We start from the raw sequence: 72,089 nt of genomic DNA, 5'->3' as shown, positions 1-72,089 counted from the left end.
CTAAGCTATGTCAAGGATATTTATGGTATGTTTAACTTATGGAAATGTTCCGGAATGTTCGTTACAGTTCAAATTGGCATACTTTCGCAGTTTGTCAAGTTTAGTCCCTGTATGCGAATTAACTTGTTTCTGCCATACCAAAGCCTTCAAAACTTATTTCTAAGTTATGTAAAGGTTATTTAAGGTATGTTGAGTATATGTTGATGTTCCGGAGTATTTGTCGCGTTAAAATGAGTACGTTTACGCACCAGTTTGCGTATAACTCTCCAGAAAGCGATGTAGAGTTTGAAATTGAACAAAAGTCAAAACATGAAAAATGTAAAACACAACCAAACAAACATTGGGATAAAATAACATTGTTTTATTGATAACTGAATTGTTCACAGTGATTACAAGCACAAATGTTACAGTTCGTACGTAGTAAATCTGGTCATACGTAATTTGATCCGGGTCATAGCAGTCTGCACAGTGTGTCAACTTTCAGTCCGCACAGAATATTCATCAGTCCGAGTACAAATCTTATTCTGTTAATTGATAAGTCTTTAAACTAATTATATTTTGTTTGTGTACGTCAGGTAATTCGAGATCGTCAGGTAATTCGAGATCGTCAGGTGATACAAGTCTGAAACATGGATACTGAGTTTTACAACGCGTTTGCTACAACCCCTGCTAGTCCATCTGACATTGCTAAGAACATGACAATGGAGAATGAAACCGGAACAATGCAAAAACCCCCGAAACTGATGGGAATTGAGGATTATCACGGATGGAAGAAACGTTTTGAGAATTGGGTGCAGGCGAATCATCTGAAAGCTTGGGAGAGCATCGAAACTGAATATGTAAGACCACAAAACGCTATGAGAGTTGATAAAATCATTTCTGAATTCACTGATCAAGAGAGGGAAAGTTATAAAGGCGAGAAAATGATGATCAATCTGTTACAGCAAGCAGTAAAGGAGGATATATTTGTGTTGCTTCAACATGATGACAATGCTTACTCTATCTGGGAAGCTCTTAAAAAGAAGTTTGAGGGAAGTACTGAGATGCTTCAGAGTAAAGCAGCATTGCTGAAAAAGGAGTTTGAGTTGTTTACGTGCATGCCTGGTGAAACGACAAAGACTCTCATTGAAAGATACTGTCATCTTGTACGTACTATGTCACAATTGAAGATAACAAAAACTCCAGCTGAATGGGTTGAAATGCTTGCTGATGCATTACCGCAAAAGGAATGGGGCACATATCTGATGATATTGAAGAATTCCGGACAGTTTAGCAGGCTATCTATTGCACAGTTTATAGAGAAGTTGGAGGCACAAGATCTGGAGCAGCAGAAAATTGCTAGAATGAACAGTTCAACTCATCAACAAGATATCAAATTGTACTATAAAGGAAATGTTCAAACTGCTGAAGCCAGTCCAAAGATACAAACTGCATTTAGTGTTGGAAATCAGTCTCCGCCTAGCAGTCAAGGATCTGTCAATACTAGTGGGTTCTCAACGGTAAATCCTCCAAGTGTTCAAAGTGCATCTGCTGGAAATGGGCATTCGATTCAGTGCAATGTAGCTCTACATCTTCAAAACGGACAGAATTATTCTGAAGAAGTTGTAAAGCATCATATGGGATTACTGGTCACTGCATTAGAGTCTTATGAAGGGTTGATTGCAGGAAGAATTGGCAATCCAATGCTGACAAAAGAAGATTATGACCAGATCGATGCAGAGGAGCTAGAATTGATGGACATCAAGTGGGCCTTGGCGAGTGTTTTGAGGAGAGCTGAAAAGTTTAGATTGATTACAGGGAGAACTGATTTCTTGGATGCAAACCTTTCTAACTTAGGATTTGATAAATCTAAAGTTGTTTGTTTTCGTTGCAGGGAGAAAGGCCACTTTAAAAGAGAGTGCAAGAATCAGCAGCCGAGAGGAGAAAAGGAATCGTCTGGGAAAGATGATTATTATAGGAAAACCATTTATCAGCAAATCATTCATCAACCGCATCAACAAAAAGAACCTCAAACGGCACATGGAAGAATGATCGAGGATGCAAACAGGAAAGCTTATTATGGCATCATTGATCAAGATGATGAGAAAATGGCTGAAGGTTTTAGCTGGGACAAGTTTATTCCAGCTGATTCAAATGTTCATGCTTTCATTGCACATATTATTCGAAAGCCAGAAATGCTGAAGGAATGGATGGAAGTGTTATCTGATGAAGAGAAAAGTGAAGATGAAGAATCTGTTTCTTCTGAAAACAGTTCATCAGAAACAAGTGATAGTGATGAAGAGATTGAACAGATTAATATTGGAAAAACTCACTTATCTTCCGATAGTTTTGAATTTTATTTTGCAGAAAAACTGAAGAAACTGAAAGAGAGGAAAGCTGCAAAGGAAATGAAGGAAGTCAAAGTGATTGAGAAGATTGTGGAAGTTGAAAAGAGAGTTGAAGTTGAGAAGATCGTTGAAGTCACAAAACCCTATCTTACATGTTTAGAGTCTTGTAAACAATGTATAGAGAAAGACGAGAGGTTTAGTGAGTTAGAAAAGTTGAAAGAACAGTTGTTGTTTGATGTAAAGAACTTGAAAAAGTCGTATGATGTATTGAACAGGCATGTGAATGGTCTGGAGAAGACTAACTCAGAAAGAAAGAAAGCTTTGAAGATGTTGAATGCAACAATGATGACAAAGCAGAAAGAGATCAACATGTACATAGAAGAATGTGCAAAGAGGAAGAAAGAGTTGGAGAATGAAGCAGCTGAGAATGAAAGAATCAGAAGATTGCTGCAAAGTTACAAAGGTTGTGACTACATAATTGATAGAATTTATCCAACAGTTGAAGGTTTTGAGGCGTTTAAAGATGAAGAAACAAAGCCAAAGAAGAAGAAGGATACTGGTAAGAAACAGGGTGTCTGTTATAATAAGTGTCCGCCTCCGATTTGGGAAGGGTACTCGCCTAGAAAACCTAATGAGGAAGAACTAAAACAGGCGGTCAATATTAAGCTAGAATCCGAGATAACCGATGTTTTACCGGACAATATTGACGTCACGTTCACAGCTTCCGACACATATCATGAGTCCGAACTGATAAAACGAGTGGTCGATCAGGTGTTGGATAAGGATGAGGAGTCAGAGTCAAAGTCCGAGTCTGAAAGTTCGTGTCAGTCAGTCGGGAGTTCGAGTTCGTCCGAAAAGAGTTCAAAATCATCGGGAAAACGGGTTTACAGTAAAGAGTTTTTGTTGTCAAAATCTAATTTGAATGATGAAACGTTTGAAGTTGTATATACTTTGAATGGTTCTGACAAATTATATTTTGATAAAGAGTTTCCAATAAGAGGTGTTAAAAATGAATTGATCAAAAAGGTTTTCAAACTTAAAGAAATTAATATTTCTGAAATAAAAGATTTACATCTTACTGGTAAACCTAAATTTTACACCTCAAGAGTACAACAAAGATTAAACAAGAAAAAAGGTTACAATTCTGGTTCTGGTTTTCAAAAGAAACCAAACCAAAATCGTAGCTACAAAAAGAAAGGACTTGGTTTTACTCCACCAGAAAACTATAAAAATGAAAAATTTTCTAAAACAAATACAAAATTTGTTTCAGGTACAAGCTCGGAAGAGGAAGCAAAAAGCTCATTCTGGAAACAATCTAACCAAGAATTTCTAGCCGAGAAGAGAAAGAATGGAGCTTACGTGAAGAAAGAAACGAGAACCTGTTTCCGATGCAATGAAGCTGGTCACATTGCATGGAACTGTCCGAAAGCGACAAACACAAAACAGGGAGTTTCTGGAAAAATGAAAGAAGTTGTTGTTGATAAAACCGAACCACCGACTGAAAAATTTAAAGTTTTCAAAAATTCAACATTTGAAGTTGGTGAGTGTTCGAAGAGATTTTACAGGCGAAGTGTAAAACTTGACAACCAAAAATGGGTTGTTAAGAAATCTGAGGTAAAATCTGGCGATGAATCTGATTCCACAAAATCAGAGGAGCCACAGTTTGATGAGAGTGATGAAAACTCAGTTCCTTCAATGGATGATGAGAACTTTCCACCATTGAGGACTGAGAATTTTAAAAGGAAAGCTGGAAAGTCTGAAATCTCAAATCAGGATTATTCTGAAAAGGATAATTTTGATGTTGAGAAAGCATTTAATGGGAAAGTAAAGAAAATTTTCGGAAAGATGGTCGATGGGAAGGTGAAAGGGGTAAAAGACTTTTACGCTACAAAGAAAGCAACTTACACCCCAACAAAATCTGAATTGAAATTACCCAAGGCTGGTCAGGCTTGGGTGGACATTTTCTTTACTTGAAAAACCTGACTTGCCGGAGATCCCAAGTTTGTAATCGTGGATCAGGAATCGGCATCATTCATTTATTATGAGTTTGTATGAAAATTTCTTAAAATTGTTAAAACTTTACAGGTTGAATGACCACGCCGGAGCTTCCAGGTTGGTAAGTGCGAAGCAGGAATCGGCATTCTGATTGGTAAAATGGTTTGTGTAGAGGTGACATACCTACAAGTGGTATTGTTTGGTTATTTTTGCAAGTGGTACAGGTTGCTTAATTGCAAAATAGTAAATCAGGGACATTAAGTTGTACTTGATTTACTAACTCATGATAACACAAAGACCAAGATGATGAACCATACCCCCGATTTTAACAAAGTGATAAACCTACAAGTGGTTTATTTTAACAAACTCATTTTCCGAAAAAATCATTTTGATTAAAACAAACTTAAGTGTTTTGAAATCTAAATGAGAAAATGGTTCGTGAAAGAGGGAGTTCAGATTGTTTATGCAAAGTGAATGGCGATTTGAAGCGATTTGATATCGGTTGTCATGTTTCTGTACAGTTCGTTTTACTTTTTATGCTTCATGTGGGTCAAGAGTTTCGTTAAATTTTCAAATTTCCTTTGAAATGTGTTTGCATTTTAGGGGGAGTAGGGAAATTTCAGAAAATCCAAAAACATTAGAAAATTTGAAAAAGCCAAAAAACATGATAAAATTCAAAAATGAGTTTTGTTGTATAAAGGAGGAAATGATAGTACATCAGTAGGCTGTCACAACATGCTAAAGAATTGAAGAGTTAAAATGTGATAAACAATCACACTGAGGATGTGCCAGTAGGTTTTTACACATTTAGTAAGTTGTGATGAGATATAAACTAAATTTCAAACTTGCTTGTTCGGTGGGTTAACACAAACTTGGATATATAGGTAACCCCTGAAATCTTGTTTGAAAGGTCCCTTATTCTGAGATACTAGGTCTTTATACTCAGTGATATCTGGGGTATTATCCTGGGACTTCTGCTGTATGGAAGTACTGACCTAGTCCCCGGATAATGCTTTCCGCAAATGCTTGAAACAAAGCATCGCCCTCAGCAAGCTGATGAAACAATAAAATTGATAGTCGCTGCTGTTGAAACTAAAAGATCCTCTAAAGGGGACACACCGAAAAGTCGAAGCCGTCATCTCTCTGCGTATACGGAAGTATCGACCTGAGCTCTCACGGCCCTCGCATTTAACCCCTGAACAGATATCATCTGTGGTATACTCACCTGTAAGACTGAATATTGGGATCTGGATACGGGAGTATATTCAAGTAGTGGGACACACGGATAAGTTTAAGTTCTTACGTATCTCGGATCAGTTGAAGTTTGTGTGAAAATTTAAGTGGATAAACATACTGACAATCTAGGTAAATTGTTTAGAACTTAAAATGAAATGAAGCATAACGGTGTTGGTGATTTGTCTCAAAAAACTGATATGATCCTCTTACACGAACTCACAAAAATATTGTCTGTAAATATTTTCTTTACTGCATTACATATTTCTTTATTTCAAAATCCAAAAAGATTTTCAGTGTGTTTTAGCATAAAGTTTCAGAAAATCCAAAAAGATTTTTGACAACTGATATCGGAAAGCTGATTTTCAAAAATCCAAGTGCTAAACGTGATGAACAATATTTGAGGGGAAGTGTATGTTTGGAATTAAATGTTTTCATAATTTAACCTTTCAAGTGGTTCATCAATATTGTCACTGATAAAGTTTCAGTTTGGTTTGAGGAAGAGTTTGTTTTAGTGCATACACCTTTATTCTAAATTGTAAAACTTATGCTTTGAGGTAGAGTTTTTGCAGGATAAAATGAGAAGCTGTTAGATGGAAAGCCAGACAACGATCCTAAAGCTAATGATGCTGATGAACTGAAGAAATGCCAGCATATCGCAAGGGGGAGTCTGAAGACCTGCAAGAGAAGATTGAGAGAGAGAAGCCCAGAGACTGATCAAGACTGAAGATGTGAAGACACAACATTGTTGTGACTCGATAGTCGACTCCATCAACATCTGAGGGGGAGTCTGTTGGTGCACTACATCTGTTGATTTCGTCTTGGATCATGTTATACATTGTATTGTATAGATTAGGGTGTGTTTTACGAGAAAACTGGAGAGTGTATGTATTTTAGAGAGTAGGTTCGCTTATGTGTCATGTTCGTATATGGGAACCTGTCATGTCCGTATATAGGAACCTGATATGTCCGTATATGGGAACCTGATATGTCCGTATATGGGAACCTGATATGTCCGTATATGGGAACCTGTTAGGTTCGCTTATTTGAACATGTACGAATATGGGAACCTGTTAGGTTCGCTTATTTGAACATGTACGAATATGGGAACCTGTTAATACTATAAATACCCATAAGCGGATCTCATTTGTAATTTTCGGATTTCCATAGCGAGGTGCTGCCGGTGTGAGAATTGAATGTAAACGTTGTCAAATCAATCAGAAAAGTGATTTAAGAGAATATCTAGCTGTTTCTACGTCAGGTACTTGTTTTCCGCACCTGTATCTGATCAAAACTCCTCTGATAGACTCGTTCGGGTCAAAACACGATCCTAAACATATATTATAATATAATTATTTATATTTCTTTCAAACGTTTAGAATCCGAATTCTTTAAAGTGAATATAATTGTTTATATTTGCTTCAAACGCCAAGTTTTCGAATATATATATGTATATATATTTATCTACTTCCATTCTACAAAAACTACAACGGTATATTACCGTATCATATACGACGCAACAAGATGCTCCCTTATTCGTATACGTATTTCTATTCGCGACAACTAATACGGCTATGTAAATATATTTTAAATTTATAGATATAAATATATATATCCTAAATCACTCGGAAACTCAGTCATTTCGAGACTTAGTTTTTATCCCGATTGTAAACGGTATCAAATAACCAAAGTTTGATTATTGTCAATCAAAATAATAACACCTTCTTAGAATCGTTTAGTTAACGATTCGGTAGAGCTCGGACACCTAGTTTAGCTACGTTGTTTTAATTAGAAACTGATAGTTATTCCCGATTAGGAATGCTATAGTTGCACGCTAGCGAGTTCACATTGTTGGAATGACACTACGGAATCAGACTAAGCTAGCTTTGCACAGGAATGACATGGTGAGTTCATAACCACCACTTTTTACTGTTTTACATTTTTATAAATGTTTTCGGGGGTGGAAAGACATGCAAGTTTTGAAAATATAAACAACTTTTCGATGAACGAAAACTCATATTTCTAAACCGTGTCGCGAATGAATTTCAAGGAACTTAAATGGTTTACGAATGATTTCGATCAAATATACCGGTTTTACAAAACGCGCGCATATTTACGAAACGTGCATGATTTTCTAATGGGTACGGGTGTCACACCCTGGCTTTTGCGGAAGCGTGGGTTTATTTGGTGTGACTTCTTAATACCATTGCAACAATCATAACAATGCTATATGATAAAAACATGAGATATTCATCCATTAATAAAGTTTTGAAAAATCCCATTTTCAACAATCACAAAATAAGTTACAAACCTTAACTTGATTTAATTGAGTTCATAAAGACTTAGCAAAAGACTTTAAACAATACTAGGTTTACTGGATGACTTCCTTATTCAAACGCAGCTTGAAAATATGTGCATACCGTGCCAGATCCATTAGTTCCTGAAATACATGAAGTTTGAAAAGTCAACATAAAGTTGAGGGAGTTCATGTGTAAGTGGGTATGTATAACCCGTTGTAAAAATGTCTGTATGTATAAAAATCCCTGGTATGTAGCAATTAAGGAAAAAGAGATCACCATTGGGTTGCAAAGCCAATGATATGTGTGATGTGCAGTAGGAAGACTCAAACCTAGCAGATTTTTGCGTCGGGCTCAAAGTCACCACCTGGTTCATTCAGCGGACTCAGGGGTTGGGCTCGCTACACCCAGATAGATCTACCGCTAATGACCCTCGGTCCTACAATGAGGATTAATGGCCTCCAGTTTCAGCCTACTCACTCACATGATCTAAGTAGTAACCCTCCTTACGCTAACCATACCATGTAAAAAAAGTATTCGTAATCATAGTAACATGTATTTCACCCCCGCAGTTTAAAAACTGAAAACAGTTAGGAGAAAAGGGGGGCATGAACTAACAGCATTGCGTCTTCGTACTCGTAACCCAAATCTCCACGGCAATCACGGCTACCTACAATGCTCTATTATCTATTAGACGAACGGGTAGTGCCTTGTCTTAGTATTTGTGTTTTTGGGTTACGTTTCTGGTATTATTCCAAGTTATAATAATTGTTTTCAGTTTTGGAATAATTGTTTCTGCATTAATACTTCTCAAGTCTTCGTATTCGTGTTCCCTTCCCAAGGATGGGGGTAATTTATACTTGTATACTCGTATTCTTAAAATAATATATGTACCTGTATATCCTGCCAAGTAATGGCGTCGTATTTCGATGTATTGTTCCAAAATAATATTTTACCAAAATATACGTATACGTTATAATTCCGAAAAATATATTTTTAAGTCTCACTTGAAAATATATTTTAAATCACTTGTCTAAAATGTTCTGATTCCAAAATATACATATTTTCCCCAAAAATATTATATTTTACTTCGTACAATTTCCCAAAATAATACTTTGTCAGAATACACCATTAAGAGTATTTTCCAAAAATACGCGCGTTACATTTTAGAGTTCGCGTTGTAAAAACAATACCGATGTAACTTAAATATTTATTTGTGAGGGAGTTGGTATTATTTCAGAGTCGTATTTTCATGATATATCAAGTAATATTATTTTTACCCTAAAAATAATATATCTTTAGTTCACATAATAATCACGTAAGCACACAAGCGTTTTATTAAGAAATATATATTCTCAATATATATTTAACAAGTTTCCTTTACAAAAATCCACCTCCGACACTTAGTTATTTTGTAATAAAAATCATGGCGAAATTTATTTGGAAAAACAAGTTAAAAAGATATTTTAAGCACTTGTCATGAAAATAATTCTAAGTGTTATTTTCTGGAAAAATTTCGCCAGAGTTTCCTCTGTAACGGGAGGTGGCCACGCTTACTAGCGTATCATTTTCTTTTCAAAATTCAATCAACAATGTTCCCATCATCAACAAACAATATCAAAACATCAAACTAGTCAAAACAAGTATAAATCGCAAACTTATGAACTTTGTAAGTTGTGTAAAAGTATGTAGTAACTTTCCAATATTCTTAGTAGATCTTTCTATTTCTAAAAATAAAATCAGTTTCTTGGAAATCTTATCTTTAAAGAAAATGTAACTTTACAACTTCTTAGTCAAAAATTATGAAAATATTTCTTTGTTAAATCCTTTTGTCACACAAGTGTTTACACACTTGTTTGTTCACAAAATGCCTTTAGTTCATGAAAGATCCGGCTTTTAAACATGATTTGCATCTTACACTTGGTTCTTCCGAAAAACCACTTGTAGATCTTTAGATCTACTAGTTAGAACTCTATTTCACAAGAAAAATCACTTTTACACAAGTTTATGTTCATAAGTAGTAGAGTTCATCATCTTACCATTTTATACTTATCATAACACTAGTTCATGTTTCATGAACATGACCTAGTCTGGTTAGATGTCGATTTGTTCCACTACTAGCATCAAACAACATAAAATAATCATAACTAAACAAGTTTCATAAGTTTTACACCACTATTTTCTCTTTAACCAACAAGTTTATCATTCTTACAAGACTTTTAGTTTTGATCTTTAGTGTTCTCGATTTTTATCCGTTAAATCTCTTATTAACCACTTTAAACAAGAACAAGGAAGTGTTTAGAAGCACTTACAACTAGCTCAAGGCTAGGGAAGAATCAAAGCGAAAACAAGGTGGATAAAAGCGATGTAGAGAGGTCCTTGTGATTCCGTAAGCACCAGGTCTCCTCGTATGAACTCTTGCACCTTGGGTTGCATGTAAACTAGTAAGATCAAAACTTGAAGATGATGGTGGGTGGGTTATGGCTCTCGGCCGAACACAAGAGGAGAGGGAGAGAGTGATCAATTTTTGAGTGGTGGTTTGTGAAGGCAAGTATGGTTCTAGTGGTTATATTTATAACCCACTTTTAGTGTATTATCCAACAAATATTATGTCCACTAGATTTTTGACAAAGTTGAATAAAATATTCAAAGGTGTAAGAGGTGTGTCCCCTCTTGGGGGGTCGATCGTTGGGGGGGGGGGTATATGGTTAGCTTTTAACCATCTAGTTAGGTAACTAGTTATGTTTAGTTAGGAAAAATAGATTATTAGTATGTTATGCCATATAACGGGTGTTAGGGTGTTCGGGGACCCTAACTAGCTCAGGAAAGGAAAAACAATGTCGTTGTCAATATTTTTATGTTCCGGGTAAAGTCCGGTTGTTCGGTTGGATACTGATCCGTTAAAGTGCTTAATAAGCATTTAAAGTGTCTTTAATATTATTTTTAGTGACACAATGAATTCCTGACACTTTGGAAAGTGTCTTGTATTATTTTCCCATGTTTTTGCACTTTACTAGTTAGTTTAAATGCTAAATTTTTGTATTAAAGTGCAGGATTTTGTAGTTAGAGCATGTTTTGGGCACATCCGGTCACTATAACTATTACCTAGTGACGCAGTTCTACAACCCTCATTTCCCTACACTCTCTACTAGTGCAGTAAACTATTCCTGGCTCATACTGGCCTTAGAGACAGTGTCTGTCTGGTGCTGGCTATATCAGCACGTTTACTGGGTTATCCATTCATTGTGCTACTGTGCTTTTGTGCATCAAGTTTGTCACTATAGTTTGAATGTAACAATGGAGTGACAGTTAATAAAGTATGATGCATGCATATGTATGTATCAGAATTCAAGTAGCAGTTTAACCACAATTATAAGCAAGCACAATAATTAAGCATTGATTAAATATTAATTAATTCGTACGAATACTTGATTTGGTGAGGGTTGTCACAACGGGCGACACAGTCGAGGTGATTCGACACAGTCGAGGTGATTCGACACAGTCGAGGGGATTCGACACAGTCGAGGTGATTCACACAGTCGAGGTGATTCACACAGTCGAGGTGATTCGACACAGTCGAGGTGATTCGACACAGTCGAGGTGATTCGACACTAAAAACCGTCTACACAGGTTGAGTACTTCCTATGTCGCCGCATACGTTAATGTCCTCGCGAAACATTAACGATCAACCTGTTCATAGACGCTTTACATACCCATTTACAACACTAAAACTTTCATATGTTCATAAGATTCATTTGATGGAAACTCACAAATACATGGATTTACAAACTTTGGTAACGTTTTTCAAATTATACCTAAGTAAGAGGAAGCGCTGATCCTGCTTACAAAGGTTCGTTTGGGCTCGGCTCATTCTCTCTCGTGCAATGCACAAAGACTCTCGTGGGCTAAACTCACAGTTCTCATATATCATGCCAAGAAAATGATTTTACTATATTTTCTCAACAACTTTAAAACCGGTTATCAAAAAGATTTGTTTTAAATCTTTTCAAAACAAACTATGAACTCGCTCAACTTTATGTTGATTTTTTTCGCATGTTCTTTCTCAGGTTGCATTTTCAAAACTATGGAACGGTTGGAATATGAGAACCCATGGGAATTCGAGTACTTAGCGGCGTTCACTTTCTAGAAGTCTTAGCTTATTTGCTTCCATTGTGCAATGAAGATACCGGTCCAGTCAGGCCAGCTCTGATATTTCGGGGTGTGACAGCCTGTTTGCCAATTTCATTCAAAATGACTTTTTGTGCCAAATAACCCTTCACCTTTGGCATCTTTTGCCATTTTCATCTAAACCACTAACTTAATTTACTTTTTCTGTTAAATTAAAGAATATTTGGATGAAACTGGCAAATATAAAACCTCAGTGACGATTTTGATAATTTACTTAAATTCTTTTTAATTTCTTTTATTTAATTAATTTTGTCACATATATAAAACAGAATATACACGTAGTTCTTGTAAAAAAAAATTATTAGTTTTGTCACATAATTTTTATAAATTTTCATCCAACCATTAACTCAGTTAATATTTTTATTAAGGTGAAGTATCTTTTAAATTTTATAAAGTAAGACAAAAATTAATTTTCCATTTTTTTTATATACATTAGTTTTATAAAAATAAATTCTATTTCAACCTTTAAATTTTATAAAACTAAAATGCTAGTGACCTTATAGAAAAGGTCAAATAAACAAATCTTATCATATGTACCAAGTTTGTAATTCTTCTTCTAACTCTTTTAAATTTGCTCGTAACAAAAAACAGAAGCCACTCCCCCCCCCCCCTCCCATCAAACAATTTAATCGTTACCAAACCTTAAAATTACCCACCAAATAGTAAGTATAATGTCATGAAGCAAAAGTTTCTTTACTCAAACCACTCGGAATAAATATTAGTTAGGTACCCTCATAATGTTAATTAGATAAATATTTTATTTGTGCCAACATATTTTTTAGGTGCTCAACACATTTAGAAATATGTAACATTTTACAATTTTTTTCTATCTCTACATTTGATTAAATATTAAAAGTTGTAATCGATTATTATGTGCTGCACAACATTGATATTTATTTTATATATCGTTTTCTCTTTATAAAACTCATCTATATAAAAAACTGGATATTAATTTCGGTCTTAATTTATAAAATTTAAAACATTTTTCATCTTAACGGAAAAAATAAACTGAGTTAGTGGTTTGGATGGAAATTTATAAAAATTATGTGATAAAACTATTAATTTTTTTTATAAAAACTGCATGTATATTCTGTTTTATATACATTTGACAAAATTAATTAAATAAAAGAAATTAAAAAGAGTTTGAGTAAATCGCCAAAATCATCCCTGAAGTTTTATATTTGTCAGTTTCATTCAAATATCCTTTCACTTAACATAAAAAGTAAACTAGGTTAGTTGTTTTGATGAAAATGACAAAAGAATGCTAAAGATGAAGGGCTGTTTCACACAAAAAAAAATCATTTTTGATGAAGGGATGATTTTGTCAATTTATTCAATATATATTTTCTGTCACATACACGACAAGGGTTGTGAGGTGGGCACGTCAAAGACGATAAAGGCCACCTGTGGTCCTCCCTACCTCCCACACGCAACTGTCTCCTCTAATTTGATCGACACCTCTCTCTCTCTAGTTTTATGTCCGACAAGCAGCAAACGGATGCTGATGGTGGCAGCGGCCGGACGACTCAGAAGAAGAAGCGAAGAAAAGGGAAACGGCTGGTTTTGCCTCGGATCAAAACGCCCAAGAAAGAGAAACGAGGAGGAGGGGGATGTATCTCCAACAAGTTGGATTATTCATGTGCAGTGTCTCCCACTAGTGATCCTAATTCGCCCCACTTTACCTTTGCTTCCTTGAGGACTTTGATTGAGAATAGTGATTACTTTTTCAACGAATGCAATACTCATTTTTAATGAAATGAAATATTTATTTATGTTAATTTGATGATGAGTGTATGTATGTATGTATGTGTTCATAGTTCAGTTTATTTGCCCTCAACTTCATACCAATATGCAATATGTTATGTGCTAAAAGACGAATAACAACCTCCGGAGAAACAAAATGAGCGTTGGTGTTCTTGTAGACTTTGTTATTATCTAACTAAGCTTCATTCAACAAGAGATCTTATTGTTTGGAGGTTTTTTTTTTATTATAATAACCTATATATGTATACTACATTTAATTTTGAGTAGGATTTCATGTCCATATTCAAAGGGTTTGGCAAATAAGCTGAATTGTTACGAGTTAAAGAGTAACAATTTGGGAACTGTTAGTCCGGCCTATTTATTACCTAGTTTGATTTAATTTCCTGTTGACTTCACTTTAGGTCACTTGATTTGTGTTTGATTTGGGATGTCTTGATTAGTGTGCGCCAGGCGAAGTGTTTTTTTTTAACGGCAAATTTCTTTTATTTCATGTCGTCTATAGGACTTGAACCTAAGACCTCCCTCTCTCAAGGTGTTTAAAGGTTTTACCTTTGCCAATAAACAACCACCCCATTGGTGCCAGGCGAAGTATTTATTCGGGTTCGTATGTACATCTTATTCCCGTTGTATATTAGGGGTGACGTTCATATGGTACAACTCATATATCCCATATGATATTTTTCCCTTTTTAAAATTAAAATCATCCAAAATTAATACACTGAGTAATATGAGATATGTTTAACCAACCTCTAAATTATCTATAGATGTTACTAAAGGTATCATCCCTCTCACAAAACATGAGGGATGACCCATTATTATAATACGATATTTCTCTCATATGAGAGGACATTTAATAAAGGATAGTCGTTCGCGATCTATATAATATAGTTGTACTTTAAACTCATTTTAATTTTAATTTAATAATATATGTTTTACTAAATCAACTTTAGTTATTTTAAATTGTACTTAGAAACAATCTTGATTTTGTGCACTTTTCTCTAAATTAAGTTTAGTTGTCACGAGTGGAAATTGGAATAAATATCTTTATATAAACATTAAACGTTGGTCGTGTGTTGTCATTTTATACCGTTATGTTCTTTTTATATCCGTATTTTATGTAAAGTATAAAGTACTTTATCAATTTACTTTAATTATCGATAATGTATACCCGACCAAAACTTTCAACATCATGTTTCACAAAATGTTTGAAGAAATTATGTTTACTGAATTTTACAACAAACTATTTCGATTTATAAAAGGGAAATTTACAAAAATGGTCATTGATCAACAAGATTTTCCAGTCTAGCTATCTGAGGCGTCAATGCAGACGTCTCAAGCACCTGAAGCGTCTATTGTAGACGTCTCACTGAAACCCAATAAAATGGACATGTGACGTTTCAAAAGTTGCAAGTGGGCCCAGACGCTTTGGAGATATTACCCACAACTTCACGATGGTTCACGTTGCAACTTGTTCACCTCCGACGAAAGTTTGCAACTTGTTCACCTCCCACCCACTGTAACGCCATGCTCTTTCGTACTTTCCTTAATTAGAAAGACCGTCTTGTATTTCTATTTTTGGAATCTTGTATTCTTGTATTTTCGTCATTCGTTGTATCGTTGTAAAATCCAAGACTTGGATCATGAATAAAATTCGTATTTCTTTAAATTCATGTCTTACATATTCATACATGTTCATACGTTTGAATTTATCATACATATGGTAACCTATTCGTAATTCTTGCAAAATATGCTAACTTACAATTACTTGTCATACATACTTAATTCATGCGTATACGATACTTATTCTCGACACATATGCTTAATCAAACTTGTTTATACTTGCTTTTATGTTGTTGTTACCTAAAACACCCTTATAATAAGTCTTTTATACTTAAAACATCCCAAAACACACATAAAAGAACGTATAGGGACTTAAATTGCCAAAAAAAAAAATAAACAAATTTCGCCAGCCAACATGGCTCGCGGGCCGCGACCTCCACCCTCATCCTCTCTCGCGCCCCGCCAGAGAGCAGGATCCGCAGTAAGTTGCTGGCAGCTTGTGTATTGGGCGATTTTGTGGTTGTTTATGTGTGTTTTCTTCATTTAATGACCACCTAACTTAACTTAATCACTTCCTATAAAACCCAACTCATTTCCACACTTCTCCCACTTTACAAACTCACTAATCTCACTATCTAATCACTCCAAATCAGTTGCAAAACAGTAGCAAAAGATAGATTCATATCAAGTTACAAAAGTGAGTTTAAACTCACTTATCTTCCATCTTTTTCACTTCTTCTTGCTTCTTAGCACTTGGAACACCTCTAGGAATGTTTCCATAGGTTTTCCATGGAAAACCAAAGATGGAACATCACCACATTGAGGTTAAAAGTGCAAGAACTTTCTTTTTTGAACAAAAACTTTGTTAAACATTCTTTAATATTATGTTTTGCTCATACATTCCTATGTCCTTATGCCACTAATCAAGTCTATGATTAGTGTGCTTAAAAACAAGGTTGTTACATACAAATCGGAGGTGTTTAATCCCTCCAAACTTTCTGTTTTGTGGGTCTCTAACCCACAAGTGTTGAACAAGACTTGAGCTTGTGTATGTGTGATTACTTGGAAAGCTTGGGCTATCCTACTTACAATCCACGCTTCACTTGATATTTTCCTCTTAGTTAGTATGTATGTTTCATTTTCGTATTAATTCATTCATGACCATCCTTGTTGTTTTTAACAACTTGTGCATTGGTGAATCTATGAAAGAGGTTTTAAATGGAAAAATATCCTCCTACCTCTATGCATGACTTCTATGATAATCCTTGTTAACTTGTTGGACTATAATCATATACTATATAAAATATATAAAATACATATAATACATGTGAAACCCGAACCCTTGATGATAACCAAATGGTTATTCGTCAAGTTACTAAGTTACATCACCTAAGTGCTTAGTTCCTCGTTACGATTCTAATGGGTATTAAACCCATGAAATCATTCTAACCCCTAGGGGTTTTCATAGTGTCAAGAACGAGTGCTAAGTCTAGATGATTATTTTCTCGTATGTATACTTTTGCTATACTTTTTCATTCTGAATTCCTAATCCTCCGTTATCATCCAAATACTCATACACCTACGTTTCCTCGTGTAGAAGGACTTGGTGCTCCATCCTCAAACAACCAACAAATCGTCATGGAATAACAAGTGGAAGCTTGCAAAACCGTGAGTACACTTGACCCATTTTTATTTTAACACTTTTTGGGTGCAATATGTTAACCTTATCAAAATCACAACACTTCATACTTTATGCAAATTCACGAAACAATCCAAATACATGAAAACTACTTGCTATGCTTGATACATATACTTGGGTGGTTCATGTGATACTATGGTCATTAGCTTTGTATGAGCCTCCATTTAACATGTATAGCACTATAGGATTAACGCACCACCCGTGAACGAGAGGTCATGTTAAATTTTATTCTTTATTGTGTAAACAGAGGGTTGACTAAAAATATTGCATGCCATGATATGTTGATCTTGAATAACTTAGGTTACCATGTGGATTCGTTTTAAACTCTTTTTATACTTATACTTATTTACTCAAACTTGTGTACACGCCAATGCATTTTTGTGTTGAACTATATTTTGTTAACATGTTGTAGGTTGATGAGGTTGATTATGACGAAATGTAGTAGGATCGACACTAGAAACGCACTTGAATTTACTAGATTTGTTACTTTACTTTTGAACTTGTTGTATTGTCCTTTATGTTGTACTTTGAATTTCTTGATGTAATTGACAATTTCGTTATGATATGAAAACGGTTTTGAATTAATTATTGTCGCGAATAGTGTTATGTGTGATGAGCAATCTTTGTCGTCCCACTCCGATGATTCCGCCAGTGGTTGGGGTGTGACAGATTGGTATCAGAGCCATAACTATATGGAATTAGGTAGAATTGCCATGATTCGACATAGTCTATAATAGGTACCATATTTGACCATTCTTGTTACATGTTAAAATGTTTATTCTTCCTACTTTGCTTCTTTCTCTTCTTATTGGTCTTAATACTTACATTATGTCTTTCCTAAGACATTTCTACACAAATACACTTTTGAAGACTTGAAGACACTCGTAATACAAACCAGACACGTTTACCAAAATAGGCGTGAAACCCACAATTTGGTAAACGACTCTCACTCAGCTTATTCTTTATTTTGCACGAAATTACACCATTAAGTTAGGAGTGAAATCCACATCTTAATGGTAAATTTCCAATTCAAACTCTAGTGGACCCTCGTCAAAGTGTTGAATTAAATTTTGACCTGACGACTACCAACCACATTAGGGTACGAAATCGTCAAGTTAGGGGTGAAACCCGCATCTTGTCGATTAAGTCCCATTCCTCGATTTTCAATCTCGCCAAAGTTTCGATTGTTTCGATCAATTAGAGACGTGTAAAACTGGAAGGGTAAGATTACGTTAATCGCTTCTCGACGAGAGTATCTTACCTATAGGCCAAAGCACGTTTCTCTAATATGAAAGGACTTTCGATTCACTTTGGAATAGTCGACGTTTCTAAACCCGAAACAATCCTATGTTTTATGAGCCTCTCTTTTATGCTATCACAATTTATATGTGATTTTATACTTGTTACCTCGTTCATTTCAAAACCTCTACACAATTCACACATCTCTCGCAATCAAAAACAATAATAATTCTCGTGAACAAACTAAATTTTTACTCTTTTTATGCATTCATACGTGTTTATACTTTATGAATACTTGTTAAATTCATGCTAATTATGTGAACCATACGTGATACGTCATGCTTATACATGCAAAGCTTATTTTGAAATTTATGATCAAGTCTCATCCTTTCCTTCTCTTTCGTTTCTTAAATGTCTTCTCTCAACCTCTCCAAGAAGACCAAATCGAAGAAGGGTTCAACCTCCAACGCCAGCTCTGACATAAAGTGATATGATCATTGTGCTGAGCAACCTTTTGGATTTGTTGCTCAGGAGAGTCAAGTTGGGTTAGTGATCACTTTGTTGTGTGATCATTTTTATATGATCACTTTAGGATTCGAGTTTGGTTACACTCTTACTTTCAAAAGTGATGAGTGTATCAGATCTTTTGGGCTATAAGATTCCATTATGTTGCAGTTCTTGCTTGTGTTGCAGCTGTTTTAGGATTATCCGTTTCAACTTCTGCTAATTCATCGGATCTATTCAGATTGATTTTGAAGTGTAATGTGGATCTTTTAGGCTACCGGGTTACAGTCCGCTAAGGTTTTGATGTATTCACTATTCTTGGTGGTGGCATGTTGATGTTTATTGAAACTTCTTTGGTCCCGTTTTGCATGGTCTGATTTATCTACGACGTTGTTATCCATTGTTTCACCTTCACTGATACATTTGATCCGTTCTAGTTGGGTTGTTTGTCTAAACCCAATCTCAACCTGCTATTTATTGTGATGTTACTACCTGTCGGTTCCAATTTGTTGTTAATGTCCCTCTCACGATTGGTTGAGGGTTACTGATTCTAATAGGCTGTTGTCCAAGAAACTACTGATCTAGTGTATCAATGTTGCTGTTGTTGTTGAAGATATGATATGGGTTATTACTGATGCCATCAGGTTCCCAAGTGTGACTTGATCTAATTAGGACCGTGTCTGCATCTTGTTCGATTTGTTGTTCTTGATTTGAAGATCCAAACAGTTTATGTTACTCTTTAGAAATGTCTTGTTTCACTCCCACCTATTAGCTAGTCTTGATGGTCCATATTGTTTCCGCTCTGTTGTCGATGATCCGTATTTGGAGATGTTTGGATTCCACTAAAGCCTTGCATTGGAAGAACTTTCTATATTTGTGACAAGCTAGGCATAGTTAATATCTATGCCCTAGTTTAAGCGGGAGTGTTAGAAAAGATGGACTAAGGTTATATTGGACACTAGACAAGTTGGCTAACATGTAGGCTAAAAAGATAAGAATGAGATCAGACAAGCAAGTTGCCAAATAGTTCCAAGTTGTATTTGTTTAATCTATTTCATTTCCTATATATAGTATGTACATGTAAGTTTACAAATAAGTTAAAGTGAATACAATGTAGTCTTTTAATTCCCTCTGTTTTCCGGTGGAGTTTTTCACCCCATTGGTCTCGTATTCCTCCTTTGAGTTTATATTTGGAGTTTATTATAGTTCAAGTGTTATCTTTGAGTGTTCAGATCAGTTTATGTTCATGTTATCTCAGTCTTTCATAGTTTGTAAAAACTGTAAGAACCAACACATAACTTACAAGTGTCCCTCAATTCAAAATTAGTTTAGAGGTAATTTAGACCTTCTAGCCTTATTTATTTATAATTAATTAAAAATAATTATTAAAAAAGTAAATTACAAAACTCGTCCTTTATGTATGTATGTTATTGCAAATCATGTTCTTTGTCTTCAATAATTACATTAATCATACCTAATGTTTACAAATCCTAACATGTTATGTCCTTTACCCCAAACCCAGTTAATTTTTTTAGTTAATGGTAGTCACATGGGACCCACGTGAGGGCATTAATGTCTTTTAGCCTACCCATCTCTAAACATTTAAATAATTAATTCAAACTAATTAAACTAAGCTTCCAACTTCAGCCTTTCAAGTTTCTTTAAAACTAATTTTAGGATTAAATTCCAGCAAAATCAAACATTTGAGCAAAGTAATTTTATATCCATAATCAATTCAAAAAGAAGATGCAGATACCTGCAAAACCCTAATTTCGATTCTGAAAGTCCATTCTCAGTAATATAGTTTAAATAATCTTCAAAATTAACATACAAATAGCTAAACAAACAAACAAACTAATAGAACAAGATAAATCAAACATTTGATCAAAGTAATTTCAGAAGTAGATGCAAGTTATCAATTGTTAGTGAGAAATATAACTTACATAATGATGATAAAAAAGAATCAATTCGTATAGAGCAACAAACTGAATAAACAGTGTGCTATATGTAATAGAAATGTGTGGATGGATGTAGGATTTTGATAAATCCCCAAATTCCATAAAAAGGCAAAAGCAAGTTTCAACGTCAATGGATGATTAGTGGTTGGTCGGTCACTTTACTTTCCCATTTCCCGCCTTTTTCTGTTACTTTTTTTTTAACAACTAATTTCTTTAATCCCTGTTGTCTATGGGACTTGAATCCAAGACCTTCCCCTCCAACCTTGGTGTTTTAAAGGCTTTGCCTTTGCCAATGGACCACCACCCCATTGGTTGCCTTTTTCTGTTACTTATCTTCCTTTCCTTTTCCCCATATTTTTATTTTTTGGTGGGGGAGATGGAAACAGAGGGCATGAGAGGGATTGCAGAGGCAAAGTCTTTGGAGATTAGAGAGCATCGGAAGAGGAATTTGAAGACATTAATGAGGAACAGATGGGTAGGTTAAAAGACATTAATGCCCTCACGTGGGTCCCACGTGACTACAATTAACTGAGAAAATTAACTAGGTTTGGGGTAAAGGATATAACATGTTAGGATTTGTAAAAATTAAGTATGATTAATGTAATTATTGAAGACAAAGGACATGATTTGCAATAACAGACATAGATAAAGGACGAGTTTTGTAATTTACTCTTATTAACATATCCCTAAATCCATGCAAGTTTAATTCAAATTAAAGTTTGATTTTTTAACTCTCCATGATAAAACCAACCTACAGGAACCGCCATATAAAAACAAAACAAAAACAAAAAATACAATCAGCACTACATTATATAATTAGCACATCCTCAATCGTTCTCCATTATCAACACATCGTCCTCAATCGTTCCCCATTTGCAATATAAACGACATTAGCACAACATCCTTAATCGTTCTCCATTATCAGCACATCAGATGTGCTTATTATATCTGCTTTTGGTTTAAATATTTAACACAAGTTTGCTGATTATATCTACTTTTCATGTTTGTTTGTATTTTATTGCAATTAACACGTAATCAGCACACACCCGCGTACTATTTCAGCACATGACCAACCAACTCATCTATCCCACATCTATGGTAATTAACACTTTAACAGCACAAAAATCAACTTTAAATGATCCTTGATTATCGCTGGACGTATGCTTCAAGGCTGAATGCACAACGGTTTGTTTAGCTTGTTCGTATTCAATCTGTTGTTCGTCTTCGAGTCTGGTCGCACAACGGGGTTTTATATGGAATTGACCTTTATCGCACAAAAGGGATTATCATGGGTGAGTTGTTTTGATATTGATCCTCATAAGAATTACACAACAAAATAAGCACATGCGTATAGATTTAAAATCAACACAATACATTTTTCATACTAGCACATTCCAACTAGTAACTACATAACTAGCACAATTATAAAACATCTTTTTGTAACTTTTTAAAAGTTTTTTTTTATAAATAAAAAAAAGTATAGCAATATGATACTCATATTAAAAATAAAAAAATACTTGATTTTATGGTATAGTTTTTTTTTAAAGATAATGAAGTATATACAAATTATTTTAGTTTAAAAAACCTTTGTGGAATTAGTATTTAATGAAAAATGGCTAAATGACTAAAATACCCATAAATAATAGATCTTATTATTTAATATAAATCAACAATTTTACGAAATTACGCCTAACTTGTTAGTACTAATTATTAATTATAAGGGTTTTATTTGTAATCAACACCAATCCTTGATTTAAACTATCAACGGCTCAGATCTGTTCTTACGGTTCTTACAATTAGCATCCTTGATTTAAACTATCAATGGCTCAGATTTGTTCTTACGGTTCTTACAATTGACGTTGTTTGTACAGGATCTCAACTCTCAAATATTAAGTCATAGACAACGAATCCTTTTACACAAAGACCATAATTAGATCAAGTGTTTTTTTTTTTACACACAGAAGGGTTTTTAAGGAAACAAGTGTTGTGGTCTGCAGAAACTAACCTAGCCTTAATTACATACAAATTGTATCTGATTAAACCAAATGATATTGAGAATTTAAAACTCACCATTAAAGTTTCCAATAAATTCCCAGCCAGTGTAATATGCCGGACACCATACCCCAAAACAATATCTCTGCAAATATAACATAAAGCAGGATTCCCACTCTTGTTGAATGCCAAACATTGATGAAAATGTGTTTTTTAATCCAATATATCTGCATCCATTCCAACACACATTATTCTTCAATTTGGATGTAGCTCAAATTTAGGGTTTGACTGTGTCCGGTTGAGTTGACCCGAATATTTTTCAATTTTATACATAATTAACACGTTATTTATGACCATGAACAATATTATTACATACTGTAGTAAGATAATTGTATTTGAATCAAATTATTTAGAAAATTGCATGTATCGATAGTTACCCCACCCCATTGGTAGCACACTAGCACTCGGTGTGTTCAGACACACAAAAAACGACTTCTATTTGACACCTCGCCCTTTTGCTACATTTAATCCGTTTAAAATAAAATACAACCCATTCACAAATAAATAAACTGGTATTAAATGTGAAACTTACGAGGGTATTATGGGGATCATCATAGTACCAGCCATTGATAAATCCTGCAAAGATGCCTTCCGCTGCCATAACGTAGACAAGCATTGCATTCATTCCGATCCATTCCAATGGCATAAACGGATATTTGAACCTCCAGATATCCACCTGAATTTTAATTAGCGATCATCCACAGTCACCATTTTTGACATTGATTTTGTCACTTTTGTATGTATGAACTCTCAAATCTTGACACTTAAAAAGTGAAAAGTAGTTTCTTGTGGGGACTGAAGTAGAATCAAAATAATCACTAGATTACCATTATGTAGAAGAATGAGAAGACCAATGCTGCTGCCCCTGATGTTACACACACATAACTGAAAGTGTATAGCTGTTTATTTAGCGGAATTGCTGCATAAAATTAAGATGTGTAGACAGAGTGAGAAACTTCATAAAGATGTTTGACCTTGAAAGTCAAACTTCATTATATGGATGGATACAAACCATCTGTGAAATGAAGGATGATTCCAAAAACAACAAGTCCAAGACCCATCAAAATCCAATGTGTCAGCCTAGATAAATGATCCTGAAATGTTTGACATTGAAAGTCAAAAAGTTTGAAGTTGATGTTTGACCAAGAAAGTCAAACTGTAGGTTAAAGTAGGAAGAAAAGAACCAACCTTCATCTGTATGAGTACATGCCCAAAGTGCACGCCAATAATTGTAGAGAGAATAGCAGAAATAGAGCTGTTACAGTACAGCAATGTGTTCATGATCACAAATGAAATAATGCCGATCTTTCTTATATATCCAAAATTAAACTTTATCCAAAAATCTAAAACCTTCCCAAATATTGTATTTCAAATTAGTTACCAACAAATCTTTATAATTATAATATATCCGCAACCAACGCAGACCTTAAAATTCCTTCAGGTTCAAAAGGTGCCCAACACCAAGATGGAGCATCCTTCTTGAAAGGACCCTCATAAGGGGATCTCTTGGTGCAAGCCTGCCATTGCAATTAAATTATTACCCGGTTAACGAACAATATTCCTTAACGTACGAACGTACACTATGAAATTACGCATGTTGAAAAGACATAATCACGCATGTTGAAAACCATACCATGCTTCATTACATAATTATAACATTCTTCATTACATAAGTATAACATGCGTGATTAGGGTTTTGAGTTTTACAACGTGCGTAATCTCACAGCGTACGCAATGTGAACACAACAAAAAATATCTAAAAAACACATTTTTTTTAATATAAGAATCGCTACTTTTAGATTCTAAAAAAATTTTCGAGTAACAATTATGGATGCACACGTGCATATGTATCATTTCAAAAAAAACATTGATTTCACTCTGAACCTGCTTGACTAATTACCCTATGTGCCATGAATCTTGCCAACTAAAAAAATGAGCATGAAGAAATATATAAAAAATAAAATGAAGTTGACTTTGTGGTGGTAACCTTAGCTCTCTTCCAGGCAGGATGCGGATACATATGATTAATTCCAAGCACTTGTCTATCTATATAACCCACTGCATTACATGGAGGATCAACTTTTCCTCTCACATCACAAGCTACCTGATAATAAATAAGCCCATGAAAAAGGTCGAATAAGACCAATAGTGGGTCAAATAATCAGTAAGAGCCGTAATGGGTTGGTTTGACCAAAAAAAAAAAAGACTTAATTCTCCATTTTTATATTTTAATAAACAGCTGATGTGTTAAATACAATTATAAAAACAATCTTATCTAAATAATAATCTAAATCTTTGTTTGTTGAGTTACTAAAATCAGACTGCGTGATCTATCATGAGCAGTGAAAACTTAGAGATGCAGTCATAGATTAAACAAATAACTATTGAAGTGCATCTTAATAAATGCCAATTCTTAGATTGAATTACTGAACCTATTTTTTCAGGGATGTTGGAAATGATACATACAGTTAAGATCTTTCCATAATCAGGGCTATCTGTATTGTGAACTGTGAACTGCCAAGTGGGGACATATGTTCCATAAATAACTGCCAGGTAAACTATGAGTACACAAGCTCCCACCAGCCTGCATTTTTTACATTTAAACATTCTACCAATTAAATGACATGTATCAGCAAAATTAGAGGTGGAAAACGGACGGTTCAGGCGGGTTGTGTGGTGGATCACAACAAGTAACTTTTTGGTACAAGCCACTCAGGTTGGGTTGACCCGAAACACTTCTTCAATTTTTTATTTATTATAAGTGAATAATTATTGTGCCAAATATGATTGAAGAATTTACATTGTTTCAACAGTAATAACTATTTTGTTAATAAAATGGGTCAGAAAGATTATAGATTAAAAGTGCACACTGTGTAACGTTTGACAAGTTTTTTCTTTTAGCTAACATTTTCCTTGTGACGAGTCTAACGGTAGATTTAGTAGTAGGTGGCATGCAGTAAGGTTGGTTTTCTGTGGACAAGAAAAAAGAATGGGAGAGAGGGAGGAGTGGGCAGACTTTCTCGGAAGACGAAGACAGAAAGAAGAAGGAAGACAACCACAACCAGGGAAGCATGGAGAGCCTATTCTGAAGTTCTTCATCGCTAACATCCCCGATGGCTGCCGGCCATGGGATTTAGCGACTACATTGAGAGATTATGGAGAGATTGCGGGTGCTTACATTGCTAGGAAAAGGAATAAGAACGGGCAAAGATTTGCTTTTGTCAGCTTTAAAGGAGTTAGAGATGGAAAGGAACTTGAACAGAAGATGAAGAATACTAAAATGGGTAGTTTCAAGTTGAAAGTCAACATTGCTAGGTTTGCTTTGGAAAATGAGGCCTTTGGGGAGCTTGGCCGGAAGGGTTTGGCAACAGAAGAGGAGTTTCAGCATCCAGCGTCGGAGAACAATGAACCTAAAGTGGCGGCTTTTAGGTTTAGGAACCCAAACATCTCTTTTCGGGATATGCTGGCTCCTAAGGGCGTTACGGATAATGTTGGAGCTAGGGGTGTTCTTCGGGTTGTTTTCTCGGGTTTAGGGTTTTTCGGGTCGGGCTGTTCGCGTTTTCAAAACTAAAATTGTTATCCGATAACTAAACCATTCTAGGTTCGGGTTCTTCGGGTTAAATGGTTCGGGTTTTATTGGGTCGGGTTTCGGGTAAGTATAAATTTATCAGTTCGAGGATGTTTAGTTCTCCCTACCCTGCAATTTGATATAACTTTTACATAACTGATTGTTTATGGAAAAAAAAATTATAACTAATGAACAATAAAACAATTTATCTCAATATAGCTGATTACATAGAAAAATGTAGTAAAAATATTTGCTTATGTATGAAAATATTTGTAGGAAGAAGACTACTGATTAACAAATGTATAAACACCAAAACTCTGGTTATTGTTATTCATGAAGATCAATCCAAAACTGATTTCAAGTTAAAAAGCATGAATAAGTTTAATATTGTTATGGTTGATTTCAAGTTTAATGTTCAAGTTAAAATCATGAATATCAATCCAAAAATATGTTATGGCTGACATTCTTATTAATTTAATTTAGAGTTAAATGTCATTTTAGTTCCTGTGGTTTGGGCCATTTTGCCAGTCTAGTCCAAAGGTTTCAATTTTTCGCCTGTGGGTCCAAAAAGGTTTCACCATTGTCATTTTAGTTAGTCCACTACTCCACTGGTTAACTTCTTCCATTTTTTCTGTTAACGAGAAGGGCAATTTGGTCATTTTATATGTAATTCCTTTAACTAGGAGGGCAATTCGGCCATATAAAATGATCGAATTGCCCTTCTCGTTAACAGAAAAAAAATTGACGAAGTTAACCCAGTGGACTAAAATGGCAACGGTGAAACCTTTTTGGACCCACAGGCGAAAAATGAAACCTTTGGACTAAACTACAGGGACTAAAATGGCATTTAACTCTTTAATTTATTATATGAATTCATTTTTAGGTTCTGTAATCATAAACGAAAATTTCTTTACCAAAAATCATAAACCAAACCACTGATGTAAGACAAATTCTAAGGAGTAAACAACAACTCGAACCATAGAAAAGGTGGAAACTGGTTGAATGTTTGAAACTCGATATGGAAGATTGAAACTCAAAAGTCTCGAATGAAAGTTTGCTGCTTGATGTGATCGAAGAAACAAGAATGCCGATATATTTATAAATTAACTTCGATCATGGAATTTGGAATTGTACTACAATTAAAAGATAATTCATAATAGGTAACTGACAATAAACTATAATTTTGAAATTTCCATAAACATCTCCTAGGAAAATTCACGATTTTAAAGTTTGATTAACTTTCTCGGGTACCCGAATTCCACAAACTTCACCCAAACACCAACCCGAAAAAGGGCAATCGGGTTCGGGTTTTACACTAGATCGGGTTAAGATAAAAAAGAACGGCCCTAGTTGGAGCTATTATTCCGGTCGATCCGGATGTCAATGCGTTCTCTAGTTTGCATGGGAAGGCCTTGGTTGGAAGAACACGTGATTTCTCAACGTTGAGAACTATGAACAAGATTCTGAGAAATAATGGGTTCAAGGGGGTGACTGATGCCTAACTTCTCAAAAGAGGAGGATGCTCTTTCTTTTCTGATAAATAAAGCTGTTTGGGATTCTTGGTTCGTGTCCTTGGACATATGGGTGGGACAATCTCTCCCGTTCGATCGGCTTGCATGGCTACGGATTCAAGGGGTTCCCCTGCACTTGGCCTCTAACTTGGAGTTCGACTCCATTGCTGCAAATTTTGGGAAGGTTGTCCAACCTTCTCAAATCATAGTTGTCGATAGCGAATAGCGACAAATAGTGACAAGGCATGGCTAGGCTACGTAGCGAATAGCGACAAATAGCGACGGCAATTTTATAAATAGCGATTACACTAGAAAAAGAATTATGAAAATTTTTATATGTATATTACATCAAAATACCCTTGTATATATGCTATTTTACATGTATACTTAACAAAAACCTATAAATCTAGCTATTTTATAGCTATAACCCTTTATAACATTAAAAAAAATTAAAAAAAAATAATAACTGTCGCTAAAATCGCTATTCATTGCCATGACCAACTTAGCGACACATAGTCGCATCGCCATAAAGCGCGCTATAGCGACCGCTATGGTCGCTATTAACAACTATGTCTCAAATGCAGGACGAAGGGGATTTGTCTTCTGTATGTGTGGGTGTTTTAGCAGGAGATGGGAAGCAGATTGTAGGGGAAGTATCTCTTTCGTGGCAGGACAAGTTGTACAGGGTGTGGATTACAGAGGATTTGGGTAGTTGGATCCCAGACTGTTTAGATGATGGAGAGGATTTGGATGAGGAATCGGAGGATTATTCGTTGCGCGAAGATGACGAGTTATCAGTCTCACCGGAAAATATGAAGATTAAAAGTCCGATCATCGGAATTGAAAAGGCAAAGGTAGATGAAAAGTTGGGCACAGTAGACGAAGAGTTGCTGGGTAACGATCAGGTGGAAGTCGATTTGAATTCCAACGATACTTTGGTGGATAACACTCAAAACGAGGAGGCGGCGGTTATGACGGGACAAAAAGGCGCAAATTGTCCTATTCAAGGAATTTTCTTTTTCTCGTCTTCCGAGAATAATTCACAGGTGGTTAGAGAGGTGGGCCAGGAGTTCAAAGACACGTGGGCCCAAAATGTCACCCAGGTATCTCCTAGGCCCAGAAAAAGACCCAGACAGGAAGAACCTTTTTTGATGGACCAGATTTTGGGCTTGTCTAATAATGAAATTGGTAGGGATGGGCCTGTTGTTGACTCCACTTTGTGTAAGGAGGGCAACAATGGTAATTTAGACCTGAATAACACTCCAGCTTTTTCTTTGGAGTTAGAGAAGGGGCAGAGGAATGGTGACGATTCTGCGAGCATAAATCAGTCGAGCGTTGCTATGGATATCGCTGGTGAAAAGAGGAATGTGCAGGATGTTGAAAACGAAGTTCAGGAAACGATCGATTTCGGGAAGATTGTGGGAACTAATCTTCAATCTATATCGAAGCAAGTGAAGAATTCCATTGTGGCTGAAGGAATTAATCCAGTTAATCAATGAATCTTCTTTCTATCTACATTAGGGGGATTGGGAAGGTGGGGAAAGATAAATGGATTAGAGATATTAAATCTGCAGAAGGGGTTTCTTTTTTGATATGCAAGAGGTGCAGTGTAGGGTGGTCTTGGATCAATTAAAGGGGAGGTATTGCCGTATTGGGGTCGTTTCAATATGGGCAGTGAGTTTAGTGAGCCGAATGGTAGGTCTAGAGGGTTGCTTTGTTTATGGGACCCTGGAGTCTTCATGATGAATGACAGCGTCAAAGATCAAAATTTCTTACTGTTATCAGGGTTTGTTAAGGGGTAGATGTCCAGATGAACATTATGAATTTATATGCGCCTCAATTAGAGCTTGCAAAAAGGAGGTATGGTTGAAAATTTTGGACCTCAGGAACAGTATAAGCGGCTTGTGGATCATCGTTGGGGATTTTAATGCTGATAGGAATGCGAATGAGAGGAAAAGATCAAGGTTTAAACCTGGGTGTGCGAGGGACTTTAATCAATTTATTTACGATGCAGACCTCCATGAATACGAGATGAAAGGCAGTAAGTTCACGTTCTTGGTGGATAGCGTGAAAGGAAAGAAATTAAGTAAAATCGATAGATTGCTTGTTTGTAAATTTCTTGGATAGCCTGAAGCGTGTTTTAGAGGTCTCCGTAGACACCTTTCGGACCATAATCTGCTGCTCTTGTCTATTAAGGATTTGAACTATGGCCCTCGGCCATTTCGGTTCTTTAACTCATGGCTTGATTGTCCGGATTTTGAAGATTTGATTCCTAAGATTTTGGAGAATTTCGACTTTCAGGGGCCTCCTGATGTGAGATTATCAAAAAAAATTAAAGACTTAGGCAAGGCATTAAAAAATGGAGAGACGATATTCGTATTAAAGAAGGAGAGGAGGAGAGACTCCGGTCAGACCTGGAAGAAATTGATGCTCTTATGGAAGATAGAGATTTAACGGAAGAAGAGGCGTGGATCCGTTTAGAGTGTAAAAAGGGGATCTTAAATTTGGAAGATCTTAAAGCGAAAGATGCCAAGCAAAGATCTAGGTCTAAACGGGCCATGGATGGTGATGATAATACGGCCTTCTTTTACGGGCTTATTAATAATAGGAAGGCTTCGAATGCTATCCCAGGTTTAATGATTCAAGGGGAGTGGGTTTCTAAGCCGAAAAAGTTAAAAAAGAGGTTTTTAACTTCTTCAGAAAGAGGTTTGTGGTGGATGAGTTTGCTCGTCCAAAGCTGGAATTTTATGCAGATAAACGTCTCTCTCCGTAGGATGGTCAATCGCTCCAAGGAGGAAATTAAGAGTGCTATTTTCGAGTGCAGTGATGACCGGGCTCCGGGCCCAGATGGGTTTAATATTAAGTTTTTAAAAAGGTTCTTGAGATTTTTTTGAAAAAGACTTCGAAGACATTTTCATGGTGTTCTATGAGTCGGGAGTCGTAAACGTGGGTAGTAGTTCCTCGTTTATAGCCTTGATTCCTAAAGTCAGAGACCTGGAGGGTCTAAATGAATATAGACCGATAAATTTGGTGGGGTTAATCAATGAGATCTTGTCTAAAGTTCTTGTGAACCGGTTGAAGAAGGTGCTTGGTTCCGTTATCTCGGTTAACCATAGTTGTTAATGGTGAATAACGGTAAATAGTGGGCGCTATTTTATGAATACCCTGGTATGTACACTATTTTACATGTATTTTTAAAAAAACCTGAAATCCAGCTATTTTATAGCTATATTTATCCACTATTTATATGTAAAAAAAGTGAAATCCCGCTATTTATGGCTACATACCTTGTAGCGACCTTCGATCTATACGCTATGCTATTCGCTATAGCAACCATAGCGACCGCTATTGACAACTATGCGGTTAACCAATCATCCATCCTTAAAGATAGACTAATTCTAGACGGTCTGCTTGTGCCTAATGAATTGATTTCCTGGGTAAAAAGAAGTCGGGGTCGGGGGCAGGCGTTCTTTTTTAAAATTGATTTCGAAATGGCCTACGACAATGTGAATTGGAAGTCTGTCACTTCGATCATGGAACAAATGAGATTTCCTAAAAGATGGTGTGATTGGATTTACGGCATTCTCTCGTCGGGGTTACCGAGCTTCAGTGGGAGTGCTCTCACACTCCAGCTGTGGGTATGGAGATGGGTCAGTGGGGTGATCTTGCTAATTTGCTCCAGAGTGTGACTTTGTCCGATAAAAGGGATGATTGGGAGTGGCAGGGGAATAGGCAGAAGTGCTTCTTGGTTGGGGCTGCTAGAAAATTTCTGGATAGCGGGTCAGATTATAGCAGTAGAGTGGTGTTCGATTGGTGTACATGGGTCCCCAAGAAGTGTAATATATTTATGTGGAGGGCGGCTTTTTTAAATCGGATTCCTACAGTTGATGCCCTTAGAAGTCGTAACTGTTATGCCGGAGATCTTAGCTATGTTTTATGCGAGTTCGGGGATGAATCGGTGAATCACATCCTATGCTCGTCAGCTCGTGCTACATTGCTGCTACTGTTTGGGCCCAAATCAGTTCCTAGTACAAAGTCGATCCTATCTATGCCTTCACGGTCAAAGATCTCTTGGAGGTTCATGATTCTGTTGGGCTTGGAAGTCTAGCTAAGAAGGCCTTTACACGTATAGTTATGGTTACGTGCTGGTACTTATGGATTGCAAGAAATAAGAAGATGTTCGAGAATGCGGATGTGAAGGCTGAGAAGATTGTTCAAGATATTAAATCCCTGGGGTTCTTAAGGTTTAACTAGGGCTGCAAACGAACCGAACGAACACAAACAAGACCTTGTCCGTGTTCGTTTGTTAAGAAATATATGTGTTTGAGAACCGTTCACGAACACTTATCGAACGAGATTTTATGTTCGTGTTCGTTTGTTAAGGAAATGAACCTGTTCGTGTTCGTTTGTGTTTGTTTGTTAATTTTAGGCAACGAACGTTGACGAACACAAATGAGCACAAACTAATGTTCATGAACACAAACGGAAACAAACGAACACAAACAATCCTTCATGAACAGAATATATAATACACCGACACTTATTAGATATTTAATTTGTCGGAATTTTGAAGTATGTAAATAAATATAAAAACTAAAAACACTAATGAAGTATCGAACACGTTACCGAACGTTCACGAACATAAACGAACGAACACGACCTTTGTTCATGTTTGTTCATTTAACTAAACAAACGAAATTTCTTGTTTGTGTTCGTTTGTTTAATAAACGAACGAACACAAACGAACTTACCGCCTAACGGTTCACGAACTGTTCGCCGAACGTTTGGTTTGTTTGCAGCCCTGGGTTTAAGAATAGGTTTAAGAAGTGTGTAGTGAATTGGGACTCATGGTGTAATTTTGAATTTTTGTAGTCTGGTTATTGTGGCTGTTTTTCCCCCGGTTTGGGTGGCGTTGTGAATAATATAAACCTTTCAAAAAAAAATCATGAGTCAAAATTGGTAAATACCAGTGCCAAAAGTACAACTTGTATATGGAGAAGTGTGCAGGTGGCAGTTCCTTGGCTTGCGCACCTTGAGTTGCAATTTCCAACATGCCAACAATGAAATATGCAAGGGCAATTCTCTAGAAAATAAAACTATATTATAAATTATACTTAAAAACAAAATACTGTTAATCACTGTGACAAGCCTATGAAAAGATCGTAAACATAATTACCTGGAGAATACCACACCACCTAATGCTTTTCATGTCAACACCATATGATAGTTTGTCAGGAGCATGTGAGAAACCACCTTATGACAATACATGAACACGTAAGAAAATTTCATCTGTTAAATGGAGATGTAAAGAACTTAATAACCAAAACAAAAAAAAAAACGAATAATAAAATCAAAGATTTAGTCTTCATTCTAATAATACTGCATTTTTTAATCTTAATTAGCACATTCATAATTTACAGAAAATTGGCCGGTTACAAATAGATTCTGTCATGACCTGTTACTCTACCCACCCATCTTGCCACCTCTAATTCTCCCCTTTCCAGCAATATTCGTTGGTAAGCCTTTGTTTTCCACATTTATCATGCTCCTATCTGTAGAACTACCCAACCATGAGGAACTCAATGATGATTGATCTATCACACGAAGTTGACACGTGTAATCTATGCAGTCAATAGCGGTGGTATAGCAGTGCTATAGCGGTTAGCAGACATCGGGTAAAATAGCAGAACCGATATTCAAGATCTTATATTTTCAGATCAAAAGTACAGAAAAGCCCACAAAATTCAATTTTTTGGAATAGCCCAAAACTAAAGGCCCAAACTTTAATTAAACCTAATCCTAGGAGCAAAAGATCATGCTATAAGGAGGATGATGATGATGATGATATATTAGAGTTGAAGTGGAAATCTTGATGAACGATTGGATTCCTTGTTTGATGTGGACTCGGAGGAAGATTTCATTGGCTTATGATTAGATCATGTTTCAAATACCGACACTTTTGTGTTTTGACTTTTGATATTACTATTAATATTTTAATATTCTACGTTGTATGCTTTTATATATATCTAGGGGAGGGTTATCTTGAGAACGCTAAATATTGCGAGAACCGTGAGAACGAATAAGAAAACCAATCAAAACCAATTCTTTTAATACAAACCTTATTGTAATTAAAATACAACATCAAAAAGAAGAATTTACAACATCAAATAATTCATTTCTCCTCTCAAATCACTCTTATTCTATTTTTTACACATGCGTAAATTTTCAATATTTACAAATACATGTAAATTTAAACGTGTAAAATTAATTTCTAACATTGTAATCGAATAATAATGAGAAGTGTAAAAAAATTGAATTTTTTGACCAAGTTCTCACGGTTTTTTCATTCGTTCTCAGGGTTACTTCTCACAAAATTTAGCGTTCTTGTTTAAACCTTCTCCTATATATATACACACACACATAAATTCTGCATGATATAAAAATTACAGATATATCACTGCTATAAACTATAAACTATATGTCAAATAGCGGACCTTGACCGCTATTTGAGTTTGGAGCACTATAACTGCATAGCGTGTAACTAAGACTGAAATCTGCAATCATGTTCTTGGAGAGTTGATGATTCATAATGAATTTACAAACATGGTTTGAGTTGCTGAGCAGAAGTAAGCAGGTTTCGTTTAAAGGGAACGAGGCACATAATAAGAAGAATAATCAAGAGTAACACCAGTTTAGATGCATAATTACAGCATTAATTAAGCAGGATAGTTAACTGTGTTTGGTTTGTGTATAATGTAGGTAAATAGGTGATGCAAGAAAAAGATTAAATACGGGTTCAAATACCACACGCAGAAAAAAGTCAAAACTTGCTGAACGACCATTGTAAGAGCTACACCCCTACACTCCAGAGTCAACAAAAAGTCTACAGAAGGCTGTGGGCTACACTCGTTACAGAATGCAGTTATAGGTCAGGAATAGCGGTTCCGATATTATCGGCCAATAAGTAGGACCAAACCTAATGCAGAGATTGTTTGACCTGGCTTCATCTTTGAAATAAAAACCTATGTTTGACTTATTTCTACATATTCCAATGAGACGACGGTTTTCATATAACTGATTTTGTGAACTTAAGAAGTAAAGCTCCTAAGAGTGGAGAGAGAAAAAGTACAGAAAATTAGCATCAACAAGGACTGCTGCTATGCAGTGAATATCGGTGGGATATCGGTTATCGGCCCTCTACAAAATATCGGTGTCAAATATAGGTCAGGAATAGCGGTTCCAATATTATAGGCAATATTGACTGATATTTGATCGATATTTGACTGGTATTGACCGTTATTTTGGATGCCTTAGTTGATGTGGACTCGGAGGGAGGAAGATTTCCTCCCTTACGATTAGATCATGTTTCAAATATTGGCACTTTGAGTTTTGACTTTTGACTTTTGATATTACTATTATTTAATATTATATATTTTATTACGCTTTGTATATGTATATATATAAATTTTGCATGATATTAAAATTACCGATATCCCACTGTGATAACCTATATCTCAAATATCGGCCCTTGACCTATATTTGATTTTGGACCGCATTAACTGCATAGGACTGCTGTGAAGAAAACCTTGCACAAGTTAGATATGATATCAAGAGCTGACCTTGTAACAAAAGACCCCAAAAGATGAGCTTGAGAGTCCTGAGTATCACCTTTTTAGTGGCAACACGTCTATCTGGAATTCGCTGCAACAGGATTAAATATATATAAACAAATAGACAACATATCCATACACACAACGTGTGTGCGTGTATAAGTGATTGTATGGTAAGACGCTGGGCATTGGTAGTTATTATGTAGTAAAGAGATCGAGTTAGTGAGCAAACCTTGAGAGCAAGTGCAATGGCTATGCCCACAATGAACAAAAAGAATGGCATCACGAAATCAGCAAGGTTGCAGCCGTTCCAAGGTGCATGCCCGATCGCGGGCCATTCACCTCCAGCATCATCTACCAAAATCATCAACTACAATGCCTTTTATCATGCTGACCGCAATTAATATCAAACAACTTCTAGAGCACATAGTAATATAAATAAAATACAAAAATAATTACTAGCGCCTAGCGGTACCATATTGTACACTTTTTAAAGGTTTCTTAACAGAAAACAGGTTTATGAAATGCTGATATGTCCTTTGGGTAAAACTTTACTTAGTGAATGCTCCCCAAGTAGGTCGATTTCATCACAGCATCACTGTATACTGACAACTGATTAACGGAAATTGCTCAAGATGTTGAACTAAATTAATGATAAAACCACATATTATCTATGTTTCTTTTTCATCCATGCACCACAAGCACCCCATCCTCTCCTCATCATCGATCCAGCAACCTACCCTAGCTCGTCATTGACCAAAGCTCCATCGTCTTCCACCTGCTGTGCCATTTCCAGCCTTCAAACCGCTTTCTTCCACGTGCAACCATATCGAATAGGTATTTTTACTTGCATTTTGGTTATTATAAACCTATTTTCAATTACTGACACTTTCTTTGTTGTGTGCAGTGAGGTAGGGTTAGTCTTGTGGACGGTTGTAGTGTGATGAAGAAGAAGAAGAAGAAGAATACCAAAGCATGAAAAATGAGAGATATGGAAGAGAGAAAATCTTATTCAACTTGTTATGTTACTAGAAATTCCAAGTGATACAAAGCTTAACAACACCTAACTACTTTTTCGTGATTATTTTTGTGTATATTTTTAGTTGGTCTACGTTCTGACATAAATTTTGTTCGGAAACGAGTGAGGTCAAATAATACGTTTTCTTTAGACTATATAAATCTGAGTCATTTAACGTTTCAATGCCGCCACAATGCACTGCACCATTTATTTAACTTAAAAAACACTAATTTTCCTAAATTCGAGTCATGTATGTTTCAGTTGGTCTACGTTTTGACGTATATTACAATTAGTAAGTTGTGTAAATAGTGATTTCATCCTATTGCCTTTTTTGTTTTAAGTTTTTTTTTCCTAGACTTTAGTATTTTATATATTTACTTTTCTTTATGTTCAATGTTTTACTTTTAGGTTTCTTTTCCATTGAAGTTATATTTAAGATAACGTTTACGTTTCCATTTACAATTCATTTGAAATCAGTTCGTCCCGCTGTCCAATTTAAATTTATTTGGTTTTCAATCTATGTAAAACATGTGTCAATATTCTTTCTTGAGCATATTTCTATCGGTTTCTATACTTAACCAAAAAAATCTCGACCGAAATCCCGCAGCGTAGCGCGGGTAATCGTACTAGTATACACGACATAGCATATTGTTTGTCCTCTATCTATGTGCACAAGCAGGCAGGCAGCAGCATATTCCCTAATTATATTATATTATACTGATTAAACTCAAACAGCATAATTGAGGATGAATTAAAGTGTCACTAGACTAAACAAAACTAAGAAATTTAGAAATTGAAAGGGAATAGAAACGGGGGAGCAATAGGTACCGCCACAGTAAGTCCTCTGAAGACATCGACGGAAGCAACACGGTTCTTCTTCCTTGGAGGAGGAGCTGCGACGTCTACATCGTCGTTAAGTTTGATTTCAGCCATTTGATTTGAGTTTTGTAAGGTCAGAAATGGTACGGTTCTTCGTCTCCCGAGATAAATAATATGCCATTGAGTATGCGTCAAACTGAACTAATGATTGGTCAATTTGATGGGTCAATTTCCTTTCAATTAGGCTAGAAGGTATGGTGTGGCGGTGTGGGGAGGATGGGTCACGTAAGCGGGTGTGAGGATAGGTCTAAAATGGATGGACCTAAAGGGTGGGGTGAACTCTTTTATATATATATGTATGTATAGGTGTGTGTGAGGGGATGAGGCCCGGCCTGGGCGGCTGTGAGCGGACAAAGAAGACGGGCCTGGCCCAGCACCAGAGAAGGGGGTGGAAGGTTTGGGGCGGCGAGCAACAGACGGGCATGGGGACGAGCCCCATACCTTCTAGTCTTATCATAAAAAGTTTCAAGGGTTTCTTATTATGATAATAATAAGAATATATATAGTTAATCACATAAATGGACCTTATGGTTTATAGCTATTTTCATCTTCAAGGACTAATTTTTTTGAACAAGTTTAGGTTTTATGGTTTCAATTTTGTAACACTTTTTTTTGGGTACTAACACCAAATTTACCAATATAATGACTAATATACCCTTCCATTTTTTTTTTTTTTTGATTTTATCAATGTAACACCTTTGGGTATTAACACATAATTTTATTTAAGTTTAAATCAATTTTACAAAATCTATTTATTTTTTTTATTTTCATCTTTTTATTAAATTTCTTATTTAACATAAAATCTGCTAGTTACACCAGCATTTTTTTCATTTATAAAATAAAATACACGTTCTTGCTAAACAGATTTTAAAAACTTCAATGCAACAAATTAAACTGCTGAAAAGATTTTATCGTGTAAATTATGAAATAAAGTTGGTGTTTTACAATACTGACTCAAGAAATATTCATTAAATTATTAAAAATCGCTTTTAGCTGCTTAAAATAACTGAAATGTGTAATATATATATATATATATATATATATGTGTGTGTGTGTGTGTATATATATTTGAAATTGTAAGGCTGTTAAAAATGTATTATTCGTTATAATATTTAACGATAATATTACATTACACATAATAAATACTTACAATACAATTATACAAATATTTAACTATAGAATACAAAGTTCAAAAATCAACCATAAATATTTATTATTAAAAGCAGATTAGTAGATTTTATGTTAAATAAGAAATTGAATAAAAATGAAAATAAAAAAATAAATAGATTTTGTAAAATTGATTTAAACTTAAATAAAATTAGGTGTTGGTACTCAAAGGTGTTACATTGATAAAATTAAAAAAATTGAAGGGTATCTTAATCATTATATTGATAATTTTGGTGTTAGTATCCAAATGTGTTACAAAATTGAAACCATACAACCTAAACCTGTTAAAAAAAGTTAGTACCCAAAGGTGAAACTATCTATAAACCATAGAGTCTATCTGTGTAATATCATCGAAAATCGAATTTAATTTAATTTAATTTCGCCGAACATTAGGTTTATCTTTCTTAACTAAATTAAAAAGAAAAGTGTCTGGATAGTCCCTGTGCTTTGCCCATTTTTCACCTTTAGTCCTTAGCTTTCTAAAATTAAAGTTATAGTCCCCAACTTTTGCAATTTCGTTCCCGGATAGTCGCTGACGAGGATAGGGGTTAGTTTTTGTTAAGTGGGTGTGAAATGACCAAAATACCCTTACTGTTAAATTAATACCTAAAAAATGTTAAATAATTTATATGGGACCTAATTTATATGGGACTCACCACCACCTTTCAACACCACCGCCACCCACAGACATCCACTCCACTGTGGGAGCAGCAGGAAGATGGACATCAGAGTGCACCGTGGGAGCAATTTCAGCAACTGGTTGAGGAAAATTTGGCCCAGCAGAGGAATTCAACTCCATGGGATGCAACAATGGGTGGGATCCAGCCACATCATGATTTTCACTTACTACCAGAGGCTCCTATTCTGTTAATTCGTCATCCTCCTCCGTTACCCAGCCCCCTTCATCCAAATTCTGACCCGACTCAAAATTAATGGACTTAGTAGGAGTTTGGATGACATTGGAATCTGAATTTGTTGTGCAGGGGGATTTCGATGGTGTAGAACAAGACACAGTAGTAGTGTATAGAGTATCTGAAGTAATTTTACCTTGATTAATCACTTTTAATGCATCGTCAAACGTGTTAGGGCAGTGTCCAGGGGGTTAATTGGCACCTCTGGTCGTTCATGAAGGTTGATATTGGCGCCATTCTGGACTAAATCATTTACGCACAGGTTTGAGTGGGGTTGTCGAACCCTATCAGCTTTTGAAGGCTTGTGTACACCTCGATTACTAGCAATTTGGGATCCAGAGAGAATTTTGGCGCCGCCTTGGTCTTTGGAGGTTTTGGCGGTGAAGGTACATATTCGAGACCGGACATGACCCATCCGGACGAACGTCTCGGGATGTCCGTCCCCCATTTACCTGAACGAGCATCACAAGAAACGTCCGTCCTCTGCATAGTTTCGAAGACGAACCACCGTTCAGGTGCGTCTGGACGAATGACGTCATCTCAGTTGACCGCTATAAATACCTCTTCAAAGTACAACGCCAAGTACGATTTTCTGAACCTTCATCCCTACTTTCTCTCTCTATTTTCTCTCTCTACCAATACTTATCCTCACGTCGGAGGGTGGTCGCAGAGGGGCCCTCCCATCTCTGCGACGAGCCTAACGGTTTTCTGTTTTGCAGGGCTGTTATCCAAGCTTTCTTACAAGACCCAAACCCTCGATTACAGGCTCCGGCCTTAATCTGATTCTTTGGTTCTTCAGGCGGCATTTTGATGTCTGTGGTTGGTAGTGGTGAAAGGTGGAGATGGCGGTGGTGAAGAGTAGGGAAAAAGAAGTGTGTGGGGTTGGTGGTGGGTCCCATATTAATTATTTAACATTAATCATATTTTGTTTTAACTTTTTAGGTATTAATTTCGTCAGGGACTATCCGGGAACGAAATTGCAAAAGTTAGGGACTATAGCTGTAATTTTAAAAAGTTATGGACTAAAGGTGAAAAATAGGCAAACCACGAGACTATCCGGGCATTTTTCTCAAATTTAAATGTTCAAAAATTAAGTACCTTTTTAATTACATTTCTTTCTCCCATTTTTATTTTGATGATCAATTGTTCGTTCGATTTGTATACTCTTATCAATCATTCGTAAGATACTTGAGTATGTTCATGACGTTATTGTAGTTTGCCTCAAGAAAGTCGCACGTTTGAGGTGCGAATTAATTTTGTGTGTAAAGACCACAATCCGTTAGGATGGGGAAAACGTACCCATAACATAACATGTCAACATGGGCACATTTTCTAGCATATTCTTGACCAACTATTGTGATGACTAGTGTTTTCAAACTCCATTTTTTAGGGGGTGTTTGGCCTAGCTTTTTTAACAAAGCTTATAGCTTTTTTAGCTTTTTTTACAAAATAAGCTTCATTTGGTGTTTGTTTTAGCTTTTTAAACTTATGCTTATTAGCTTATATAAGCTAATTTGAATAAGCATATTTGAGGATGGTTTTTAAGCTTATTTGAAAAATGATAGAAATAAGCTATAAGCTAATCCAAACACTTAAAAAGAGCTTATCAAATAAGAGAAAATAAGCTATAAGCTACTTTAAAATATAAGTATAAGCCAAAAAATAAAAGCTAAGCCAAACACCCCCTTAAGGTCATAAGCATGAAGTTCTTGGGGGGGGGGGGGGGGGGGTCTGTGATAGCACCTCAATCACTCGTTGTTCACAATGGCACACCGCCGCCACTACCTTCCATAACGCGTGGAAACCATCACGCGTGGAAAATGGAAAAGGAACGTTTGGAATTTGACCATTTGGGAAAATATGAACGTTGGGGCTTATTTTTTTGAAGGTTTTTATATAAAATCCACAAACCATTCCCCCTACTCACTTCAAAAAATCAAAAATTTCCCCATTTGATTTCAAAAATTCTCCAACTCAATCCAAATAATTTTACAACAAACATGGAAGGTTCAAGCAAGAGAGGTGCGGGTTCAAAAAAAAAAGGTTCGGGTACGAAGAAAAATCCCGTAAGACCCAAGGTTCGAGCGAATCTTGGCGAGCTGACGCGCTTTAGGTTGCAAGACAAACCCGACCAAGTCCCACATTTTCTAATTTAAAAAACAAAAAAAAAGTTGCGAGTGATGACATTCCATCACTAGTGATGAGCACCGCCACTAAAAAAAACTTGTGAGTGATAGAATAATGGTTGATGACATAGCGAAACTTGATTGGATGTTGTGAGTGATGAGTGAGTGATGACCACCCCACTCCCCTTAAGTTCATGTTTTCTCACCAATATGTAATTTCTATGCCACCCTTTTGGTCTAGCTTCATCAAATATTACATGATCTCATGAACTATATCCATAATAATTCCTTATGGGATCCGAACAATTCATTGATATGATCAACGTTGGGATTCCATATCCGTTGATCATATCTCATATTTCTCCGGTTGTACAAAAACCCTAACCAAATGCATGTAAAGCACCCTTCACGATGTAGATTTTCAAATGATATAGTATTTTACTCGACTAATCCATAAAATTATCCCTAAATAATTCAACAATAAAAACTCAAATTTACAACATACCAAAATAAAACGAAACTTCACGACACACTTTCATTATGTTGTCATCATCCACGACCACCTCGGCCTCCACCTGAATCAAAAAACGAGTCAATTATTTTTTAGTTCTTTTAATATAATTCAAAGATCATATAACATGAATGATTACGATTGATAATTTGATTTAATATCCACCTCTGTTGCCAGCGGGATAGCCTCCGCCTTGGCTCCTGCCTCTACCACCTCCTTCATCCATGCCGCCACGACCTCCCATGCCACCACCCTTTGCTTGCCTCCTACCACCACCACCACCATCATCCCGCCCACCTCTTCCCCTTCCACGTCCTACCCCAGGTGGCTTTCTATCTGTTGGTGGGTAAAAAGAATTAATAATAATAATAAACAATCAACCAATTACCAAATAGTCTCTAGAGGTAACAAATTAAAAAAAAAAAATCAAAACAGGTCAAGTTGGTTTAACATGAAACATACATTTCCATTTTTTTTGGCTATGATAATATTTAATCATACTATCATAATATTAATCTAATTTTCTGAGCAAAGTGAAATACGGAAATGTATGCATCAAAAGTACACTTCAAGAATTCCTTATTATATTTGTTTGATTTTACTGATTCGTTAAAGGAAAAAAAAAACATCATCCAAAGTCCCAAATCTAGCAATTCATAAGTAAATGGGTCAAACTACCACCTATAGCAATCCCGAGTAATAAAAAAGCATGCAGGCTGCAAAGACACTGTGTTAAGTTATAGTCGAGTAATTTCTGTACAGAGCTTACCGTTATTGTTTTCACTACTCTTAATAAAAAAAATACTTCCAAACTAAAAATTATAAAACGAAGAAGAGTTTGAATGGAAGATCATACCCATGCGGTTCTTGGTATCTTCCTGAACCTTGTCAATCACCTGCCAGAAGGAAAAACCAAGACCACATGAAAAACAGTCCAACTCTCGCATATTAAGAAAGAGCATGTGCATAAAACTACCAATATATTGAAATTACATTATAAGCAGCACTTAAGAATATAACCTCCTAAAACTACAACATAATGCTATATTCTATGTAGTTAATATCCCGATATATCAACCGATATATCAATGATATATCGGTTATCGGTCCCATGCCAAGATAGCAGTACAAAATATTGGTCAGAATATCGATAATATCAACAATATTGTCCAATATTTGATCGATAAATCACCGATTTTCCCGATATAAGTACCATCCTTCTTATTTCTACCGTTCATTTTTCTTCTTATTGTTGCTATTAGTGTTTTAAGTCTTAATTATTAGTTGTTACTGTTAAATGTTAGTGTTTTAAGTCTTAGAGGCTGTTTGTTTAGCTTAATGAGGCTCTTAATGGTTCAGACCTCTTACTGGTTCGGCACTTAATGGTTCAGACTGTTTGTTTTGCGAGCAGATGTCTGAATGGTTATTTGCCTCTGAATGGTTAAGCATTATATTGAGTCTGAATGGTTAAGACCTATAATCTGAATTCGTCAGACATTTGCCTCTGAACGGTTAAGCATTATACTAGCTCTTAATGGTTCAGACATCTTACTGGTTCAGCACTTAATGGTCCAGACCTCTTACTGGTTCAGCACTTAACTATTCAGAAGTTGCCAAACAGCCCCTTAGTCAGTTCTTACTTGTTACAATTGTTAGTGTTAAATTGCTATATATATATATAAATTTAGCATGATATTAAAATTACCGATATCCCACCGCGATAACCGATATCTCAAATATCAGTCCTTGACCGATATCCGATATTTTACCGCATTAACTACTTAGGCTATATTTAGGCAAAAACTAATAACTAAAGTTGTTTGATTAAGCACGTAAAAGTGGTGGTACGATAAAGGTAAACACAGTAATGATCATGAAAAATGGATACCATATAAGAAAAGGAAACATGATAACAGACAGTAAACTAACTAGAAAAATCTAACAAACTACTATTTTCTCCAGTTTTAATGCATCTTCTAAATAATAATAAGCAACGTGTTAAATAAAATGGTGGTATGACAATAAATTGTATAAATTTTTATATAAAGTGATTTGAGAGGTTGGGCTGACTTTTGACCCCCGTTTTTTACTATTTAGCTTATTAGACCAGTTTGACACAAAGAATAAATGGCCTGAGACTTAAACCTGGTCAGCAAAAAACCGATCTCTGTTTTTATCATCAAAGAGATGATGCGCTTCAACAAAGGCACAAGCTACTTAAAACAGCCTACCTATGGAGCACATCATCGTCTGATTTGGCTAAGTTGCATCACCCCAGACAGCCATACATGTGCTAAAATGGGTCATAAGTAAGGAGTTACGAGTAATGGGTTAAAACTGGTGATTAATAATTCTTCTACACATAACTAGCGTGTCGAACATGACAACAAAAACTATACTATTACAGCAATAATCTTTTTTTAATAATATTGGAAGTTTCCATTGTGATACCGGTTCAACCCACCTTTTTAAACTAACTTATATATCGTAAGTTACAGTGTTACACAAGTTGTATAGCCCTTAACAATCTTGGATATGCCTACAAACAATTATAGACTATAAGCTTACTTATTTCCTACTGAATAAGTTGAAAATACCTCATCTGGCACACGAAGATACTTTATAGTGTTTCCACGAATGTAACATTCAGGCATCCTCCAGAACCTATCACCATCCTGTCAAGTGTCAACAGGTTTTATACTTCATTACTCCATGTCAATAAGACTTTCAAGAAAAGAACTATGGTAAAAAAAAGTTGTTAAACAATGAATAGAATTACCTTTGAGGTACAAATCACTTCACGAAGATGGATATTCATCCAGGTGTCACAGTTCACCAAATGCCCATTGTAAGTCTCACCATTTTTCAGCTCCACAAGCTGCATCAAAAACAAATTAAAAGCAGTTCAAAAAATGCGAAATCTTCTACAAAAAAAAAAAAAAGATTATAACTCTAAGAACCCTGCAACTTGCATCTTACTTTTTATCGTCAAACAAACCATACCCGGTTTTAGTATCGAATGACCTAATCCAATTTCAATGAAAATACTCTCCACGTATAAAATATAATAAAAAACTAAAATGCATTTTTAGACTTCAAACGTTACTTCTTTACATAGTTATTAATAGTGAATAGCGGACGATAGCGACAAGCTACCTATATGCTACGCAGCGATAGCGATGAACTACCGGGTGCTATTTTATGTTTAAAGTTACACTAGAAGAAAATTTTTGAAACATTTTATATGTATATTTTTTTCAAAATACGTTGTTTTTATACGCATATTTATAAGAATAAAAACTAAGACCCCCGCTATTTAATAGGTATATTTTATCGCTGTTTATATTAGAACAGAAAAAGAAAAACCTATAATCCCACTATTTTCACGCGAAGGAGGCACCAAAATCTGATTGCGACCTATTGCCGCATCACCACGCTAAACGCTATAGCGGACACTATGCTTGCTATTAACAACAGTGCTTCTTTAATTTAAAAAAATGATTAATCTAAAGAGCATGGGCGGCTGACTATGCAAAGAAATAAACTGAAGCTTAGGCCCATATCTTATGTGCCCCCAAATTTTTTAGGGTTTGACTACATTTGATTCACATCCGACTCTCCCTTTCGATCACAACTCTCAAGCTCTCAAATTTCTGTTGGATTTGTGTGATTTTGTGCCGTTTAGAAGTCATATACAGAAAATACGTGTCATCATACTCCAACGTGTTAGGACCTAAACACAAAATATCTTCTTTTTTTACGAAAGAGCCCCAACTTCACCACATGTTTTAGGCCCCAAACTGGTAGAGCAAAAGAGAATCTTAAACAAACCTTATGACATTTACTACAAGATGAAGATTATGTTCCCGAGTCTCATTTAACAGGGGGAGGGGAAGGAAAATTTTCTCTCCTAATCTCTCCAATTTGGGAGGATGAATATATGATCATATTTTCTTCCCTTTTCCCTCCCCTCCCCTCCCCCTGTTAAATGAAACTCGGGAACATGGTTTTTTTTTCATATTTTCATCTATTTTCCCTCCACTCCCCTGTTAAATGAGACTCGGGAACAGAGTGTAAAATTCACATCAATTAGGCACCATGCAAGTAAGTAGTAACTTTGAAATCTAAAACTACGATGTGGTATAGGTCAAGTGATCAAATCAACAAAATTGTTTCTTTGATTTGAAAGTCAAAATTAGGGTTTCACATGGCAACAAAAACTGAATCAAATCATAAATGAGGAAGACTCACCATGGGATGCCCTTGAGATGTCTTGAGAAGAGATAACGGAAGCTGAAATCATGGAAAAAAACAGTAATGAATCAAGGGGAAACAGTAGGAACATATGAATTGGATCAAACAAAAACCCTAGCTAGATCCATCAAAAAGCAACTTACCATTTTGAAATTCGCAAATAGATGGACGGATCTAAGTATAATGCGTCATCGGTTTCCAAATAATTTATGGGCCGCTGCTCATGTGATTGGGGCGGGGTTTTGCAAGCGTTTCAACAAATATAAAGTTCTTTTAGAACATGAGAAACATGTATAGTGGTTAAGAAAAATAATGTCTTTATCATGTGGCAGTTCAGTCAGTATAGGACGTTATTGTAAAAGTGATATAGTAGGAATAATGCTCAAATAATGCCCTTTCCAATCAATAAACAATTACTTTTTCAAAAGGTTAAAGATTAAAAAAATAAACTAAAAGGCCCCTTACTTGGACCACTCTCATTGGCCCATGCAAAGTTTCATTTCATTATTTTAGCGTTTTCTTAAAAACGCCTGCATGCAAAATTCTCAAATATAACGCCCAAAAACGCCTGTTGTAATGGGGGGAGGGGCGTTTTGCAGCGTTTTTTTTCAATTTTTTTTTAAAAATACCGCCCCACTACGGGTGGTCTTAGTGGGAGAAGCGAAGAGGACATTCTCAACCTTGCTTTGGTTGAGTGGGACTCTAAAAATTCAACGTCTTTCCAACACCTCTGAGCATGGAACGTTTTAGAGAAAGAAAACAATGGAGGCCGGTTCCAAATGAGGTCGCAACCGCCAAACGGAGTAAAACCTTCCAAGTCCGGAAGTTATAGTGTGGGAGGCTCCACCGCTCGTTGTCAAATCGACATAAACGACGACCCGGAATTTGACGAGGATGTGTTGCCCGTTCACGAGTCGGAACGTCCCCCCGGAAGGGACAAAGCAAAAAAAGAGGCGGTCGGAAAGAGAAAAGGGGGCGGCTCGAGCCAAACGTCTTCCGGGGCGGGTTCGAAAATGGACGAGTTGATATCCGAATTCCATTCGTTCAAAAAGCTCACGGCGGAAAAATATAGTTATAAGAAAAACTTGTTGGCCGACTATGCTCGAGCGGAGGATTTTAGGATTATGAGGTTGGATCTCGACTCGGTTCTGGAGGATGAACGCGAGGTTTACCGGAGGATGAAATAGGAAGTTAAGAAAAAATGGACGTCGTAGGTTGTTTCGTATTTTTTAGTCGTATTGTTATTTTCTTTTTTCGCTTTTATGTTTTCCGTTTCTAGGATTAGTAATTTTAATTTTTAGGAAATGTAATTTTTTTATGTTATGAAATGGATTTAATTATGTTGTTTTATGTTTTAGTTTTATTTAATTGTTAAGAAGTTTTTATCAAGTTAATCAAAAAAAGTTAAAAAATTATAACATAATTGTGTAGGGTAGGCCCATCCTCCACCCCCTTCAAAATGCTAGGAGGGCCATCCCATGGAGGATGGTGATGTGGCGTCCTACGTGGCGGCCCATCCTCATGGGAATGACCCTCCCTATACCCTCTAGTCTTATATTATGTATTCTTGTCAGGCCTTTATATTATGTTTTTTCCGTCAAAAAACACAAACATCTCATTTCTTTTAGTGCATCCGTTTTGGGCGACCCGATAGAACAATGCGGGTCTAAAATTGTTCCCATAAATATTGTTATAGCCCGGCGCATATCAATGTTTCCCTCACATATTCAATCGTCGATTAGGGTTTCTCTTCTAGTCCCCCTTTCTTTCAATTTGAATGTATAGCTTTCTCAAGAAACTTCGGATTTCATATTATCTAATCCATTATTTTGCTATTAAACATCTTGATTTCATCGGTCTCTTCGTCGATCTATGTTTATATCTGACCTGATATGTTTTTTTTATGTAATTTGTGGTTTTAGGTTTTAAATATGCAATCGGTTCCTTCAAGGTATGAATTATGTCAAATTTCGGGACGAAATTTCTTTCAACTTGGGGATGATGTGACAACCCACACTTTCATGCTAACAATGTTACCTTATTCTGTCAATTCCGGTTGAACTCAAAATACCCGTTCACGTTATTATCACGTATATCAGTTAAATTTCTTTTATATAGTAATAATAATAATATTAATGACCAAATAAAGGACGTTCATGGATTTTAACGTGAATGCGTAAATTATGACAATTCAAAGAATACCGGATAACACGATAACTGTTGGACCCAGTATAGCCTTAACAACTTCTTTTTACGTAATATGGCAAGTGATTTCAGTATATGTCAAAAAGATGTGCTGTCACACCCTGGCTTTGCGGAAGCGTGGTTAATTTTGGTGTGACTTCTTAATACCATAGCTTAACCATAACAAGCTATATGAAATAAAAACCATGCAAGATCATCCATTAAATTAAGTTTTAAAAACCAAATACAACAACATTGTTTTAGGGCGTTGACTCAAGCAACTGAAACTACAACCTGATAACATATATCATTGTTCAGAAAACACAAACATCGACATGAAACAAACACAGTTTAAGGACTGTGACTCGTCCAGGAAAAAGTCACATCCCCTAAACCCGGATGACCTCGGACTCTTATGCAGCGGGAAAACGCAACATACCGCGCCAGATCTTTAGTTCCCTGAAATACATGTAAGTTGAAAAATCAACAATAATGTTGAGCGAGTTCATGTGTAAGTGAGTAATAAAAACCTTCGTATGTATAAAATCCTGGTATGTAGCAAATAAGGAAAAAGAGATCACCAATGGTTTGCAAGGCCATTGATATGTGTGAAGTGCAAGTAGGAAGACTCAAACCTAGCGGATTTATGCGTTGGGCACAAAGTCACCCCGAGGTCCGTTATGCTGGGCCTGGGGCTGGGCTCGCTACACCCAGATAGATCTACCGCTCCTGTCCCTCGGTCCTACCCTGAGGATTAATGGCCTCAAGTTTCCGCCTACCCACTCACATGATCTAGTAGTAACCCTCCTTATGCTAACCATACCATGTATAAGGCACTTGTAATCAAAGTAACATGTATTTCACCCCCGCAGTTTAGAAAACTGAAAACAGTTAAGAGAAAAGGGGGACATGAACTCACTGTGGTGCGTCTCTACCAAGTAAATCTCCTGATCAAACCGTTGTGCGACGACCTACACGTACTAACTTCTATTAGACGGACGGCCGTGCCTTAGCTTAAGGTTTTGGGAAATAGTTAGACAACTATTTCGTAATTACACTTTGTAATTATTTGGTAAATAGACTCCTTCCCAAGGATGGGGGATTTAATACATGTGCGTTCGTAAAATTCGAAATATATTATTAAGTCTCACTTAAAATATATTTTATTTCTAACTCCAAAATACAAATATTTTTCCCAAAAATATTATATTTTAATACATATGATTTTCCCAAAATAATACCTTGACAAAATACGCGTTCATAAATATTTTCTTAAAATGCGTAAGTTACGTTTTAAAGGTCGGGTGGTATTAACTATACCGTTGTAACTTAAATATTTATCGTAAAGGCGTTCGTATTATTTTGGAGTCGTTAACATTTGGTAATATTATTTTTACCCTAAAAATAATATTTGCATAGTTCACAAAATAATCATAAACATTTATACAAGTGATGTTACGGAAAATATATATACTAAATATATATTTTAGCAAGTTTTATTTTGTGAAAATCCCACCTCCGACACTTAGTAATTTTGTAATAAAGATCGTGGCGAAATTTATATTTTTGAAAACAAGTTAAAAATGTATTTCTAACACTTGTGATGAAAATATTTCCAAGTGTTAGGTTTTTGGAAAAATTTCGCCAGAGTTTCCCCTGTAACTGGAGGTGGCCACGCTTTCAAGCGTATCATTTTCTTTTATAATTCAAATCAACAATTTTCTCATTCACAATAACAATATCCAACCATCAAATTAGTCAAAATGTATATAAATCGCAAAAATTACATGAACTTGTGGTTTGTCCAAAAATATGTAGTAATTTCCATTACTTTTAGTGTATCTTTGCAATAGTCTACTTGGTTTCTTGTGAATCTCGTTTTTAAAGAAAATATATTTTCACATCTTCTTGTAAAATTTGACAAAAATAGTTCTTTGTCGAAACTTAGTGTTACACAAGTGTTTACACACTTGTGTGTTCAAAAATCACTCTTGTTCATGAAAGATCCGGTTTTAAAATATGTTTTCTTTGACGCTTGGTTCTTTGAAAATACCACTTGTAGATCCGTAGATCTACTAGTTTTGAACACTATTTCATAAGTAAAATCGTTTTTACACAAGTTCATGCTTCGTAAGTGGTAGTGTTCATCATTTAACCCCTTTTTACACTTAAACATACTCTATGTCATGATCCATGAACATGACTAATCCGGGTTAGATGATGATCCGTGCTACCACAACATAGATCGGCACTAAATAATTACACAAAACAAGTTTTACAAGATTTACACAACCCTTATGCTTTTAACCAGCACATTTAACATTTATGTAAACTTTTAGTATGCATTCTTGTAAGTTCATGACTTTTAACCGACAAAGTTCGTTTTAACCACTTTAAAATAGATCAAGAGTGTGTTTAAAGTCACTTACTACTAGCTCGAGGCTAGGGAAGAAACTAATCGTAAAACGCGTGGATAAAAGCAATGAGGTGAGGTTCTTCACGATCCGAATGCACCAAGCTCCTTTGTATGAGTTCCTTGACACTTGTAGACACTTGGAAATGCAAGATCAAAATCGAAAAGTTGCGGTGGGGGTGCTTGTGTCTTCGGCCGAGAGTGAAAGAGAGGGAGAGAGAGTGATGTTGTGGTGAAGTGTTGAGTGGAAAGAATGAAGGTTATGTTGTGTAATGTAGGATACTTATAGACAAACTTAACTTAATTACCCATAGGTCACAATGTCACCAAGATATTAGGCACATGAGATTTTTTTAATCACATAAAGGACATGGGTGTCCCCCTAGGGGATGAGTTCGGTTAGAGGGGGGGGGGGGTCTCCTAGTTCAATTTCAACTAATAGTTAAGATGAAGTTAAGTAAAGTTGGAGGTTAAACCATTTACCAGTGTGTAGTGCATTATAGCGGGTGTTAGGGTATTCAGGGACCCTAACTGGCTCAGAAAATGAGAAACAATGTTGATGGCAATATTTTTATGTTCCGGGTAAAGTCCGGTTGTTCGGTTGGATAGTGATCCGTTACAGTGCTTAACAAAGCTTTAAAGTGTCTTTAATATTATTTTTAGTGACACGAAGCATTCCCGACACTTTGGAAAGCGTCTATTAATATTTTTCTCATGTTTTGGCACTTTATTAGTTAGCTAAATGCTGAATTTATAATTAAAGTGCAGAATTTTGTACTTAGAGTACGTTTTAGGCACATCCAGTCACTGTAACTTATACCTAGTGACGCAGTTCTACAACCCTTATATCCCTACACTTTCTACTAGTGTAGCAAACTATCTCGGGCTCATACAGGCCTTAGAGGCAGTGTCTGCCTGATGCTGGCTATATCAACATGTTTAATAGGTTATCCGTTCATAGTGCTACTGTGCTTTTGTGCATCAAGGTTGTCACTAGAGTTCACTATGTAAATAATAGAGTGACAGCAAAGAAAGTATGATGCAAGTATGTACATGTATCAGTATTCAGATAGCAGTTTATCCACAATTTCAAGCAAGCACAGTAATTAAGCAGTAATTGATTATTAATTAAGTCGTACGGATACCTGGTTTGGTGAGGGTTGTCACATTCTCCCCCCGTTAGAAAAATTTCGTCCCGAAATTTTAAGTTCTGCTTCTAGAAGCAGGGTTCTTGGGAAATAAGTGGGGGTATTTCTCTTTCATCCGGTCCTCACGCTCCCAGGTGTATTCAGGACCATGTCTGGCATTCCAACGAACCTTGACGAGCTTGACACTGCTCCGGCGGGTTTTGTTCACTTTCCAATCCGTAACCTCAACCGGTTCTTCGACAAAATGGAGCGTGTCGTCAACATGAATCTCGTCGGTGGGAATGACAACGGCATCTTGCGTTGGACTTTTCTTCAAATTTGATACATGAAATGTATCGTGAACGCCATTCAGTTCAGCAGGTAAGTCCAGCTTGTACGCTACTAACCCAATTCTTTCCAAAATTCTAAACGGACCAATATACCGCGGATTCAAATTTCCACGCTTCCCGAAGCGTGCCACACCCTTCCAGGGTGATACCTTTAACAAAACCATATCACCTACCTCAAACTCTAGAGGTTTCCTTCTTCGGTCCGCATAACATTTCTAACGATCGCGGGCCGCCTTGATGCGATCTCGGATCTGTGCGATCTTGTCTGTGGTTTCCTGGACCATATCAGGACCAACCAATTGCCTATCACCTGCATCAGACCAACAAAGCGGTGATCTGCACTTGCGGCCATATAGGGCTTCAAATGGCGCAGCACCAATACTGGTGTGGTAGCTGTTGTTATACGAAAATTCGACCAATGGCAAATGCTTATCCCAGCTACCTCCTAAGTCCATAACACATGCTCTCAGCATATCTTCCAAAGTCTGTATCGTCCGTTTAATAGGTTATCCGTTCATAGTGTCTGCCTGATGCTGGCTATATCAGCATGTTTAATAGGTTATCCGTTCATAGTGCTACTGTGCTTTTGTGCATCAAGGTTGTCACTAGAGTTCAGTATGTAAATAATAGAGTGACAGCAAAGAAAGTATGATGCAAGTATGTACATGTATCAGTATTCAGATAGCAGTTTATCCACAATTTCAAGCAAGCACGGTAATTAAGCAGTAATTAATTATTAATTAAGTCGTACGGATACCTGGTTTGGTGAGGGTTGTCACATGTGCGGAAATGGAAATCAGACTTTCAAGAAACAAGACCTACAGAATTATCAAGTTTATATCACTTTGAAATAAATTAGTTTAACAAGGTGATTGTAAGATTATTATCTAATACAAATGAATCTTGAATTCTGTGGGTGAGAAGAGTAGTGGAGTTTGGGTGTTTGTATATGAATGCTAAGCTTCAAACTCAAGTATCTTCTGCCTCTCGAGCCTTCTATTTATAGACGGCTGTGTACATGAATAAACAATTGTTTATTCATGCACTAAGTCCTACATAAAGTAGCAATTTGACATATTCATTGAATCCATCGTTCAAGTTGCATTTGTAATCATGATAACCAATAATGTCATGCTTCGGTCATTGGTGGCAGGATAGAGTTGTGATTTTTAGACAAGTGGGGCTTCTGATAAACAACTTCATCAGAAATTCTGATGAACAAATCATCAGAAAGTCTGATGATCAGAATCGTCAGAAACTGGTGATATTTCATCAGATCCATCAGAAATGACCTTCTCTGATAATCCAAATCAACTCCTGATCAACTTGTGATTCTTTGAAGTAGATACTTTGCATTTCAGTTGTCCTATCTGATCTTCTTCTTCTTGCTGTGATCTTCAGGACTGTTATCTCTTCAGAGATCCAGTTGATTGAGATTTTCTTTAATACTTACAAATAAAGTTTCCTAACAGTTTTCACCTAAGCATTGTAAGAAAATGAACTACCTCATGAATATAAAATTTCCAAACAGTGGAAACATAATACTTGCAAATTTAAACCAGATGCTAAAGTTTTGAAAAACAAGTTACATAAAAGATGAAAAAAAAAATTAAACAAGTTTCTTTAATTCAGCTTCACTCTCTTATGCACATCTCCTTTCTTTATCTTCTTTTTGTAGGAGATATATTTTTTGCAGCTATCATACATGTCTTTGTACCATTCTCTTGCTTGGATCCATTCTTCAATCATTTGCTCAATTTCTTTTCTGCTTCCCTCCAAGTTCTTTTCTATCTTCTGAAGATGTTCTTGTCTTTTGTTCATAGTTTTCAAGATATACCTCAGAGTTTGATTTGAGTACTTACAGATGTCAACACTTCTGAATCAGAGCTTTGTTATTATCATAATCTCTGAAGATTACACCATATTCTTGTTTTCCATCTTTGCTTGTCTGCATAATGATGTCTCCAGATCTTACATCATCCAATATTTCTGAGGGAACTTTTGTCTTTGGTGATCTAAAGTACACCTTTTTGTTGTGCACATGTTCATAGTTGATGGATAGATCAAAGTCTGAAAAAACCATTCTTTCAAATAGCAATATTCCAGCCTTTGATATGCCATTTAATGCCCTTCTGACCTCTTGGTTATTTTTCTTTTCCTTTTCATAGTGATCCTTCATAAATAAAATGTCTAAAGGATGCAACTGGTCAGCTATTTCTTCATCAGTCACCTTCTGTTCATCCCCATTTTCTCTCTGAAGTGTGTATCTGTTTTGCACATAAGTTCCTCCTATATCATCAGTTGCAACTTTCACTTCATCTACCTTTAAAATTCTTCTTACCGGATTCTCATTATGTTTGTAAATGCTACCTGACCCTCTTTTCATTCTTTCTTCTCTTAAACCCAGTCTGATAGGAGATAGTGATCTTGGCATTTCATCTTCTTTTGTCAAATAATAACTCACCAGATTGTATTCAGGAAATGTCATTACATCCCTGGCAATCTCTTTAACCATGACAGACTTGGTTTCAGAGATTTTTCTCTTAACAATCTTTGATTTTGCCACTGAATCACCTTCTTGTTCCCATTCCTTCATCGTTTGTATATTCATATATTTGCTTATTGCTGAGTCATCAGATACTGTTGGATTTGGAACAACAGCTAGCAATTTCAAATTTGTAATAACTTGAGGTTTTGCAGCTGCTAACCTTTTTAGCATTTCATCTTTTGGGACATTTGGAGGTGGACCCATCATTGTGGTTTCAGCTTTGGTGATTGGTGTGGTTGATGATTGTTGAGGACTTGACTTTGGAGCTTCCTGATGTGAGCTTTCAGCAGGAATTTCTTTCATGAGTTCTTGAGGATCCACTTTGGCTAATTTTGCAATATTGAATTGCATCTTCTCCATTAGTTGTTGCGCTTCTCTTACCAGTTTTGAGTTGCTGGCCATGTTTTTCTGAACTTTGTTGAATTCAGTTTGAGCTTTCATCTGACTTGCAGCCCATTCTTTTGACAGCTTCTCAAGGGCATCTGTGATACTGTTATTACTTGCCCTTAGAATGGTAACTTCTTCCAAAACTCTGTTTCCACTGCTTGACTGCCTTGACTCCATCACATTTACAACTTGTGCTTTGATCTTTTCTATTTCTGTGAGAATCATTTGGATTTCTGATGCAGAGATGTTGAGTTCTGGTGCCTTTTCTTTCATCTTCTGAAGAGACTTTAGTGCTTCAGTGTTATCATCAGTTTGTTTCTTTATTGCTTCCACTGATTCTGACAAAGTCTTCATCTCAGCCCTTTGACCTTGTATTTCTGACAGCAACATATCAAGTTTTTCTTCCGCTGGATTTCTTTTGCAGACTTTGTAAACATTTTCCAATATAGTTTCCAGATTTTCTTGATTCATGGGTTTTTCAGGGATATTTGGAACAACAGATGTTCCTGCTAACACTCCAGCTGCAAACACATTTGCAGCCGTTTTGGAAACGATAGGGTCACTTTTGGCTTTACCAAAGTTTGGTGCAACCTTAAGTTTACCAGTATCATCTCCACCAGTGGTGAGTGACATACTCTCATCCTGGATTTCCTTATATCCTTGAATCACATTAACATGTGATTCTCGATAAGTTTTTAAGGTAAACATATTACCTTTTTCCAGATTTCCTTGATCAGTTTCTTGATCTCTATCTGTTGAGATCTCATTCTCTTCCTCATTTTCTGATTCAGAGTTGAGATTAAAAGCACTAGTAACCTCTTTATCAACATCAGTTTTTTCTTTTTTGGGTAAAGGATTACCCCGGTGATTTTATATATCAACAACCAAATACAAACCAAGTAGTGTAGAGAATCTACACTAGTTCGATCATGAGGCATTCCCCATGAACGTAAACCAAAACACCAAACTTAAACGACTACAAATCAACACAAAACAACTAGCCTAGCATCTAGGAAAAAACGAAATACAATCCAAAAACTAGTCAGCCACCATCATCCAATATCTCTTTGCCATGGACTTCCCATTCGCTTAAAAGCCTGCGAACATTACCAGTATTCTTCAGTCTCACTCCCATTAACTTGTATCGAACCAATTGTATTATATGAGCACCAACAGTCTCTGGAGGTCTCAGCTGGTTCTTGAATATCCTAGCATTGCGCTCCTGCCAAATGACGTACGCAGTAGCCGCGACCACTACTCTAGCAACATAATCCGCAACTAGTTTTGATTTGGACCGAATAAGTAACCAAGTCACAATATCAGCCCACTTAGGTTGAACCGAATCCATACCCACCTTTTGTTTCACCATATCCCAAACTTTTGACGAGTAGTTACATTCAAAGAACAAATGACTATGGGAATCGTGATTTGCATAGCATAATAAACAACACATCATGTTCATATTTTTCCGCCGAGAGAAATCCCAGTTCAGAATTTTATCCTGCGTAAGTAATTTACCTCGCATGATCAGCCACATGAGAAACGCATGCCGCGGGATACATTGAGCAAACCAGACAATAGTGCTCCATTCTACGTCTGTTTCCTTATACCGAATCAAATTCCACACACACGAAGTCGAAAAATCTTTCCGATCATTACCATCACGCCACATGAATCTGTCAAGTTTGTTCAGGGTAATGTGGAATTGATCTAGCTGGATTAAAACTGGGAATAAGTCCCTCCAAGCAACCGGCCATTTCCACTCTCCATTTAACTGAATTTCAGACACAGAGTCCTCCAGTCGGAATCCCGCATTAGCAATGGTTCTAGGCGAAATAAAATTCCCGAGCGACCCTAGGTCACACCAAGAATCATACCAAGCCGAGGTCCTAGTACCATTTCTGACATCCGACCAAAAATACTCTCTCATTTGCGGTCTAAGCTGAAGACGCTTCCTCCATGAGTAGCAGCTATTCGAATTGATTTTAGATATCCAGAAGTTTTTACCTTTTAACCTGTAGCTGTGAACCCACTCCACCCACAATGAGTTTCTTTTCGTGACAATACTCCAAATATGATTAGTCATGAGAGCTTTATTTACTTCCCCTAACCGCCGAATCCCCAATCCGCTTTCATATTTAGGGAGACAAACGACTTTCCAAGAAACCTTCGCTTTACCTTTTTGGAACACAAAGTCTTGGGACCAAAGAACATTCCGCATTTTCGCCTCCAATTCATGAATGACCCGAGTCGGCAATATAAAGATAGAAGACCAGAAAATATGCATAGAAGACAAGACGGAAATAATGAGTTGCAATCTACCAGCAAACGAGAGTAATTTGTTTCTCCAATGCATGATTCGTTTGTCAAGCTTTTCCATCATAGCACTACAATCTTTATAAAGAAGCCCCGATGAAATTAGGGGCACACCAAGATAGCGCACAGGCAAGGATCCCTCCTTAAACGGCATAATGTTCAGAATAGCATTTTTAATATAACTTGGGACATTACAAAAGAACACCGTACTTTTCTGGATACAGGCACCAACCTCGACATTTTAGAAAACTTAGAGAGAGAATTCATAATACATCTAGCCGAAGCAATTTCCCCTCTGGCAAAAAGGAATAAATCGTCTGCAAAACATAGGTTGATTATTTGCTGCTTCTCACATTTGTTATGAAATTTGAAAGAAGAGTCGATCCTGATCATGTGATGCAAAATGCCCGTGAGAACCTCCATGACAAGAGTAAATAAATATGGGGAAAGCGGATCTCCCTGGCGAAGCCCCCGATTACCTTTGAAATACCCATGCACATTACCGTTGACACAAACAGAGTACGATGCAGTAGAGACACAAACCATGATCCAATTGACCATCTTGATGCTAAACCCAAAACCAAGCAAGATATTTTTAAGGAACCTCCAATCAACCGTATCATAGGCCTTTTGGATATCTACTTTAAAAGCACATCTTGGGGGACCAGAATTTCTATGATAATTGTGCATCAATTCTTGGGTTAACAGAATATTGTCAGAAATCTTCCTTCCTGGTACAAAAGCAAATTGGTTTATGCTGACAATATTATTCAATGCCACCTTCACTCTTTCCGCAACTATCTTGCTAATGCATTTATATATGACATTACAACAAGCTATCGGCCTGAAGTCAGTCACAACCGATGGGGAAGGAACCTTTGGCACTAGCACAATAAGAGTGTGATTTAACTCTCGAAGAAGATTCCCTGTATCAAAAAAATCAATAATAGCCCTTGAGACATCATTACCAAAAATAGGCCACGCACTCTTGAAAAAAGCTGCAGTAAACCCATCTGGACCAGGAGCCTTGTCAATGCCAATAGAAAACATAGCCTTCTTTACCTCATCTACAGTCACCTGTCTACACATATGAGTAGCAACATTCGGATCCAAGACTTTAGAAAATAAATCCGGAGCCGGATTTAGCGACGTATCGCCCCGGCAACCCAAAAACTTCTCGTAATGATCGACAAAAGCTTGATGAACCTGATTGCCCTCAAAGATAACACCCCCAGTATCACGAATAACATCAATACGGCTACGATGATTTTTGTTTTTTAGCGAAGAGTGAAAAAAAGCCATGTTCATATCCCCAGCCCTCAACCAGTCCACTTTGGATTTCTGTTTCAGAAAACGCTCCTCATCCAATAAAGCTTCTTGGTATTCAGCACTTAAAGTAGCTTCTTCAACCCGAAGAATCTCACTATTCGGTTGTTTATCAATAGAACTCTGAATGACATCAAGCTTCTCCCGGAGACTTTCAACTTTTTTATGCAAGTTACCTTGCTTAAATAACAGTGCACGAAGAGGTTTTTTCAGAAGCCGAAGACGTTTTACAACACAGAACTGGTGCACTCCATTAACTCTAGTATCCCATACCCGCTTCACAATATCTAAAAATTCAGGCTTAAACACCAGAAAATTAGCAAATTTAAATGACCGAGGTTTCAAAATACCAGCATTTGGGAGCTTTAAAACACAGGGGCAATGATCCGAGAGCCGATACGGCTGGAAAAGAGCAACAACATTCGGAAAATTACTTACGAAGTGGGTATTACCAAGTACTCTATCGATCTTTTTCAGCAAACCAATCCCCTTCTTGGGCTTCTGGCTCCATGTAAAATGGAGACCGGACCGATTAATATCAAACATTTCAATATCATTCACACACTCTTGGAATTCTTTCATACTAAGAGAAACAGATGAGGCCCCCACTGATTTATCTTCTAGGTTTAACGCGGAGTTGAAATCTCCCATTAGAAACCATGGATTATTGCCAACAAATATTTTGTACAAAGACAAATGGTGCCATAACTCCCTACGGGTCACATAATAATTAGCCGCATAAACAACCGAACAAAAGGCTATTTTGTTATCCTTCTTGAAAAAGAGTTGTAAATGAATAACCTGATCGGTCTGAGACAACACCATAACATCAAAAACGGCTGGATTCCATCCTATAATAATCCTCGTACCTTTGCTACAGCGAGCCCCATTGGACGTCCAATCCCAGGAACGGAACACAGATATGCACACATGACTCAGTCTACTAACATCAACATGCGACTCTAGAATTGCACATAAACTCAAGTTATAATCCTTTACAGCCTGTCGAACCTCCGTTTGTTTCAGAGGGCAGTTCAACCCCCTTATATTCCACGAAGCAAGACTAACCATTGTTAACCGCCGAAAAAGGAGTGCTTGCCCCTTGTTTAGTTTCAGGTTTCCTAGAGTCACTGACAAGAAATTCATCCGTCTCATTATATACTTCCTGTACCTCGTCATCATCCGATTCGTCTTTATCATCCCCTGCTCCACTTCCACCAGCTTCATGGTCATTCCTCGAATCATTTAACACGTCAAAGGGATTGTTTGAGGTAAAGCTAGATTTTGGGGTTGATTTATTAGCTCCTCCACTAGTTTTTAACCCAACCGAACGATATTCAAACTTCTGTTTTTGCTTATTAACCGGAAACCCCGTTCTCTTTGCCGTTTTCCTAGCATCCATATCCATGAACCCGTCTTTGTCTACCACTGGTTTTTTCGAAGGCACTTTAGAATTAGATACTTGATGAGCTTTTTGAATAGTAGCCGGACCCTTCGTGACCTGCCTGACTTGTCTCGGGCAAGCCCCATCATTATGCCCAAACACCTTGCAAAAGGAGCATCGATGAGGGCTCCATTCATACTCCACATACACCTTTTCCTTAACAAATCCATCCCCTTCCAAATCTGGAACTGCAATCACAATTTCCTCTTTGAACTCATTGTCAGCCGAGATCTCAACCAAAGCTCTAGCAAAGCTACTCCTACCCCAAGAGTCTAAGCACATTGAGGTAGTGTACGTGTCTAAAACCATAGGATTACCAATAGCCGTTGCAATCATGCTTAATCCATCCTCTGTATACGCAGCAAGAGGTACATCGTGTATTTTAACCCAAAGTTGCACAGTTTTAACTTCCTTTTTTTCTAGTTTCGAAGATGGGGACCATACATTAAGAAATAGAGGTTGCGAACGAATAATCCAAGGACCCTCTTTCATAGCATTCATCATACCAATTTCATCTGCAAACTTAAAAAAGAAAAAACCACTCGCATTCATCATAGACTTTTGAAGGCCAAATTTCTTCCAATTATTCCTCACGAAGTATTCGACTACCGGGTATGCAACACGATCACCAAGGAAGTATCCATATAACGTATTAGCAAGCTTATCTTTAACAACTCTAACAGATTCTTTCGGCAAAACAACATCACATCCCTCATGAGCTACCGGACTAGCAAGAGTTCGAAAATTGACCTTCCTGGAACTAGATGCCCCAATAGAATCAGCATAAGATAATGGAGGCTTACCTGATTCCTTTCGGACATTCTGACTACCTTGCGCACCAATCTGATTGTTCAACAAACCCTTATCGGCCGAACTAGGGTTTACATTAGATGCCCCACTAGGGTTTGCATGGGAAGCTTTCATCGCCGCCACATAATTTCCTCCACATGCAAAATCAACATTCAACTCCACAGGCTTAGAAATTTCAACATCAGTTTTTTCATGTTCTAAGTTGTAAGAAACATTAACTGAACTTTCTGATTTTGTTTGTTTTGAGTAAGTATCAACTAAAACAGTTCTTGAGAGAGATGTACCAGTGATATGGGATTCATTATGATGTATTACTTCAGTTGTTTCAATTTCAAGGCCATCAAATTGAGCTTCTTCATAATGATCTCTAGCATCTTCATGAATTCTTCCAGCAATATGTGATTTTGCATAATGTTCTTGTGCTGTCTCTTGTAGCATATCAAAATCTGGATGAATTCTTCCTTCATGAATTTGATCATCTTCAGCATCATCTGACTTACTACCTGGTGAGTTGGTAATCATCAGAATCCCTTCTCCTCCTACCTCTTTTGATGATCTTGATTTTTGTTCTTCATCTCCTTCTAGTGATGAAGAGCATTTGAAAACTTCTCTGCTGGCTTTTTCTGTTGTAGAGTCTGATTTGGTCAGAAGTGCTTCATGCTGTATTCTGTGAATCTGGTGTAATGAGACATAACATGCTTTCTGGTAATTCAGGGATATCTTTGTCAGATTCCCATCCATGATTGGAACTCCAGGCCTTCATTGTGTTTGATCTCCACAAATTCTCCAAAATTGGAATTTCTATTTCTCTTGCAGCAAATGTTTCAGAAATGAAAATAGAAATTAACCTCGGATATGGCAGATGTGAGATTATTTTTCCATTTTTGGTGATGATTGACCTCTTGATCAGGTTGAAAATTTCTAACCCATAATCAATTTTGAACCCAGTTATGAGTCCATACATGATTGTTAGAATAGCTTGATTGATCTGATCAGTTCCTCCGATTTTTGAGGTGAGACATTTGTTTAATACTTCCATCATCACTTGCCATATAGCTGGCATTTCGTTTCTTCTGATTGAACCAATTTTGTTGATCTTCTTGTTTTTATAACCAAGCCTAATGATAAAACTTAATAGCTCTTTCTGCTCGGTGCTTCAACATAGTTATCAAGAATAGGTAGTTCGAGCCATTTTCTTACCCTTGCAGGAGTTAATGTTACAAAAACATTTTTCCATACACGAGCAGAGATTTGGTTTTCTTCAACTTCATCAAAGGCGTGAACAAATTGTTGTAGTAGCTTTTCTGGTACTTCTCTCTCTTTTGTTAGAGCTCCTGAAATTGGACATTTCATGAGATACTCTATCAGAAGTTGACATCTTACATCATATTCTGAATGCTCTGTATTCATCAGCAAATTGTTTTCTTTCATTGGCAGAAATTCAGTGTCTTCAATGAAAGATACATCGTGTTGAACAATTGGGATGTTGAGGTTTACTTCGGCCATTTTTGAAGTTTGTGAATTAGGGTTTGAAATTTAGGGATTTTTGAGTGAGGAACAGCGTGAGTTTTGGTTTGGAGTTTGTGAGAAAGGTGTGATTTTTGAATTTTCTGCTAAGTGAGAGTTAGAAAGTGAAGGGTTTTAGCAGAGAGTTGTGGGTTTATGGAGTTGAGAGGATATGGAACGTGTCATGTAGTGGCGGTTAAAGGATCATTAATTTTCTTTATTACCGTTTGATCATGGGATGTCGGTTTTTGGTTCATGATATAACCGTTGGATCGTGGGTTTCAAGACTTTAATGATGATTAGTCGTGTAATCGTGGTTGTGCCCTTTCAACTTGTTCTTTTAATCTGCAGTTTCACTGAAGTGCTCATCTGAGTTCAGATTGGAGAAGATTATCGGTTGTATGACACCTTTCCATTTTTGTGGACCCTACTGTTATGAAGAGGTCCAATTAACTTTCTTCATCTTCATCCTTTCCTTCCTTTTAAGTCAAAGTTCCATCTCATCAGACATTCAACAATTTCTGTCAACAAATATGCATTTCCTTTGTTCTGACTTCTGTTTGACTCCTTTTGACATGGTCAACAGAGGTCAACAGAAGTCAACATAATTTCTTTGATGTGTTTTTCCCCCTAAATTTGTGACTGTTTTCACCAGTTTTTAAAGCAACACTTCAACATTCTTGATATTGAGTGAGTAACCCCCCTTTTTTTAATTATGAGAGGGAATGAGATAAATTTAGAAGACTTAAACTGGTTTTTCTGGTGCCCTCCTGGTCTCTTGATCTTTTTCTGATAAAATATATTTTTTAACAGAAAATCAGATTGTTTTACCAGATTTTGTTTTAGGTTATCAGAAAATTAGAATTTTGAGTTAAAATTTTATTTCTGATGATCATTCTTATTTATCCATTTCCCAATTAACAGAAATAAAACAAGAATCAATTTAAAGCAGAACAAGCAACATATTATATAAACACATTTAACATACAATCTATCTACACACATATGATCCAATTATGGAGAGTTATAATTAATATCTATTCCATCTCCATGTTCTATCTCAAGAATTACCCAAAGTTCAGTTACCAAACTAGAATTTTTATTTGTTGGTCTGAGTAAACTGATGCTTGCATTCTGTTGAAGATACAACTCTGCTCTTTGATAACCAGCAGGTATACCACCAAAGCCCAGTTGGCTTGTGATTATCTTCATCAGAAAACGAGGATACATCAAAAATGGCTTGCCTGACCACATATTGCTTGCAAAGTCTCTCATTAAATAATAAGAGAAGTTGTAAGGAATGTTCAATGTGATAGCTCGGCAAATTTCTAACAACTTATTAAATGCTTGATGATGATTTATGGCTTTCTTTGAGAAGCATGCACCTAGTTGAGTAATCAGAAACTGCCAGGGCTTAATGAAGCCATTTTTGTTGATTGCTCTGGGATCATTTTCAGGATTGTACCCCATGTGCTCCAATGTTTCTTGAATCTCAGAATATGAGAACATCAGTACATTGTTGTCATCATTCAGTTGGAAGAACCATTCTGATGTTACTTTCAGTTATTCGGACTCTTTGATTGAGGCACCTCACTTTCAATATATATTCTCCCTCTATCCTGACTTTCTGACAAAGTTGCGTTTTGCCAGAAGGTTTGAAGGATTTCAGGGAATATCGTTATGTTGACAGTGAGAGCATATCCTATGTTACTTGCTATTAGCATGTTTACCATCGTTTGACACCCATCCCAGAGAGGACCCTCAAAGCTAGTTTTGAGTTTGAGGTTGTGGTATGGATGTTGAGTAAGTGGAAAACGATCAGCTCTAATTTTAAGCATGGTGTGTGTGTGTGTGTGTTTTTTTGAAAGTATGTAGAAGAAGATGAGGAAGTTTTCTGGTGAATCTCTAAGTGATGGTGACAGACTTTGCTTAATGTGGTAAACATATACAGTAAATTCAAGAACTGCCATAAATGGTATCTACCCACTGTATCTTGTCTACCACAATCTTGGTTATTTTATTGTTTATCAGGTGGCATAAAGAATAACCCAGAAAAAACTCTCTTCATTAAATGATTTAGGCGGCTATTTTTCAGTTTATATATCATGATTACCTACTTTTGTCACTTCAGTGTATTTAATGAAGAAGAAAAATCTCTACACCTACTAACAATCCCCAGAAAAACTTCTGTCAAATGACGTTTTCAATTGTAGTAACTAAAGAAAGAGAAGAAAAACCAAATAATAATAACAAAAAAAAAAAGAAAATTAAGAATATGCAAAATTTCAGATTATGAATTTGTCAATTTGAGATATAGATAAAGGTGATGAAATGTATGAACTTCTTCGAATAATCATTCAATAATTTTGTTCCAAGAAGTATTCTGATTTGTTACAAGAATTTCTGATGATTTGTTAAATTTTCTGATAATGTATCAGATTTTCTCATAATTTATTAGAATTTCTGGTGCTTTATCAGATATGCACTTTTTCTTCTTATGACTCTTTTATTCAAACAAGTTACAAATCAAAAAGAACTTTATCACAATTTTGACCATGATTTAGCAGATCATACCTTAAGCCTTTTAAACATAGGCTACTTTCTTCAATGATCAAATTATCTTACGATCCTTCCATTTATTTCATTTCCAGAGTTCACTATTTTACCCAGCTTTGAGACAAAGTTGCTGAGTAAGCTCCTATCCCCAATCATGTGCTTGGAGCTTCCTGGGTCGCAATACCAGATCTGCTGCACATGATGGTCCTGAAATGAAATGGTTAGAGGGTTTTAGGTACCCATGCATGCTTGGGGTACTCTTTCTGATGATATTCTGGTTTTATTATTTCTTCTAAATAACCTTTCATCAGAATTTCTGTTAAATGCTGAGCCATTTACAGAATTTTTCTTTTTTCCTTTGGAGATGGTGTTGAACAAGCTTCAGTATTTCAACACACATACAAGGGTCATCAGAAATCTCTGATGTTCCTTCTTGTGATGGAATGAAGGGATAATTTTGAAAAGATGAGTGAACTGCTTCTGGAGGTTTTACAAACTCTTGATTGAATTCACTCCTTTTTGGTTCCAAGTTGAGCTTTTCAAAGGAGTATTCAGAACATGTTGATTTGCAAGTTTCAGAATCAGATTCTGATATAAATTCATCAGAAATATGTTGAGTTGCTTTTACAAAGACAGTGGGTTTGTTATTACCCGATAACATTTCATTCTATTCTTCCTATGTCTTCCTTTTCCTCTAGAATGTCATTTCATCGCAACGACGCTCAGATGTCCGAACAGGCAACTAAAGTTGCCCAACGAATATGCGAAGTAATTCGGAAGACTGCTGAATTAGCTGTTGCCATATCCCGTCTCCAGGATGAAACCACCCGAGAAGCAACAAAGGAAGCAGAAGCCAAGCCTTCGAAAAGGTCAAAGAAGCGTAAGACCTCAAAGGATCCTCCAGCCGTTGCACCAAATCAAGCAGGACCTGGTCAGGTGGCAACACCACCAGCCAAGAAGCGGTACTTGGGAACTGCTCCTTTCTACAATTGATGCAATGGCCATCATTCGAATCAAGCACCTTGTTTCAAATGTACCCTGTCACACCCTGGCTTTGCGGAAGCGTGGTTAATTTGGTGTGACTTCTTAATACCATAGCTTAATCATAACAAGCTATATGAATTTAAAAATATGCAAGATCATCCATTAAAAGTAAAATAGTAAAACATTGTCTTAACGGGTTAACACCCAACAACCATAAACTTGTCTAAACATTACAACCACAAACATAACATAAACACGATTCAAGGAAAGTCACTTGTCCAGGAAAGAGTCACATTCCCCGAACCCTGGATGACCCTGGTGACTTATGCAGCGGAAAACATGCCATACCGTGCCAGATCCTTAATTCCCTGAAATACATGTAAGTTGAAAAATCAACAATAATGTTGAGCGAGTTCATGCGAAAGTGAGTAAATAAACCTTTGTATTTATCAAAACCCTGGTATGTAGCAAATAAGGAAAAAGAGATCACCAATGGGTTGCAAGTCCATTGATATGTGTGAAGTGCAAGTAGGAAGACTCAAACCTAGCGGATTTCGCGTCGGGCACAAAGTCACCCCAAGGTCCGTTATGCTGGACCTGGAGTTGGGCTCGCTACACCCAGATAGATCTACCGCTTACGTCCCTCGGTCCTACAATGAGGATTAATGGCCTCCAGTTTCCGCCTACCCACTCACATGATCTAAGTAATAACCCTCCTTACGCTAACCATACCATGTATCAAGTATTTCATAATCATAGTAACATGTATTCCACCCCCGCAGTTTATAAAACTGAAAAGAGTTAAGAGAAAAGGGGACATGAACTCACAGTCAGTGCGTCGCTGTACCAAGTACTCCAAATATCCAACAGCTGTGCAACGACCTACATGTGCTAATTCTATTAGACGGATGGCCGTGCTTTAACTCTATAGTTTACATTTTTGGGGAAACAGTTAGACAACCGTTCCTTGTATATACTTGGTAATTTAATTTCCTTCCCAAGGGTGGGGGATTTAATACATGTGTATTTGTATCATCTCATTAAGTCCCACTTAATATATTTTTACTTCTCATTCCAAAATATAAATATTTTTCTCAAAAATATTATATTTTCTCGTCACATAATATTTTCCAAAATAATACGTTGACAAAATACGCGTTTATGAATATTTCCGCATAAAGCGTAAGTTATGCTTAAACGATTATGTGGTAATAGTAATTACCGTTGTAACTTATATGTTTGTCGTGTAAGCGTTTGCATTATTTTGGGTTCGTCAAAGTTTGTAAATATTACTTTTACTCTAAAAATAATATTTATATATTTTCACAAAATAATCATAAACAGTGTGGTGAAAAATATATTTACCGAATATATATTTATCACGTTTAGTTTTGTGAAAATCCCACCTCCGATTATTTAATAAATAAAGTCATGGCGAAATATATTTTGAAAGCATCTCAAAAATAGTTTAACACATGTAAATAATTCTAAGTGTTAGATTTTAGAAAAATTTCGCCAGAGTTTCCCCTGTAACTGGAGGTGGCCACGCTTTCAAGCGTATCATTTTCTTTTACAAAATCACTTCAACACTTCTTTAAATCAACCAATCAATTTCCGATACTTCAAACTAGTTTCAACACATCAAACTTGTAGACTAGTATGTAAAATCGCATTATCACATGAACTTGTAGTTTTATGAAAACTATAGTGTAGATCTCGTTATATTTGGTGGATCTATGTATAAATTAGTTTAATCCTGTAAAAACCCCGTTTTTAGAACAAATCATCCTTTACAACTTCCCGACAACTTTTATAAAAATTGTTACTTTGTCGGATCTTTCGTTTCACAAGTGTTTATACACTTGTAGTTTGTAAAAATCATATTTGTTAACATGTCACCCAACTTTTATAAAAACATGATTTTCTCGACACTTGGTTCTACGAATATACCACTTGTACATACGTAGATCGGCTCGTTTTAAATACTATTTTACAAGTCAAAATGCTTTTACACAAGTTCATGTTTCTCGTGTGGTGGAGTTTCACCTTTTAACCCTCGTACCGACAGAAACAAGCTTATGTCAAGATCTATGATCTTAACAAAGTCGGGTTAAACGATGATAAGAGCCACCACAACGTAGATCGGGCCTCAACAATCAACATATTCAAATACTACAACTTTTACACATGTTATGAGCTTTTAACCAACAAAAATCAAGTTTTAGTAGACTTTAAAGATTCAAAACGCATGATCCCGACTTTTAACCGTTAAAAATCATATTAACCACTTTAAATACGTTCGAGAGTGAGTTTTAAACATTATACCTCTAGCTCGGGGCTAGGGAAGAATCTAGTCGAAAATGGCGTGGATAAAAGCAAAGAAACGAGGTCCTTCAACTTCCGCTTGCTTCAAGACTCCTAGTATGTAACCCGTAAGCCTTGTGTATGATTGGAATGGAGAGATCAAAAGCCGACAATGGATGTGTAGGTGGGGGTGGGTTCGGCCGAGAGTAGAAGGGAGAGGAGAGAAAGAGTTTTGTTGGTGAATGTGATGTGTATTCTCTCATATGCAATCTTATGTATTTATAGACAAAGTGGAAATGTTTAACTCTTGGTTCATATGTCCTCTTGATTCTAGACACAATCCATTAAAATAATCACCATTGTACTCTCCTAGTTACAAGGAGGTGGAACCGGCCCAAAGGGGGGGGGGGGTCCTATGGTTCGATTTCAATCGTTCAGTTAGTGTTTAGTTATGTTAAGTCGGTTAACTTTAAGGATTAACCCCGTTAGTTGCATGATGTGTTATATCGCGGGTGTTAGGGTAATCAGGGACCCTATCTGGCTCAGAAAAAGACTAACAATATTTTTGTCAATATTTTTATGTTCTGGGTATAGTCCGGTTGTTCGGTTGGATAGTAATCCGTTAAAGTGCTTAAGTAATCTTTTAAGCGTCGTAAATAATATTTTTAGCGACACAATTTATTCTGCAAAGTGTCAGAAATACTTCCTCATGTTTTGGCACTTTATTAGTTAGCTAGAAGCTAGTATGTTGATAAAAGTGCTGTGTTTCGTGCTTAGAGTACGTTTTAGGCACATCCAATCATTACATCTTATTCCTAGAGACGCAGTTATACAACCCTTGTATCCCTACACACACTATGGGTGTAGTAAAATATTTCTGGCTCATACAGGCCTTTAGAGGCAGTGTCTGCCTGATGCTGGCTATATCAGCATGTTCAATAGGTTATCCGTTCTAATGCTACTGTGCTTTTGTGCATCATGTTTGTCACTAGAGTTCATTAAGTAAATAATGTAGTGACGGAAATCAAAGTATGATGCAGATATGTACATGTATCAACAGTCAAGTAGCAGTTTATCAGGAATCTCAGTTAAGCACAGTAATCAAGCAACAATTAATAGTTAATTAAGACGTACGGATACCTGGTTTAGTGAGGGTTGTCACATTCTCCCCCCGTTAGAAAAATTTCGTCCCGAAATTTTAAATTCTGCTTGTAGAAGCAGGGTTCTCAGGAAATAAGTGGGGGTATTTCTCTTTCATTCGGTCCTCACGCTCCCAGGTGAATTCAGGACCATGTCTAGCATTCCAACGAACCTTGACGAGCTTGACACTGCTCCGGCGGGTCTTGTTTACTTTCCAATCCGTGACCTCGACAGGTTCTTCAACGAAGTGGAGCGTGTCATCAACATGAATTTCGTCGGTAGGAATGGCAACGTTATCTTGAGTTGGACTTCTCTTCAGATTGGATACATGAAATGTATCGTGAACACCATTCAGTTCGGCAGGTAGGTCCAACTTGTAAGCTACTAACCCGATTCTCTCCAAGATCTTGAATGGTCCAATATACCTCGGGTTCAACTTTCCACGTTTCCCAAATCGTGCCACACCCTTCCAGGGTGATACCTTCAACAAAACCATCTCACCAACCTCAAACTCTAGAGGTTTCCTGCTTCGATCTGCGTAGGCTTTCTGCCTGTCACGAGCCGCGCTAATACGGTCTCGGATCTGTGCGATCTTATCTGTGGTTTCCTGTACCATTTCAGGACTAACCAGTTGTCTATCACCTGCGTCAGCCCAACAAAGCGGCGATCTGCACTTGCGCCCATATAAAGCCTCGAATGGCGCGGCACCAATACTGGTGTGGTAGCTGTTGTTGTATGAAAATTCAACCAGGGGTAAGTGCTTATCCTAGCTACCGCCCAAATCCATCACACATGCTCTCAGCATGTCTTCTAACGTCTGAATCGTCCGCTCGCTTTGACCGTCGGTCTGTGGGTGAAACGCAGTGCTCAGATTCAACTTGGAGCCAAAAGCTTCATGGAAGGATTGCCATATCCTTGACACGAACCTTCCGTCTCTATCAGAGATAATCGAGAGAGGTACTCCATGGCGCGTAACAATCTCTCTCATGTAGATCTCAGCCAACTTGCTTGTATGATCCTTCTCGCGGATAGGCAAGAAGTGTGCTGACTTCGTCAATCGATCCACTATCACCCAGATAGTGTCATGGCCTCTTGGCGTTCTTGGCAATTTCGTAATAAAATCCATAGAGATTTGTTCCCACTTCCACTTGGGAATCTCTGGTTGTTGCAGAAGTCCTGAAGGCTTCTGGTATTCCGCCTTAACCTTGGCGCATGTCAAACATTTGCTCACGTAAACTGCAACATCGCCTTTCATCCTAGGCCACCAATAATAATCTTTAAGATCCTGGTACATCTTATCCGCTCCAGGGTGGATAGAGTACCATGACTTGTGAGCTTCATCGAAAATAACCTTCCTTAAACCACCAAACAAAGGAACCCACATTCTTTTCTCAAAACACAACGTTCCTTCCCTGTTTGGTACCAACAACTTCTCCATCCCACGGATATATTCTTCTTCAAGGTTTCTTTCCTTGAGAGCTTCTTGTTGCGCTGCACGAATGCGCGAGGAAAGATCGGTCTGAATGATCATCTCCAAAGCTCTAACCCTTATGGGCTTGATCCTCTCTTTACGACTTAGGGCATCGGCGACCACATTCGCCTTCCCTGGGTGATACTTAATCTCGCAGTCGTAGTCATTCAGCAGCTCGACCCATCGTCTTTGCCTCATGTTCAACTCCTTCTGGTTGAATATATGCTGGAGGCTCTTGTGATCTGTGAAGATTGTACACTTCGTACCATAAAGGTAGTGTCTCCAGATCTTCAAAGCGAAAACCACTGCGCCAAGCTCCAAATCGTGCGTGGTATAGTTCTTTTCGTGCGCTTTTAGTTGGCGTGACGCGTAGGCAATAACCTTTTGGCGTTGCATCAACACACAACCCAATCCTTGACGTGAAGCGTCGCAGTATACCACGAAATCATCTGTACCTTCTGGCAGAGCTAAGATTGGCGCGTTACAAAGCTTATCCTTCAATATCTGAAACGCTTCATCCTGTTTGATTCCCCAATCAAACTTCTTATCCTTCTGCGTGAGGAGTGTCAACGGTTGAGCGATCTTTGAAAAGTTCTCGATGAACCTTCGATAATAGCCAGCCAAACCCAAGAATTGCCGAATCTCGGTTGGCGTCTTTGGCGTTTCCCAATCCTTGATCGCCTCGATCTTGGTTGGATCCACGTGGATTCCATCACCGTTCACCACGTGCCCAAGGAATTGCACTTCTCGTAGCCAAAACTCACACTTAGAGAACTTGGCGTACAACTGTTCTTGCTTCAGCAGCTCCAGAATGGCTCTAAGATGCTGCTCGTGCTCAGCCTTCGTTTTTGA

General features: G+C 36.7%; 3 protein-coding genes and 1 non-coding gene across 6 annotated transcripts; all 4 read right to left on the bottom strand.

Annotated features, from left to right (window-relative positions):
- Positions 1-21,577: 21,577 nt before the first annotated feature.
- Positions 21,578-37,634, bottom strand: LOC110929541 (heparan-alpha-glucosaminide N-acetyltransferase). Of its 3 annotated transcripts, XM_022172701.2 has the most exons (14): positions 37,352-37,634; positions 35,738-35,875; positions 35,515-35,596; positions 33,072-33,148; positions 32,863-32,978; positions 25,283-25,400; positions 24,804-24,920; positions 24,242-24,333; positions 24,005-24,071; positions 23,829-23,910; positions 23,644-23,735; positions 23,349-23,492; positions 22,835-22,983; positions 21,578-22,028 (listed from the first exon to the last, which is right to left on the bottom strand). In XM_022172701.2, the coding sequence occupies exons 1-13, from the start codon at positions 37,454-37,456 to the stop codon at positions 22,837-22,839; spliced, it is 1,377 nt and encodes a 458-aa protein (XP_022028393.1). In that variant the 5' UTR covers positions 37,457-37,634; the 3' UTR covers positions 21,578-22,028; positions 22,835-22,836. The 3 variants fall into 3 exon arrangements, with proteins under 3 accessions (XP_022028393.1, XP_022028392.1, XP_022028395.1); XM_022172700.2 differs by lacking the exon at positions 21,578-22,028 and having other exon boundaries at positions 22,631-22,983; XM_022172703.2 differs by lacking the exon at positions 21,578-22,028 and having other exon boundaries at positions 22,631-22,983; positions 35,738-35,859.
- A 4,342-nt stretch (positions 37,635-41,976) lies between these two features.
- Positions 41,977-46,672, bottom strand: LOC110929540 (sm-like protein LSM4). The gene is made up of 7 exons (XM_022172699.2): positions 46,515-46,672; positions 46,369-46,410; positions 44,897-44,995; positions 44,715-44,792; positions 42,974-43,013; positions 42,283-42,453; positions 41,977-42,181 (listed from the first exon to the last, which is right to left on the bottom strand). Exons 1-7 carry the CDS (start codon positions 46,515-46,517, stop codon positions 42,156-42,158), a joined length of 459 nt encoding a protein of 152 aa, XP_022028391.1. The 5' UTR covers positions 46,518-46,672; the 3' UTR covers positions 41,977-42,155.
- On the bottom strand, positions 44,262-44,395 carry LOC118491060. The gene has a single exon (XR_004890284.1). It is a non-coding gene; the product is annotated as a small nucleolar RNA snoR127 (small nucleolar RNA).
- An 11,287-nt stretch (positions 46,673-57,959) lies between the features above and the next one.
- On the bottom strand, positions 57,960-62,017 carry LOC110931971. Its single transcript, XM_022175339.1, has 3 exons — positions 60,091-62,017; positions 58,114-59,984; positions 57,960-58,013 (listed from the first exon to the last, which is right to left on the bottom strand). The coding sequence occupies exons 1-3, from the start codon at positions 62,015-62,017 to the stop codon at positions 57,960-57,962; spliced, it is 3,852 nt and encodes a 1,283-aa protein (XP_022031031.1).
- Between the last annotated feature and the right edge of the window lie 10,072 nt (positions 62,018-72,089).

Source organism: Helianthus annuus, chromosome 3, assembly GCF_002127325.2.
Source record: "Helianthus annuus cultivar XRQ/B chromosome 3, HanXRQr2.0-SUNRISE, whole genome shotgun sequence".
Lineage (NCBI taxonomy): Eukaryota > Viridiplantae > Streptophyta > Magnoliopsida > Asterales > Asteraceae > Helianthus > Helianthus annuus.
Note: the sequence above shows the minus strand (reverse complement) of the source record. Positions and strands in the feature narration are given on the sequence as shown.

What these genes read in the sequence shown, in the direction of transcription:
- LOC110929540 (XM_022172699.2), bottom strand. An exon ending in AGATACCAAGAACCGCATGG is followed by an intron (nt 42,454 to 42,973) that starts GTATGATCTTCC and finishes ACCCACCAACAG; the next exon opens with ATAGAAAGCCACCTGGGGTA. An exon ending in CTATCCCGCTGGCAACAGAG is followed by an intron (nt 42,182 to 42,282) that starts GTGGATATTAAA and finishes TTTTTGATTCAG; the next exon opens with GTGGAGGCCGAGGTGGTCGT.
- LOC110931971 (XM_022175339.1), bottom strand. Translation starts at nt 62,017, where the DNA reads ATGGATGGGAATCTGACAAAGATATCCCTGAATTACCAGAAAGCATGT. An exon ending in TTTTTCGGCGGTTAACAATG is followed by an intron (nt 59,985 to 60,090) that starts GTTAGTCTTGCT and finishes GTGCAATTCTAG; the next exon opens with AGTCGCATGTTGATGTTAGT. An exon ending in TATTTACTCTTGTCATGGAG is followed by an intron (nt 58,014 to 58,113) that starts GTTCTCACGGGC and finishes TATGTTTTGCAG; the next exon opens with ACGATTTATTCCTTTTTGCC.
- LOC110929541 (XM_022172701.2), bottom strand. Translation starts at nt 37,456, where the DNA reads ATGGCTGAAATCAAACTTAACGACGATGTAGACGTCGCAGCTCCTCCT. An exon ending in CCATTGCACTTGCTCTCAAG is followed by an intron (nt 35,597 to 35,737) that starts GTTTGCTCACTA and finishes ATCCTGTTGCAG; the next exon opens with CGAATTCCAGATAGACGTGT. An exon ending in ATGATCCCCATAATACCCTC is followed by an intron (nt 22,984 to 23,348) that starts GTAAGTTTCACA and finishes GAATGGATGCAG; the next exon opens with ATATATTGGATTAAAAAACA.